Here is a 72,089-nt window from a genome sequence, read left to right as displayed (position 1 = left end):
ATTGAAAGATTATCATGATATTGAAAATAGGATATAGAGTGGCTCCGTTTACTACAATTGAAGTGGAAAAAGAAAAGAAAAATGAAAAAAATCTCGCAGCCTAGGAGCTAGTCTATCATTTGTCATTATTAGCGAGTGGTAGTTTATGAAGTCCGCATGCAATACAGAAAACTCAGAGAACAAGTATGTTGAAAGTATAGACTAAATAGAGTAATTTGAAGACTTTCATGGTAATTCTAACAACACTTGCGATTTACATCTGATATAGAATATTCCTTGTAATTCACCCGTTTTGTCCTCCGTGATAAGTTTCGCGTCTTATAACCGCACCAATAAAAGATAATCGATAAGACAAAACCATCAGGCTTTAACATCTGTTTCTTTCATTTGAACAATTATATTTTCTAGTATTTCTAGATAATGTTCAATAACCATCCCTTCCCTAATATAACCATCTGTTTATAAATGTACCGAACATCCTTAGTTTATCCCACTTGATCAATAATTGTTATACGAGAGTTTCTATGAATGTTTTGCAATATGTTGCAATGCTGCGAATATTTGTATTTTTAACCTACTCTGTTGGTATTGCGTGTAACTGTATATGTAATCTCTATCTTCTGCCATAGTGTTTTTTTTCTGAATTGTTTTAACAGTCAAGAAATGTAGGTTACTGCATGAAGCAATATTGCAAATAATTTCCATTGTATTTTGACCATAGATATACTGCATGTAAGAGTATATCCTTAAGTCCCAAACAGTTCAAGAAACCTAAAAGACGAATTACATATGAACATGTTTTCGAACACTGTTTTATTGAATACCGGTATGTGAGAAAAATGCAATTTATGACTTTAAGACTAGAGGTGAAAAAAGGAAGTAAAGCTGAAAACAAAATTATATTCATAAATATACACACTGGACAATTAATAGCATTATATAAAAAGAGAAGTCATAAAAGAGCCGTATAAACATTTGAAAGCACCGCATATACAATCTACACACCAAATATAAAGTTAAAAGAACCGTAAACACATAGCAACCACAAAAAAAGATAAAGTTAAAACTACCGCATGAAAATTTAAAAACAATAAATAACAGTTGCAAATTCCGCGTATACAGTAGAAGTCATATCATATAAAGTTAAAAGCACGACATATGTAGTTTAAAGCATCTACATAAAAAAGTTGAGAAAGAACAAAAGAATAAACCAAAAATGTGTTGGTGAACTTCACCAAAACCACTGAAAACAATGAAGAAAAAGTCAAATTTCTTCACTAGGTCTGTAAAAAGCAACGCGCTTTATCTAAACGAATTTGATGTGATATTTGATGTTATTGGTGTCTGAGTTAGTTTCATTATCTAATTTGGTTATCAGCAGTGTTGCACTGTGTGTTCAATATTAATTGAGAAAAACGAAAATTGCAGACTCTGTGATCTTTGAAATAATGATGTTTGTCTAGCCTCTTGCCGTTCAATCCACACGGTAGCGACCGATCAAAGGGTTCAGTCATTCAGTACGTGCATTGAGGAGTAAATAAATCCCCAGAATAAGACAAGTTTAATAGCATATAAGTGGTCCGAATCCAATCGTTATGGGTCATCAAAAAGCTTGGCTTACTGCAAAATGTCAAGTAAAAGTAATTATACTTTTTATACATTGTAAGCAATCAGCTTACTTGTTACCCGCTATCTTAATAAATAAAAAATCACTTAAGAATAGAAACATTATCTGCACTCTTATTGAAAACCTAACAAACAAAAATTCAAATAACTCAAACAGCATTAAACTACGATACACTTTACTAAATCAAAACAAAAATCTGAAAAATCTACGATTTGCATCTTAATCCATTTTATTCTTTCCTAAAAGCTGTTGTTATCAATGATATGTCATGTTTTACAAGACAGTAATAAAATAAATTTATCATTCAATTAAACAACGAAAACTTAAAAAAAACTAAGATCATGCCATGTTCTGCGGCTTATGTAGAAGTTTCATAAATTGCAGAATTACATGATCTAATTTAGCAAAGTTCAAAGTGATCGTCCATTTTTTATTTTGTTGGAGAAAGAACGTTTGACGCTGATTTTACAGTTTTTGATTAATTCACAATTATTTTTACACAATAGTTTTAAGTGTAGTGCATTCAAAGCACCATTAATATATTCATTAACATCTCAAACAGGTCTCTTAAATAAATTGCCATGCACTACGTTTGATGCATGACATGATGTTTAACAAAGTATGAAACTTGAAACCTGATCATTACAAGATGTGTGCTCTTCATATATAAAAAAAGTGAAGTAGGAAAATTATGAAAGAATTATTTTATGGATCTCTATTGTCAATATTTGATTAACATGTTCAATGATAGATTGGTGAGCACCACCTAAGTTATGTAAATTTGTATATATTGCAGATTTACTTTTGATTTAATAGATCGCCTGCAATTTAGATCAAATATTTAGAGGATTTTAGGACTAGAAACATTGTGTATGCTGTATTGCCGAACAAGTGTGTTCTTGTTGTTAGATTTGATAAAAAAGTATTCTTCAAGTTACATACGAATTATGCTAGATACGAAAATTATGATAATCCGATTAAAAACTTACATTTTATCAATGGTGAAGGTTTGCTCTTTACAAAAATATGCAATGGACAAATAGTGCCACTAGTATTTCCCTGCCTTATTTCAGTTTCAAAATAACTCTTAGTTTATATTCACAAGGAATGCATTCAATTCTGAATACAAATGATTAATGACTCATGCAACAAAATATAAAAAGACAATGAAATTATGCTATGCAATTTGTTAAAGAAACATAAAGGGTTATAAAATTTACAAACTACAGAAAATATTCATCATGCATTATTCAGTCTGTCCTGACATCGCAAAAAATTACAAAAAGCGCATGCACGACGCAAAAACGTAAGTTGTTAATATGTCTAATGCCGGTAAGGTGTTGCATTTTCACGAACACGCTCTTTCAAACCAAGTCAGCAATTATATGGCTTGGTTGTATAAAAAGCTTTCAAAGTCTCATTACCTTTTGCAACAGCACTCTGCTATGAGATCCATAACGGTCGTAAAATTTCGCCCTGCATTTTCACTGGGTGTATAATTTTAAATAACATTTTTGTATTCTGCAAATAGTACATGCAAAGAAATGAGCGGTAACTCGCAGATATCAGCTAAACAAAAGTAACTGTAAGGAATGCGGTAGAAGTATTTTCATACAGGTTTTTCGTTTAAGACGCAACTGGTGATATTTTTGAAACTATTTACTGTATTTCTGTTTGCAATATTTGTCGAAGTGCTATCATAGGTCTAAAAATCTATGGAAACATTACTAAATACTAAAAACTTATGGAAATATTAATTCAAATTGCACGATCCAGTGTGACCACGCGGGATAACTCCCTTGAAATAGTCATTATTACACTCCGATTATTTATCTGGAACAGAACCGGCAGTTTTTTTGTATACTTCACAATGGCACTTTTCATCAAAACGTATATAAAATTTAATTTTTATTTGTTTCACTATATGAAATGTTCGTGCATTTGCTCATTAGAATTATTACACATAGCATTTACATCAGCCGCACTTTGTATTTCAATGCATCTATCTTGAATGCACTTCTCGCATAGTAATGTCATTGATTCAAGATGGAAAAACAATTTATTCTATATGTAATAAAAACAAAACAAGTTATGTTATATAACTTAAAGATATATTTGCTTTTCCCTTAAGTTATTTTTGAAGTTTTATATATTGTAGAATCACAACATTTCCATTTCCAAATAAAGAAGGAAAACAGAAATGTTTGACACTTAATATTTGCACATGCTATCTTAACTTTAAAATGTATTCTCTTTCATATAATAGTTTCAAGGTCCCTTTCATTGAATAGTTTCAAGGTATATATTTAACAAATATAGTCATCATTACATCAGAAAGGCTTTTTTATAACATGCCATGGCTTAGTTTCGATGAGAGACATCAAATTCAACGAATGTGAGAATTTAAACATTGAATATGAAACCTTATATTTACAGCATGTCTTCTATTGAAACTGGAAAAAGAGATGTATGAAAATTGTGAACAAACTTGTACCGCCATTGTAAATATTTGATAAACAGTTTTTTGTTAAACAATTCATTGCTTGCTATTCTTCCGTTAACGCCGCCTAAGTTAAGTAAATATTAAAATTCGTATTTGATTTTATTGAAAAGTTGATTTCTGATCAATTTAATGTTTAGCGCTAACTCAAATATACATAAACAATTGCACATCAGTCATATTATCGAAGAACAACTTGAAAAGTAAATGCTAAAAAAATGTTATTTATTCAAATGTGCTGCAATATCAAAACATTTGTAACCTTTCAGTAATAATATACTGGTCATGTAAATGATGCCAGCCAGAGCATTTCGTCCATTGAAAGCCAGACGGGCTCATCAGCATATGGATGAAGAACGTTGATGCGCCCGTCTGGCTCTCAACGGACGAACATTTTTTGATCGAATAATCAGCTTTTGCCCTTGGTTTATGTAGGATAAACTCATTCGCAAATTTATAACAAAAGATATATGTCATTAGTCTATACGTCTAATCTATTTAAACACCAAAGGTGTTTGTTGTATTGCCAATCTTCGTACATGAAACAGTATTTCTACCATCATAATTATATTTGAAATCACAGTGTTCACTTTCATAAATTGATCTTGTTAGTTAAGAATCCGTTCTACATTTAAGATGTCTCATATTCCGGCTTCGCGGGGAATTTTAAGTACGAAATAGGAACATAAAGCAAAAAACCTGCCAGAGAATGCCTGTAGATGGATTCCCCTGTGCTGCTTAATTGGCTCAGTGGGACGTCACAATGCTATGGTCTCACACTTACAAATAGCCAATGTAACAATGTAATTATTGTAATTCATTTTTTTGTCAGAATGCTTTGCAGAACTGAACAAGACCGGATATGGTCACCAATATTTACATAAAACTCATAACAGATATATCCGTTCAGAATCTCCTTTTTCTAACTAAATAAAAACGACGGGTATGATCATATAATTTCAAGTTGAAAACGTTGTTATTCTTTTTGACAATAAATTAGTTTTATGGAAATATAACATAACATTTATATCTGAATCGCTTTCTGCATTTAATTTGTTTCTTTGCACATGTAACAAACATTCCTTGCTGAGTGATACGGCATTATACTTTTAAATCATGACAATTCTGCATTCAGTAAAATTAGGGTAAGCATAAATAGAAAATACCTCGCTGATCAGCGCTTATAGTTTGAGATTCCCAACAAGTGCTATTCATTTATAAGACATCCGATGAGATTTCCGAAACTGTAGGAAATGAATATTTCTGTTATTTCAAATGTTCCAGTTCTTGAATGAGATATTCGTTTTTCGTAATACTGATTTTTCTATATTTTAGGTACAATTTATTGCATATCCATAAGTCATGATCTGGCCGTCAGAAATGACATGACTATTTTAAGCAAAGCAAGAAAAGTGTGTTTATAAATCTTCAAATGAGTGAAATTAGATATATCAAATACGTTTCATAATTCATTACTTCTAATAACGGTTAGTATTTTCCACATCTTTCGAAACAAATACAAAATATACAACGGCTGTTTTGTTTTCATTTTTCTTTTAATTACATCGAGTTGGTTTGAAACAGTCATTATGTTCAGTTTCAACGTTAAGCATTTACTTTTCAAGTTGAAGGAAGCTTACAACAAATGATATTTGACAACTGTCCTTACGTGTGCTTATGGTTTTATTAAGTTTACATAAGGAATTCAAGTACCTTTAACATTAACAAATGAAGTCCTCCGTATAAGTCAAAATAACAGTTATATTGTATTCCTTTCCTTTAACAGGCCATTTAGAAAGTAAGTGGTTAAGTCTAATATAATTATAGATACTCGTTTAATGTTGGTGTGAAAAATCTTATAATGTATCACTTACTTATATACAGCTTGAAAACCCGCTCTTACACTAACTGAAACACTGTTGAAAAACGGCGTTAAACCCAAAACGAATAAAACAGCTTGAAAATATCTGATATAATTGCGAAACAGCAAAAGAGAGGTAAACAATAAAAACTGTAAGAAGAGCCTTTGGAAGCATAGAATACAAGCAAACAGAAAATAATAGCAGACTCGGTTTGATTGAGTCTGTTCATGAGAGGTAATGGAAAGTGCACTACCCCTAACGTCCCCCTAGCAGCGGTTTAAGCGGAACTCTATTACACTGGTATTGAATGGATTCCATGATCCCAAAAAAGCAGAAAATATAACCACATTGAATCCAAGTTTGGCTGAATTTCATATTTCAGCAAGTTACAAAGTAAAGGTACAAGTATTAACATATTCTGAGAGGATTTCCCGAGTTGTTTTATAATATCTATACGATTTCCACTTAAGCGTAATGATATATAACGTTATTTATGTGTTGAACCGTGTGGCTTGTAGTCAAGGATGTTATATGTATTTTGGCATTTTTATGATTGAAACGCCAGCTGTATTAATTTGTAACTCACCTTCTTTTATTCATTGAGACTGACATAATTAAAAACAATGTTTGCTTATATGCGTTTTGAAAGCCAATGCATATAAATCTAATGTTTTTCCAAACACTATTTCCGTTTTCATTAGTTTTTATTATTATCTAAATTGTGGTATTTTAAGAGACATATGAAAACTCCTTAAACATCCTCTATTCGAAAGTAGAACTGATGTTTTATCTTGGCTACATCATCGTTTGTATGAACTCGTTACTATGAGCATATGATGCAAAAACTATCTGTTTTGATCAATTGTGTATGCTGCAAACAAGTGTTGTCTTTCATAGGAAAGAGAAGTGTACTACATATAATTGTGAATGCATATAATAACAATGAGGTGTTACCATTAAATGTTGGCACATTTCCTGACAGATGTTCACCTTGTTAACTATCATCCTACTTTCATTGCGAGATGTTGGAGATGTTGTTGTCAAAGTTGCTCCTGTTGGCAATTCTAGTGAAGAGCTTATACTTTCATTGCTATATGTTGTAGTCAAAAATGCTTCAGCTAGGAATTTTAGTGGAGTGCTTTAATTCTTTGCCTGATATAATAATATGTATGATAGTGTTGTGTTCACCATTACATATCTGTTCGTTATCTTCACCTAGGCGAAACTGTTTTGTTTTTTTCGATCCCACCTACCTAGCCGAGGGCAACTAGTCTAGAATCAAAAGCTATATAGCTCCGATGAGGAAATGTAATTAATTTCAAGAGCGCTTCTAATTCTAAAGACTTCCGATGGCAATTGCTCCTTGTTGCCAAAAATATATACTGAATTTTATGAATATGATTTACTTGAATATATTGTTTTTGAATATCTCCTCTGTTCCGTTCATAAAATTTCACAAACCATTATATATATATATATATATGCAATATTTTGTATTTAACATAGTATTGAATGCACAGCCCTTCCATAATGAATTTCATGTCAGTAGGCCAGTACTTAAATCATTATACAGATGATACTTAAATAAACAGGTTAATATCAAAAGCATAACAAGAATGCTTCAAACAAATATGATATACACTTAAGTCTTATTGAATGACTTGTTAGTCAGTACTCAAAACTATTGCCCGAGGTCCGAACAAATTTAGATATAAAACACTAAAAGATTAGAATAATATTTTACAATATCTGACCTTGATTGAAGAAATTGTACCTTAACGAGTAGAAAACTGTAGAATACAGCAGCCAAACCTTGCACAACATATGACATAGTGTCCTATGTTCTTGGGTTTCTTCCGGCGTGTAGACTTGATATAGTCTTGGGATACATCGCAAGTGTGGGTGAGAAGTAGAAAACTGTACTGTGTATCTCATTTATAACCAGTGCAGAAGAAGTATATTGTATAACCATAGTGGGATGTCCATCCAAGTTTTTATATGATGTGAAGTGCAGTTTCTTGAAATTTTATAAGTTGTCTTACTTGGTGATAGAAATAACACTTAACATTGTACTATTTGTTGGCCTTAAATATATATTTTTTGCGATTTAACAAGGTCTTATACGAATATGGAAGACTTGAAAGCGGAGGTTGCAGCTTAGCAAAATAATGACAGGCTCTGTTCATAAGAGGTAATTGAAAAACAATAATGGGACGTCCATCCTACTTATAATATGAACAGCAGTTTCTTGAAATTGTATAGGTTGTCTTACTTGGTGATAGGAATAACAATTAACATTGAACTATTTGTTGGCCTTAAATATATCTTCTTGAGATTCATCAAAATCTATACTTAGAGCGATGGTTACAGATTAACAAAATAATGGCAGACTCTGTTCATGAGAGGTAATTGAAAGTGTAACACCCAACACACCTCCTTGCAATTTTATTTTAAAAGAGACACATTTAGCTAAAATATATCGTAAGATTGCATATTTTTACGAATAATTCTTATCTGGAAATTTCTGTGTCAAGTACGAGAAAAAGATATCAAAGAAGTTTTCAAATATTTTGGCATAGTCTGCAAACTTACCATAATTCTTATCACTAGCCTATAAAATCATTTATCCCTTGTACAAGCCAGATTGTCAGAAGTTGGCAAAAATATTAACAAAAGAACTTTCTAATTATTCCTTCGTCATAAAATGGATATATTCTAGTTAGATCGTTATCATTGTAGAAAAAACAAGCAAAAGAACTCCTGTTAGAAATGCTATTCACAAATTATGTACATTATTAAAGACATGTCTTTAACAACCTTTCAATTAAGATCATTACTAAATTTTTCACTTGAAGAATGTTATAACAATAACAGAAAAATTACATTTCATTAATGATAACATCATAGTTTACTGGAAGGTTGTACAGAATGGACTATAATTGTAAGAGCTTTCACCCGTGAACATTTGAAAATTGAATCTTCGATTTATGTTAATATGTTATTCTGAATGACAGTTATTTTTCGACACGAAAATTAACATTTGAGAAGAAGCATTCAGTTACAATTCAGAAAAGGTATTTCTCGATTTCTTCAAATAAATCTATTACTGCATCAGTTATGTATTGGTACAAACACACACCTATTGACCTATTTTATCGTTCTACAAAGGCATCAATAAATTCACACATCGTATTATCTTGTTATCAAAACATTATTACTAATTTGTGTTGATACACGAAAATTAGGGCTAATGTCTTTTAATTTACCTTCACAGGGAGAAAGCAAGAACTTTTGTAACTATTGCCTTTCACAACATTCTAACTGGTAAACATATTATTAATATTATATAAACAAAATATTACACTAATTAACAGGGTTCAAGTAGTAAGTGTATTCAGTGTGTTTTTTCAGTTCTTCTGAGTAATTTTGCTTTATTGTTATAACGGGATCGTATCATTTCACGTTTTGTATGCTTACATTATAAAAAGTAGTTCAGTAACAAGTACCTGTGCGGGTGCCAACGAACCTGAAAATAAAATACGATAAACATTATTAGGAAAGGCACAAAGAAGAAGAATCAAAATGACGGCATGTTTTGCTGCAGAATCGAGGAAAAATCATTCTATGATAGGACCCTAAACGAAAGGTTTATCTACTTCCATAATAATTCATTTTAACTAATGACCAAATATTTGAAAGGTTTAAACCCGATCGGTAGGATTGACCACATGTCTAGTATCGATTAAGTATGTACCTTCTATAGTCAGTATTATTCTTAACATTAGTATATACTGCCACTGTCTTTACAACATAGTTCATCATCGGCTTGGTGGGTAAAAGTCAAAACAAAATCTTTGAAATGACAAGTAATAAAGCATTTATTCAATGACTTGATGCCATTAGTCAACTGTTATTCTTCCGTCTTGACAAATGTATCATATAAATTCCGCCAAAGTTGAAACCATCGTTGTTTTTATTTCTATCTTTCTGATGCATGTTTTCGCAACATTGACCAATATCTTTGATTTTGCATTAAATAAAACTCTTTGATAATATCTATAACGCTTCTTTTTTAGCCTTTAATTATTTATTTAAAAAAAACTTTTTTCGCTGTTAATATAAAGAAACCATTAAACACCAAAGGCTTCAGGCGACATGCATCTTGTACACACGCTGTTTAAATAATATCAGGTACAAATATCTAATTAAGATACTATCTAGAATCAATTATCAAGATGCAATAATTAGATACAACGATAGCACTGATAATGTACAAACATTATCCTATTGAATATTACAGAATATAATTAACAAACTAAGAAGCTGTCTACGGTAAGCACATGAATAAGGACTTCATGCAGAGCGCAGAAAGTAATCACAGTATTCATGAATGTAGGAACTGCTTTCATAATTGAACCACTTTGCAGCTGCACTGAAAAAATAAATGAATACAATATAATAACAGTGATGCAATTCACATATGCTTTATAATTTTATCTTTATTATTGCGGTTAACATATTTAAATGCAACAGAAATGCGAACATATCAAAAGTTTGTGGTTAGTATTGATAATGTAAAGACATTCCGTGATTATTTTGATTAATGAAAGTTCGTGCATAACACATTTAAACATTATAAGTATTATTTATATTGTACAAAAATGTTGTTACGCACAGATATAGACACGTTGTTCAACTTTATTAAAATCTATTTTGTTTCAACTTTTTCAAATGAGAAAATAGAAATTTTCAATGAAGTTTATATTTCTCCCGTCTATCTATAGTCTGTCTGCCCGTGATATAATTAATTTTATTCAGAACTTGTATTTGGACTGTTTCATTTCTAAAATATTTGTTACATACAATGCATTTTTATATCTTTCATTAATGTTTCTGTTCTTTGGTGAGACTGCGAAATGATCACGTACAGGCCTACATGTATAAATTATATACCCTATAAGAGTGACTGCCTGTTACATTAACATTTTAAAATAATCATTATAACGGAGCAAAGACATTTAAAAGGACCATTTTGAAATGTAAAAGTAATCTCCCATTTATATAAAAATAGATTCGGAATTTCAGTTTATGTGCAGTAAAACATGCCTTCTGTAAAATGAATTTCTTCATAACTAATAGTTCATTTTGTTGAAAGTATTCTGTTAGCACTAAAATCAATACAGCTACTGAAATTTTCAATGGGTTAGTAATACTTGTGCACTTTGATGTCTTAATGTAACAGCTAAAGGCACTTTAAACATAAGTCCTTTTGGCACTTATCTGAACCTTTTTGGACGTAAAATTTGACAATGTTTGATTGGAAATATCTTTTTTTCCCAACCTTGCTTGGATACACAAGCATATTGCATATAATTGCCAGAAGGGTGGTAATTTTAACTTTCGGGGTTGAACTAAGTCCAACATGAACATTTTGTGCAGAATGATTAGCATGTAAGGAAATGAAGTACAAAAAAGTCCTCAAAAAGTATTATTGTACATGTTTGAGATATTGCATCTGGAATACCGAAGTAACGTCTAATACGCATTGTGGCCGTCACTGTTGAGCATATGCTTTATGGTTCTACTATGGTATAATAAAGAATAGATGTTTGCTTTAATATTTGAAAAAAGAAGATATTTCAAGATTTCTAGCAAATATTGGTCGGCTACCTTTAGTATTTTACCATCTTTGTCAAAAAGCGTCAGGGTGTCAAAATTCAGACCATAGAATTTCTAATACATACTTCTAAAACTATCTCGCCGGCATTGAAGTTAAGAAGCTGAACACCAAATACATAGTATGTATATTTCAAAGTTAGAATCAAGAAAAAAATCATAAAGGATTCACAATATTACTGCAGGTAGGAAATTAATATTTGCTCGGAGTTCATAAACAGTAGCCGCAATTATCTATAGAATGGTCCTTGAACTGCTTTGATAAGCAATGCACGTGAACAAATTTTTTTATCAAAATCTTAAGGAAGCTGCCCTTACATATCATCTTATTTTCAGAGTTTATCGTTCAAGCGACGACATAGTCCTCAGTCTCACATGAGGACAAAATATTTAAAGGGTCCACAATACGTATATTAGTCATAGATCACAGTTATAAGGTCTGCATCCAATCTGGAGGAAGTGTAAGAATAACTTCTGTGCTTCAGACCTAACTGAAGCAAGCAACACACTGTGATAGTCAAAATGTAAAGTCATAGCACTTTTCTATAAACCCATATGCGAAGCAATCGCACAAAGTACACAGTTTGATCCAAATTATATCGTATATGTCTTATGTCGCATTATAAGGTTATGTGCGTTTTTAAATCATTCCTTTTGATATTTGTATGTTCATCGCGATGATACGAAACCTCAACAATGCACATTGATTTTTTTTATGTCTAAGGATATACAAGATTGATTTTTATGTTTTGCGTCCTCAGGCTAGTAGGTTTTTCAGCTGTTGTCTGATCGAAAGAAAAATCATATTAAAAACGCTTGAGATGACGTTAATGGTCGTTTCTACAATTTTTTTCAACTTGATAGGTACTTAGTTGTTACAGTTGCTTAAAATAAATATATCACTTAAACGCAAAAACATTTTTCATTAGAGGTAACGTTACAAAAATGTAGTTATTATGAACCCTATTTTCTGTTTTTTAGGTAAATTTTGTAAAATGATGGGGACACTACAATTGATCCTTTTTAGAATAGCCTAAGTCCAAACCCTTTATTGGATGATTTCCTGTATGTTGAAAACAGTTTCAAAAAAACTTGCGGTCACTTTATGTAACAGAGTTGCAGTCAAAAACTTTGCCCACTCGAATTCAACTTGTTCGAGTTATCTGTTGTTGAAGGCATAGAATAGATATATTATATAGAGATTTTGCCGGGATCCGAGATTGTGCGAAGGGTAGTGTTCGAATAATTCGAGTCTGAGCGAACGAAGTTTGACTGTATTGTGTTGCTTTAGCATGAATAAAACATTTCGGTTCATGTGTATACGAGATACACAACTAACTTAAGAACTGGAACATCTTTATAAAGTCACTAAAATACAAACACAATAACAAGTTTGAATTTGAATTATCACTCTTTCAATGTCAGTTTTAATACGTTTCTTCAAGCTATCGTTTCCCCGAGTCACAAACAAAGATTTTCATTGTTATCTGTTATAGTGTAAAAATTTGATAAAAGTCAATAAAACATTTTCATACAGAAAGTTGTAGTCCTTTCCAAAGACCAAGTGTATGACAAATTAAAGTTAAGAACTTGCATGATACAGCTCTCAAATATAAATGTGAAAATAAGCGACAGAACGATTAAAAACAGAAACAATGGGGCTTCAGTCAGTAGCCGTCAAATTTCGGTCTATTTTTTCTTGCGCAGTACAAAATTTAATACGAAGAATTCTATTATTATACAACACTATTAGGACATCGTATAATAAAATCTTTAATATAAAAATAGGAAGGTGTATAATTTGTATATACAAGTTAATGATAATGATAGAAAAATATCGTGAATGCCCATGCTTCCAAACAAAACTATAGATATAACTTTCTTTGAGTAACTCTTTGATTAACAGGTTTTCAAACTCAAATTAGAAAGAAACAATCGTAGAATGGACAGATGACGCGTTGAAGACATTAAAACGAAATGATATTAACTTGACGGCGAAGCTTGCGCAACACGACAATCTTTCCAGACAAGATTTTTTTCTTGTTAGTTTTAAAAACTATTTATTTCCTTTACTCCTTAATGTAAACAAGGGTATGAGTTTATATCTTTTGTGTGTATTTTGAAAGTTTTGGGATGGTTCCCAGACCAATATTTACACTTTGACGGAGTGTATAAACGAAATAACCATTTCTCCAGGACCAGAAAACATTAAAAAGTAAGTAAAATATTTACGTAGCATACGATCTAGCATTGTGTCTGCTTAATCAATCAATTTGTAACATATTTGTTCAATGAAGAACTCGCTCTTGTAAATAAAAATACCAAAGTCCATAAGATGTTGCACATGTCACATCCTCATCTAGCTGAGAGAAAATTAAAACCTAAAATAAGATACGAAGTTTCCATGTACAAAAATAATAATCTAAAGTAACTACTCAGATTGATGCAAAATGAGTTACATAAGCCGAGGTAGTAAATATTTTTTGTAATATTCATGCAACATATCCGCTTTGTTGAAAACTTGTTCATTGTGGAGCATGTTAACGTTTATGTGAACAAGTGCATGCATATAAAACATCTGGAACTGAATGTTTCTGTACACTGTAAATGCATGTTCCTTGTTAATACCTAAACCAGCTTTGAGGCAAATAAATAAAACAACACTAGTAGAATTTTTTACTGTTACTGCATCTCAGACATTTAACGAGCTTACCTTCAGTGTAGGCGTCAAAGGTAGGGAGTAAGGACTGGCTGATTTTGCAACAATATAATTTTATGCACATATTTGCGTCGAAAACCAACATGAAGCGGGCTTATTCATTGATGTGTCAAGATCGTTCAGTACTTTACAAACTGTTAACGAAAATGTCGTTTTAAATTTAAGAAATACATACTGTAAAACACCTTTTATTCGCGAGAATTTAATTTTCGCTAATATTCGCGAGGTTTAGTACTCGCGAATTAAAAGTGACCTCGAAAAATAGCTTTACCTGTTCGTGTTTATCCGAAATTCGCTGATGTCCGAAATAGTGTCTGAACGATAAATGTTCGCACTTACGAAATTCAGTTATTGTGATTTTGCGTGATTCCACCATGGTTCAAAAAGTACGGTTAAATGACTATATTATATACAAAATATATATGTATACAGCAAAGCATAGTCTTTATTATTTAATAGTAAACATTTATTCAATTCATGACGTATCGATCAGCACAAAGGAAGAAACTAACGGTGTTACTGTACATGACCGCTCAAGTAATAAGACACATGCGCATTTGTTTTTCAGGTAAAGAGCTGTTATTTGGGACGATTTAATATATGACGGCTATATCCGTAACTTGTGGTCATAGGTTATAGGTTAATAGGTTAGGCTAGCTTCAGTAAACATGTTTGTAAATTATCTATATACAGTAAGAAACATATCAGAACAGGGACAACGACCCAGTAAGAACAGTCAGGTGTAAAAAATGCAGACTGTCACTCTGTAGAGTTGTATCAGTGTATGTATGGATGTAACAAAACTAACAAATTGGGAGAACAGATTAGGGCATCGCCTGGGAAAGGGGACTGACTGGCAAAACACCACTAAGGAGTTTTTGTCGGTAATTGTTGATCAATTGTACGAATATGTAAACCACAGAAATGCACCTGTCAAAACTTATAAAATGATAACCCTCAGAAATATTTACATCCCCGATAAAATAGGACAGAACACAATATCCAAACAGGTTTTGAGATCTGTCTATCAGGGAGTCAGTGGACACAGTTTAAAAGCTGAAACCAAACATTTGGTGCTTGTCAAGTTCGTTTAGTGTAACTCTTTTTATATGTCGTTATGTAAAAATAAGCACACAGTCGTTTATATGCAGATAGTTGGTAATAAGGATGGTTACGTTTATGGGTAAAATGATGTCCCCAAGAAGCCGGGTGTATTGGTAAGATCACAATCATTAGAATCAATAAAAACGAGAGCCTTTTTACATAGTAAGATTAAGTTTAATTTGCAAACTGTAATGTTCAATTTCTCAAGTTTGGTCAAAATTTTCTTATAATTAATTACTTGTATCTTAGCTTTGGTTTTAATATCGTATGATAATTGATGAAATCATCAGCTTCAAATTGTAAGATTATTTTGGAAGATGTTATTTAGGTTTTTAAACTGATAATTACGGTGATATAGTAAGCATATGTATTATAGTGTTGTCCATGGTGCACTTTCTATGAAAATTGCTATTTACAAGGCCAAATTCTTCTCTCTTTTCGTGAAGTTCATTTTGAAGTTTGTGTCATCTGTCGGTGTTGGGTTTTTCACTGACTTGATAAATTTCGATCTCCAACCGTTACACACAAATTACCTCCATGCTTTATAATCACGCAGCGAAAAGGAAATCAAGTAAAGTACTTATAAAGTAATAAATGCGATCATTTTCGAGCTACTTTGCAGCTGCATCAAGAAGAAATGCCTGATGTGACTGGCGAAGAATGTAATCTGTATGTTTTGTGTATTTCATATGTGCATATAACATATAGGAGATGGTAGTTTAACACCCACCACAGAATAACTGCATTCCATTGGGTTTCCATGGTGGTGACTATACGTTTTTAAAGTTAAAGTTTGACAGTGATATGATATTTTGGAGGCCAGGACTTTGATGTTTACATGTAAGCGTTTAATTGAATGAATGCACAGGCATTAGCGTATTAATTTAAGTGTATACTTCTTTTTTGGTACATTGTAAGTCATTCATTCAGTATTTTCTTAAACTTTAAGATATACTAAGAAAAGAATGACAGAATTATAGTAGCAAAAATCATTATCAGGTAGGATAACTCAGGAAAGGCATTAAAACTTTCACCAGTTTCTTTGTAGTACAGCTTTGTTATAACTTTACGTGTATTACCAGAATGATTTCACGAAGTTTATGTGTAGGAAAAGTATATTGTGGTTGGTCAATGGAAAAAGATCATCATTTTTTTAAGATAAAGAATATAATAATACGTTAAAGACAAAATTTGTTATTTTTAATTATTTGAATAAATTATAACCGGATGGTGAATCACATATTCGGGAACATAATTACACAATTTCTACTAATTCCATTGTACATAGCATGTATTTTGATAACAAGTAACCCATAACATGAAAAAAATGTTAAGAGCACTACGATGTTTAATGTTTCTCAGATTGAAATTTTATTTGCGTATGCAGTACGGAGCAGCAATGATACAACCTATTGTAAAACTCTCTGTAAAATATGTCAAATACAAGCATATACTAAAAAAAGGCTGCCGGTATCATATATGTTTGGTGCGATAAGTATAATTATGTATTTCGAGTTGCTCTGTGAGAGACGTTAAGCTTTGGTGTAACCAACAGATATGCTATATTTATTTGAAATCTGTATTGAAAATATGGTCAGGAGTATCACACTCGCGGCGTTGAATTCTTAATGTGAAGAAGCCATTCAGCTGGCCTGACGGTTGGTGGTTCAATCCAGGTGCCCGCCGTGATAAAATAATTATGATGGGGCACCTGGGGTCTTCCAACACCATCAAAGCTGGAAAGTCGCCAAATGAAAACCTTACCAAAAAAACAAAAACAAAAAAAAAACAGCAAAAATATCTTCTTTCTTGTTTAGACCCATTGCGGGTAATCCCATTTATTTCATATACATATTTGTCTTAATTTCAAAAAATTATTTGATATAAAGGAAGAAGTTAAACATGTCATATATAGATGTTATTGTAGTGAGCACCCGTTTTAAGTTAGCACCCTTCTAGAAAACGGGTGCTCAGATTTATAACTCGACTCATATGGAGAATTTCTTATGAATTAAATGCTAACTGTTTTGACTAGTCATGTAAAGTATTTTCTTATATTTTCACATAAAGATTATGAGTTGATTAGACAAAGGCAAGCTATTGCTGTCTCGTAAACGTTGTTGTTTGTAATTTATCTCTTCAATGTATAACAACAGAAAAGTTGTTTTACATTATGAGAATGTTTGGCTCTTGTTGTTGAGAAGAATGATTTAGAAGACAATGTTATCAACAGAAAAAATGCTGTGAATGTTTGATTTACGTGTTTCTATATTTTTTTGGATTGTTTATACGTACATACTTACATGTATGCTTGAAGAATTCAATAGAATATTGGTTGTTTGTATTTTTCTCGCTTTGCTTTTCTAAACGGTATGTGCATTATTTCAAAGTACAGATACGAACGATATCATGCATTTGAAAATGAACATCTTTGAAATTAAAAACATAGAACAAATCGCACAAAAAGCCAAATGCAGACAGTAAAATTGCAAAATTAAAATAATAAAAGCATGTCATACGGAGACATCGGAGAATAAAGTTAACTTCACCTCTCTCATTGATTTATACTACTTCTTTATAACTGTTGACATAAGAGCATATTCTTGTTTTGAAAAGAAAATCATATATCAGAACGAAAACTATCTAAAGACCAAAACATGTCACCATACTAGCAAAAGAGCAAAATATGTCACCATACTAGCAAAAAAAGCAAAACTTATCGCCATACCAACAAAAGAGCAAAACATGTCACCATTCTAGCAAAAGAGCAAAATATGTCACCATACTAGCAAAAGAGCAAAACATGTCACCAAACCTGCAACAGAGCAAAACGTTCGCCATACCAGCAACAGAGAATAACATGTCACCATACTAGCAAAAGAGCAAAACATGTCACCACACCAACAAAAGAGCAAAACATGTCACCTTATTAGCAAAAGAGCAAAACACGTCACCATACTAGCAAAAGAGCAAAACATGTCACCATACCAGCAAAAGAACAACTTATCACCATACTAGCAAAAGAGCAAGACATGTCACCATACTAGCCAAAGAGCAAAACATGTCACCATAGTAGCAAAGAGCAAAACATGTCACCATACTAGCAAAAGAGCAAAACATGTCACCACACCAACAAAAGAGCAAAACATGTCACCATATTAGCAAAAGAGCAAAAGATGTCACCATACTAGCAAAAGAGCAAAGCATGCCACCATACTAGCAAAAGAGCAACTTATCACCATACTAGCAAAAGAGCAAAACATGTCACCATACTAGCAAAAGAGCAAAACATGTCACCATAGTAGCAAAGAGCAAAACATGTCACCATACTAGCAAAAGAGCAAAACTTATCACCATACTAGCAAAAGAGCAAAGCTTTTCACTATATTAACAAAAGAGCCAAACCTATCGCCATACTAGCAAAAGAGCAAAACGTGCCGTCATACAGAAACTCAGATAGTTTACAAAATCGAGTAAAACATAAGTTTGATAGGATTTTACACGTATAGTTCTAACTTTAGTGTTTTAGAAGAAATATTTCTCAACATGATTTAGTTGAAATTTTATAACATGATAGATTACAAATATGAGCTTAGAATTAGCAAACAAATAGAAATCTTTAAATAGTCCATTACTATGCATCCTTTTAGGAAACTATGGTTTTACAAATTAATAACTAAATTGCGCTACTGTTCGGGACGGCTCATTATTGAGTCAAGCGTTATTATTTTACTGTTAGAAAGCATAGCCCAAATGTGGAAGTATGTGGTGAAATACCTTTGATTGTTGAATTTGAATGATGATGTTGATGAGACTGAAAAAATGTACATGTTGATGAGACTGAAAAAAAGTTATCTTACCTTATCTTTTTTTATACGAAGCCCAGCATTAAATCATATACGTTGCGAATAAGACAACATGACCTTCATCACGTTATATCAATTGCGGCTGCTATAGAATAAGGACATACCGTAGGCATACAAATGTACGTCAAATGTTGACAGAATATAATTCTGCTCAAAAGAGGACATCAGTTCCTAAAAAAATATATTTGCTTTTTTGTTTTACAGGTGAAATGACTCAACAGTTGAAGTACGAATGTTTGGTGCAAACTCTGTTTGATCCCTCCAAGTACAGCCCTCTTGTACGACCCGTGGCAAATATCAGTGAGCCGTTGAATGTGGACTTTAGTATACAGCTGAGTCAAATAATTACTTTGGTAGGTGAGATATATATTTCTAAAACCATTAGTTTGGTCGGATAAGCACTGCTTTGGTTCATATTTAAGTATTTATCGCATATGAGTCAACATGCGTAAGATTTGCATGCACTTTCGTAATTCGTCATGTGAAGCAAAATACAGCCCGCGCAAAATTTGTGTAGGTTGTGCAGTAGGACCTGACACAAATTTAACTGGTTTGTTTTATCACGTAAACCAAAAACAATCGAGGAAATCAGTTGGTGATTTAAACCAAGAAATTCACAAAGGAAAGGATGAGGATTAAACATTCTACAACCAAACGCGTTACCAAGTTTTTGCTTTATTTTTTCATTCAAAACAAACAAACAAAACAAGACAATTATATTTAAGTCAATAATTTTGAAGTCAAGCTTCTATTATGTTGACACTATTGATGTCAGTATAACGGTTACTTCATCAGCTAACTATTAGAGTATTATTATTTTCACCCTGACCCATTGAAGCATGTGAACCAATTCTCTGTTTACACTGGATGTCAAATGTCATTGTCATCATTTTGGCGAAAAAAGCTTTTCAAATTTTCTCTAACACAAAATATAACAGTCTTAAATTCTATAAAATCAATCAACTTTTACAACAAACTCATGTCTTTATGTTTATAATTATAACTGATTTTATATAATTTCATGGTGTCTATTTCGTTACAGATCCTGAAAACATTGATGACAAGTATCAGAACTTAATAAACCGCAGTTTTGCCCTGTTATTAATAAAATTGGAATGACATTTTATTGAATATAATTTAAAATACTGTCAAACATTAATAAAATTAATAAACTTAAAAGCTTGATGTTATAATACAACTCGAAAACATTAATTTTAGATGTCTTGTTGACTGTCAACAAGACAATAGTTTAGTCGGAATCAAAATAAGTGTAAATATCAAGTCCTTTCAGTCACACCAACTATGGCAAACACTTATTTGAAAATAATTTTGTGATTCAGACTTGTGGTTCGAAATTCCACAAATCAGTATATATATGTAATATACACGTGCTAAAAATAGTTAATTTCTTTCAGGATGAGAAGAATCAGGTCATGAAAACCAATGTGTGGCTACAGCTGGTTTGTATTTTCTAACTCAGTTGCCGTCAAAATTACTTATTTATTTCTTTTCTTATCAGCGATATTATTTACATGGCTTATTATTACTTGCATCGACTCAGTGTTGATATATATTTATGTATACTGATCTTTTCGGAACACGGTGTACATTCAGCTTTGCTATAATAGAATTCCACTAAAGCTGGCGCTAGGGATCGTGAAGAGTGTTGCAAATTCCAATACCTCAGTCAAACCTAGTCTATTATTATTTTGCTAGGTTGCGTTCCTACAGGATCTTCTTATAGATTTTATTACAAGCTTACAAATTATGAATATGGGCTTATTAAAACTTAAATTCATACAGGCACATTTATCACAACGATTAACAGAATTATTAGGGTGTTTTTCGCGTCACTTCTATCCCGCGGTTTGATAGACAATACTAGTAACTGTATTAAAACATCGCCGTATTGCAGTGAAAAAGTACTTTAATTACATTTCTGCTTGAATTATAAGGTGCACGATTTAAGACGTTATAATGAGAACTTGGAAACATTAAACACATCTAAAGCAAACTCTGCCACTACTTTTAAAAAAAGGTAAAGCCGGTGGAGTGTTTAAAATTTCGAAAGCTAGGTGTGTGTCCATATGACACTGGTGCCCCTACTTCCTGTCACTGTACATCGTTTCATGACTGTAGATGAAATATTGTTAAGATCTATGCAACATAAACTTTTAAGAACTGTATTTTTCAATAAGTCAAGGACCATAACTCTGGTCTGGTTTGGTTTAAATAAAAAAAACAGAAAACCAGGTGCACAGCTTCACAGTTACATAACAATCCTATATTGTTTTATGATTCTAGGTCAAGTACAGTTTGAGATACCTGGGACACAAACTTTTATGTCCTTAACACACGTTTTTTTGAGTAAGTCAAGGGCCATAACTCTAGTCTTGCAGAGTGAAATATAAAAATTATGTTGCAAAATTTCACATGTTGAATAAAATACTAAACGCTTTTATGACTCTAGGTGATATATCAAAAAAGTATATACTATACAAATTTTAAAGCACTTTCTTTGTATTTTCCACTAACTCAAGGACCAAAACTCTTGTCTGGTTGTGTGAAATCCCAAACAGAACTCCACTGCGCAACTTTGCATGCTATATAACGCTTATGTAATGTTTTATGACTCTAAGTCAAATACTTTTCGACCTACATACGACACAAGCCAAACTTAAATGACCTTTATGCACATTTATTTACTAAGTCAAGGGCCATAACTCTGGCCAGTCAGACAGAAGTCCAGAACAAAACTCCATTTACACAACTGCACCTGCTGTATAATATTCCTATGAAGTTTCATGACCCAAGGTCAAATACGTTTGAGGTTAATTGCGACACATTTTTATGCCTTTTGATGCATATTTTTGACTAAGACCTGGGTCGCAACTCTGTGGTCTGGCTAATTGAAATCAAGAAGCACAAGTTTGCATGCTGAATCATATTCCAGTAATGTTTTATAATCCAAGTTCAGATGCTTTTCAGATACGTGCGAAATAAACTTTTAAGCAATTTTAATACATCCCTTTGTCTAAGTAAAGGGCTAAAGCTCTAACTGTGTGCAATCCCGATAAAAACACAATGTGTAAAACTTCACATGAGGTTTGTTGACTCTATAATTAGGTCTACAATTTTTTGAGATATGCACGACACAAATTCGGACAGACAAACGGAGGGACAAGGGCAATTGTATGTGCCCTACTCCTCTCCACCCACTCCCACAAAAAAGGGAAGGATGGGGCATAAACATACATTATTTTAATTTTTATGGCATATGAACTGTGATTAAACGGACACGTTACGCAGCACACACTGAAAAAAAAAACAACAACATATAGTTCCATTAAGCAAGTATAAATATAGCTCATAGTACAAAATTCGATATAATATTATGTTCGTTCTGGTTTATTTATATTTATTTGTTTCTTCTCTCACAGTACTGGGTTGACTATCAGCTAAGGTGGAGTGATAGCCAGGTGTACCAGGAAATTGGGGTCGTGAGAATAAGACCAGAGCTCGTATGGAGACCAGATGTCGTGCTCTTTAATAAGTAAGCTTTTCTTTTAAAGTTGTCAATGTTTTTATTGTTTTAAGATATATGGAGTGCTCTTCATTAACAGTTGTCAATGTTTTGTTTGATTTAAACGCTCATCGAGTGCTCTTCAAAAAGTAAGTTATTCATCTAGAGAAGTTAATGTTCTGATTTATTGAAAGATACATCAACTGGAAAAAGTAAGTAATCCCCCAACAAAGTAGCCAACGTTCTGCTTTGAAGTCACACCAACAGCTCTCGCATAAGTAAGTAAGTATTCTACACAAGTAAATGCTTTGACTGAATTGAAGTCATAACGAGTGTTCTTCAAAGATTTGATTATTAATTTATAATAGTTAAGGGTTCGGTTATTTTTAGATTTTAAGTGCTCTTCAGTTAGTAAGTGCTATTCATTTATATTAGATATTATCGTTGTATTTGTTTAAGTAATCTGCAATAGCTACTCACTTTCAGTAGTCAATGTTCTTGTTGGTTTTATAGCATACTAGATGCTTTGCAATAAGTACGCTACTTATTTTAGGTACGCAGTGCTTTATTTGGTTTTTAGTGCACTTGAATAATTAAGCTTTTCATTTAAAGTATTCAGTGCTATATTTCGGTTTATATTATTCAATAACTAAGCTGTTCATTTACAGTATTTAGTGTGTTACTTGGTTTTACGTGTACTTCAGTAAGTAAGCTATTAAACTGTATTTTATTTGGCTTTTGGTGCTCTTCAATATAGTATGTTAGCTATTCATTTTCAGTACTCAGTATTTCGGTTGATTTTAAGACTGATCAAGTGCTCTGCAATAAGTAAGTTATTTATCTTTTATATTAATCACGGTTTTTGACTGATTTTGAGGCAAAGCTAGTGCTCTTCTTCAGTTACAGTAGTCAATATTCAGATTGTTATGAAGTAAGAAAGAGTACTGTTCAATAAGTAAGATATTTATTTACTACAGTTATGTTGAGTACTCGTCAATAAGTAAGATATTTATTTACTACAGTTATGTTGAGTACTCGTCAATAAGTAAGATATTTATTTACTACAGTTATGTTGAGTACTCGTCAATAGATAAGATATTTATTTACTACAGTTATGTTGAGTACTCGCTCGTCAATAAGTAAGATATTTATTTACTACAGTTATGTTGAGTACTCGTCAATAGATAAGATATTTATTTACTACAGTTATGTTGAGTACTCGTCAATAGTAAGATATTCGTTTACGGTATAAAGTGTTTTTATACTCACAGGGCATCAATACGTAAGTAAAGTTTCAAGGCACACCGAGTGCTCTTCCTTTAGTGATTCATTTGATGTTACTGGTGTCAATGTTTCGATTTGTTTAAGGGTTTAAAAGTAATAATGCCTTACTTTTCGAGACGTTAGCTATTTATCTAAAATGTCATTGTTTTCTTTGGTTTTAAGGTAGACTGAATTCTCTTCAAAAATAAGTTTATTTACAAAATTCAAATTTCAATTCCGTTTTAAAACACACCGTCTATCGGTCAGTAAGTATTACTACGTTATTCACCTACAGTAGTCGGTGTTTTTTTCAATCTTTTTAACAGCAAATGGATTTGCTTAATATGGGATGAATTCGCATCGTGTGTTTTTCAGTAGGTAAGTTATATTTAGGTACAGTAGTCCAAATTGTGTTTGCTTTTGAATCACACACAGCTTCTCAACAGGTAAGCTATTTATTTACAGTAGTCAATGTTTTGTTTGACATAAAGTCACACCGGCTGCTATTCAAACTTTGGGTTTTTTTTTTTTTTGCTTAAAGTAGTCGCCGGTATGATATTTGTACCCCCCGACAACAAAGTTGTAAGGGGGGGGGGGGTATACTGTTTTCAGGTTGTCTGTCTGTCTGTCTGTCAGTCCGTCTGTCTGTCTGGCCGTCTGTCCGTAGACGCAATCTTGTGCGCGCCATCTCTCCTTATCCCCTTGACAGAATTTAATGAAACTTCACACAAGTGATCAGTACCAACAGTAGTTGTGCATGGGGCATGTTAGGTTCTTTTAGAAAAAAAAATTGCAGAGTTATGGGACTTTGTTTTTTTTTGTTACTATACTATATACATAGACACAATCTTGTGCGCACCATCTCTCCTCATCCCCTTGGCACAATTTAATGAAACTTCACACAAGTGATCAGTTGCAACAGTAGTTGTGCTTGGGGCATGTTAGGTTCTTTCGGAAAAAAAATTTGCAGAGTTATGGGACTTTGTTTTTTTGTTACTATACTATATACATAGACACAATCTTGTGCGCACCATCTCTCCTCATCCCCTTGACACAATTTAATGAAACTTCACACAAGTGATCAGTAACAACAGTAGTTGTGCTTTGGGGCATGTTAGGTTCTTTCGGACAAAAATTGCAGAGTTATGGGACTTTGTTTTTTGTTAAACATACTAATAATACATTGAACAATCTTGTGCGCACCAATCTCCTAAACCCTTGGACACAATTTAATGAAACTTCACACAAGTGATCAGTAACAACAGTAGTTGTGCATGGGGCATGTTAGGTTCTTTCAGCGACAAAAATTGCAGAGTTATGGGACTTTGTTTCTTGTTAACATACTAAGTACATACAGTCTGCATATGCAATCTTGTGCGTGCCAAATCTACCAAACCCTTGGACACAATTTAATGAAACTTCTCACAAGTGATCAGTACCAACTCTAGTTGTGCATGGTGCATGTTACATTCTTTTAGATAAATATTCTGCATAGTTATGGGACTTTGTTTTTTGTAACTATACTGAATACATACAGTCTATATACATACAGTCCACATAATTATGCAATCTTGTGTGCGTCAAATTGCAATGTACTGTGTCAGTGCATGCGGGGGGTACATTCATCACCTTTAGTGATAGCTCTAGTTAATGACTGTTGTCAACGTTTGGTTTGATTTAAAGAGACTCTGAATGCTCATCAATAGTTTAATTATTTAGGTACATCAAACAAAATGCTCCCTAATACTGAAGTTGGTTTTTAAAGAAAGAATTGTTTTATTGTTTTGTTGCCAGATTGAGTGTTCTTTAATATGTTTGTTTTGTGAAAGAGGAAATTTGTATTTCGTTTAAAAATACAGCTTATACTTTCAAATAAGTAAGATGTTCAATTCTTGTATTGTTAGAAATCTGTAAAAAAGTGCGTCTCCGGGCATTTATTTAAGCACGTTGAACCACCGACATTACTTGCATATACCATCAAATGGAAGAATTCGACCTCTTGTAATAAGGTTCAAGTTATAAGAATTCAAAAGTTTTGGATAAGCGTACCCTCTTAACCCTTACCCTGCTATATTTCTATAATGGACTGGTCCATCTTTCAATTTGGACAGTGCCACTTATTATTCAAAGGGGTTTTCAATGAAAATTTACTGACCGAATAGCGAACAGTGCAGACCATGATCAGACTGCACGGATGTGCAGGCTGATCTTGGTCTGCACTGGTCGCAAAGGCAGAATCATCTGCCGCCAGCAGGCTAAGGGTTAATAAAATAACCCTCCTGTTGTTATAACAGTAGATACATATATTTCAGTGCTGACGGTAACTACGAAGTTTCCTATATGTCAAATTGTCTCGTATACCAAGACGGTTATATAAATTGGATTCCACCAGCTATTTACAAGAGCTCTTGCAAGATCGACGTGCAGTACTTCCCCTTTGATGAACAATTATGTGATATGAAATTCGGATCTTGGACATTTCTTGTGAGTTTGTAAACGTAATTATTTATGTGAAATTTGTTGATGACAAGCAATTGCTAGTCATAGTCATAATCTCTACCTTTTTCTGTATCAGACATAATGTTTTGTAATTACTTATAACGATGGTCAAAAATACAGGTCGCGAAACATAATTTTGAGAGATCTGCAAACCAAAATAAAACGTCCAAACGACCAAGCAGTAGATATGTCTTTGATAAAAAAAAATAACAACAAGATAAGTTTGTGTGCCCGGATATGGATAGTCGGAGCCTGAAATTGAATCTGGGTCTGTAACAAACAGGATAGGTGAAATCAAATGTACTAACTTTCTTTCAGGCGATATCCATTTATTCTATATTCATATATCAATGTTATTGAAGGAAATATATCGACTTATTAACCATCAAGAGGAAATGCATGTACAAAATGACATACTATGGATTGTTTTACCAGTTGTTTTATTTTTAATTTTTCATCAGTTACACAGTCTCGGTTATATGACTAAATAACTATTAACAAATTGCTGTTTTAAATAAAAATGCAATTTTATATAATAAGCTAGACTAAAGAATAAATCCAAAAATTCTTGAAGTTTCTGCACAGACGAAGGCCACATATTGTTTGTGACAGTTTCCGTCTAAAAGACATATTTTCCTGAAACTTTTAAGTTTGTGCACTTGCGGACGAATGACTTAAAAATTACAAGTAATAAGTACAGGTCATGCTGTTCGTTTTCAATGTATTGTGTCCTCTTTTTTTTAAATTTTAAAACGCAAAACTATTCAAAAATACTTTGAAGTTTTTAATCATATTTTTTTATAAATTGCTTGCGGAATGTACCTAAATACTGAAGCAATTTTGACAAGCATAAGAAACATTGACAGGTCAAATCAATAGGCTGTAATGAATTATTTCCATAGTTTTAGTAAAAATGCATTCTTTTACATTTTTAAAAAAAGAAATATGTGATTAGGATTTGTTCAAAATGAATTTCTGCATCCAAATAATACAGTTCTTTGAACTGAATAAAAATAATGATATATCACAGTGGTCATTTGGAAGAAAAAATAAATTTTGTTAACACTGTTAAAAAATACAAAAAACTGTTAGTTTCTTGACATTCAAACTTTGACAAAAACTAATTTTGACAATGTCTTCTTGATATAAATCTTAATGATTGATCTCTCATAAAGCATTCCATTTAAAAAATGTCATTTTCCGACTGAAAATAAAAACAACCATATGCTTAATTTGTATAAATAATTCTGCTTGCATGAAAGAATGAGTAAACATTTTGGTTTCAGCACAGTATAATTATGTGGTTTTTAGCAAATTACCACCTTTACTTGCAGGATGACCAGCTGAATTTTTCCTTTTACAAAGGCGTTTCCCATTTTGACGTAAGTGATTACCTGGAGAATGGAGCTTGGGATATTGTTGAAGGTGATGCCGAAATTACAAAGACATCTACTGGAAGGACTAACGAATACAAAGCTATGGTGATATTCAGACTGAGATTAAGGCGGAAAACACTGTTTTATACAGTGAATCTTATTATTCCATGTGTGTTAATTTCGTTTGTGACATTATCTGTTTTTATTTTACCGGCTGATGCAGGAGAGAAGATAACTCTGTGTATATCCATTCTCCTAGCTTTAGTCGTGTTCTTGCTGCTTATTTCAAAAATTCTTCCACCATCATTAACAATTCCATTGATATCACAATATCTCCTATTCACGTTTATAATGAATATATTAGCGATCGTTAGCACAGTGATTGTTATAAACAGGAATTACAGGACGCCAAGAACTCACCAAATGCCTTATTGGATTAGGTTAGTGTTTTTGAATTTTCTTCCAAGAGTTATGTTTATGAAAAGACCAGATCATGACCAAAGGTGGAATGATACATCCGATGACAAGGAAGACACCCAGCCAAAAAGACATGTTAATCGGGACCCAGATTTAACTCGAATTACGACACAAAATTGTGTGTCACAAGGACAAAACATAGAACTTTCTCAAGGCTTGGGTGCGGGACAAATTGAGAACTTGATAGAAACTCACCATGCAAATTGTCGACTCAATGCTACTTCTCAGGGTGATGATGATCCGACACCTACCACCGAGACATCATTTATGAACAGGTCCTTGATACCAGTATCACGAGAAATCTACAATGCAGCAGAATCGGTTAAGTTCATCCACAGGCATCTGAAGAAAGACGACGAATACCATACTGTAGGTATTCTGGTTATAATATCGCTTATTATTAATGTTGTAGACCTACCTCATTCCTTCGCACATATACAATGAATGATTAAAAATTTAAACTTAAGTGGATAATTAGAACTCACCGTTTGGCTTGCCGTCAAGAGTAATTTGATTTTATATTTGTCATTACTACTTTACATAATTTATTCATAATTGTCTCTTACAACTCACTACTTACACTAGAAAATGGCTTTTAAATGAAAAGAATATGAGAGAAAACATAGGCAGAATCTACCTTAGCACACAATTCTATCTTACATTCAAACACGTATGTTGTATTTCTAGGTGATAGATGACTGGCGGTATGTAGCGAGGGTCATTGATCGTTTATTACTAACCATCTTCTTCGTTGTCACTGTTTTTGGAAGCCTTGGCATATTCATGAAAGCTCCTCACATCTTGCAGACTGTTAACCAGAATGAAATCCTTTCTGAAATGAACGCTGCATGGGATGCAGTGAAGTCATCATAAACAGTGTTCATTTGCGCATCAGATCTTATACAGTATTTTGTATAAAACGACATGGTTTAAACAGATCACAACGACAAGACAGGCTGTTATTACAGTTGTACAGATAAAAGTTTAAGATAGTTTTGAAACTCACGTGTTTTCTTCGTTGTACTGAAGTAAAAAGTATTGGATTTATAAAAAGTTTTATTAGACATGTATGTCGATGAGATATGATATCTTACGACTGGACATAATATTGAAGCTATGCATTCGAGACAGTTTGTGTTTTTAGATTACCAGTTTTGGAAACAAATATGTTTGAAGCACACTTATAATGTTATACTTTTTAAAGTATTATTTTTGCACTATATTATGATTACATTTTTTTTATTGGATTGATATGTTTACGCAAGAATATCTAGATACAGTAGAAGAATAGTACTATATTGATAGTAGTATCTAAATGTTGTGCCAAAATAATTATAAGAAAATGTGTTTGGTGCCTTTAAAGTAATAACGAAATAACAACACAAAGTAAGTACTATTTACTTGGCAAATTAACTTTTAAGAATACCAGAATGAAATGTAAGATCTAAAATTAATTGTAGAAGTTCATACAACGTTGTATAAATATTTATATATTCTAAAATTCATAATAACATAAAAATTAGTTATTATGATGGTATTATAGAGGCAGTTTCTTCAGAATTTCAAAATTTGGATCATTAATAAATAGATAAGATTTACTGTATCATATGTCACTACCTAACTTAAAAACATTTTAGTTTTACATTGTCGAAAATACGATACATGATAATGCATAAAATAGCTGAACATTTTAAATTAACACGGAAAATTTTACATGCCTGTACAAGTAGACAATAGATCAAGGTATTTATTTCTGTAGTCAATGTGTTGTCACGGCCCAAGATGTTGCCCAGCTTTTATACAGAAACTATGGCTTGGAGACTGTCTGGTCATAATAAAACGGTCATAAAAATAATAATTTAAAATGTCAATCTGTTGAATGAGACTAGCATTCGTTAGCACCCTAATTTGTTTTATCTGTCTGGACACTGACTTGAACCTTAAGCTCAGACAGTTTTTATGATTTGTCCAATGTTTTTTTTTTACATTGTGACAAGGGTTTTCTGATGACTTTTATTTGACCAGAAGGCTTCATTTATTTGCTTTGAGTATACATGTGAAATTCTCAAGGTGAGGATTGCACAATATGGGATACATTAAATCTAATTTATTTACTAATGATCCAAAGTTTGAAATTCTGAAGAACCTGCCTCTTTTTATGTTATTATGAATTTTATTAATACTTATATAATGTTGCATAACCTTATGCAAATAACTTTAGGCATTTACAAATGAATCAGCTGAAGGTATGCAGTTATACGTTATAAACTTGACGAGTATGGAAGTAATAGGTCATAAACTTGACGGGTATAGAGTTATACGTCATAGAATATACATATATGGAGTTATACGTCATAAACTTGACGTGTTTTAAGTTTTACGTCATAAACTTGACGAGTATGGAGGTATACGTCATAAACTTGACGGGTATGGAGTCATACGTCATAGAATATACGAATCTGGAGTTATACTTGAAGAGTATGAAGTTATTCTTCATAAACTTTATAGCAAAAATACTTCTTCTCAGTATTGATAGCTGAGGATTTCCACGAACCAATCGAATTTAAGGTGTGTTAATTTTACACATATTAGAGTACAATCTTCATGGAATGTAACGATATCATATGTCTACACAATATTGATATTCATGATATTTACTGTTTTCAAATTTTAGATATCATTTTACAATTCATTCCCTAATTCTATGATACCTCATTTATATGTACTTTATCCATGTTATGCTTGTTGCTTACCTGGGATACATGAAGCGATTTTTCAGCCGCTTTGTTTATCCTGTTTCAATATTTTTACGGGAATAAACACAGCTGACTATAACTAAGTTACAGGTATATTATTAAACAAATTGATAATATGTTAGTTTTATTAATAGAAAATGGCAAAAAATGTAAAAGACTATAATAACAAAGATAAAGTCATGCGTTGACCAACCTGTCCTTTAGAAGTACATGTATATACACTACTTGTAGCTGTAACAACGCAAATGGTCAAGTCAAAATAAGAACTCGTATAAACGTAGATGTGCCTAAATTCATTCTGAAAGACCGATATTGCTGGTCCCGATTTCACGAAAATACTTAAAAAAGAACGTTAATTTGCATAAGTGTTTACTCTTTTTAAGCAAATTAGCGTACTTAAATCAATTAACAAACTTGAGTATTTTCTTGAAATCGGGGCCATGTCTCAGTCTTAGAGTTAAATGTAAGTTGTTTTAATGTAACAAAATAAGTACACATATTGCAAAGCATAGTACCTTTTCTTACACACAGGACTGACGTTTTCCAGGGGTTTCACCTATGCCAATAAAACCCATTTTGCATCAACATGCCAACGCTTATGCTGTTAATGGTTTAACATTTCATGTACTGATGATACATTGTTTGTAAAATTCGAGAAAAATACATAGCTTCTTATATTTTTTCATGTTGTACTGTGTAGTGGTCCTCTACCAAGATTGTTTATGTCATGACACAGGAGTCAAAATTGACCCCGACTTGGGGTTCACTTGTTTAACATACACTTATACAGGATAAAGATCTTTGAAATGTTCTCTAAAACTGTAAAGCTTTGAGCTTTGATAATTGGTATGTAACTTTATGTAGTGGTCCTATATCAGATCTGTTCAATTCATGCCCCCGGGAATAAAAATTGGCTACGCCTATATGGGTTACGTGTTTTATTTAGACTTATGTCAGAAAATAACTTAAAATTTTGTTTTGTCTAAAACCTCAATGCTTAGAGCTTTGATATTTGGCATTTTATACCAAGTTTGTTGCAATCATACCACTAGAGTTGAAATTGCCCCTACCTCAGGGTTGATCTAAGTGATCCAGTATGAGAAATAAGTGAAATTCTATTTTTTACCAGGATGTGTTTTAGGTTTAAGTCAGTTAATTGCAGTTTGTCTGTCATACAAGTTACCGATAGATAAGAAAGTTAACCGGGGTGGCAGTTATTGCAATCTTATAGCATATACTTACACGTATTACACAAAATAAAGTTTGGCGGTTATTTTTTTTTTCTGTAACCTCAAACAGCCATATTGCCATACTCGCTGATCCAAGTGGCAAAATATTTCTGCATACTAGAAAGTGATCCTGTTGAAATAGCCTTTTTAAAGTTCTAAGTTAACAACGATGTAAGTTTTTGACAATTCTTTAATACTGACAACTTCAAAACGTGGCCGAAATGCTTGATATGTCATTTTATCAAATTTGATTTAAAGGGGGCTTCATAAATCTGTTTTGAATACATTTTGCTGTTTTCTTAGTTGTTATGATTAATCAGAATGTTTTTTTTTCTCATTTCATTATCTCAGAATTTTTGACAGCATCGTTTCTACATCAATTTGTACATGTTTTTCATTGGTTCCATTGATTGATATCATTAAATGAATACGTTAATATATGTTTTTTCATGTTTGTGAAGAGAATAAAAAATAATAAATTATAATATATTTCTGACATATAGTCTTATATTTATATATTTATTTGTAATATATGATAATAAAATACCTTCTGTAAATAACAGAAGTATTAGCAATTATTTTATGACTTGTTCAGTTAGCCGGTAACTGTCTACATTGATGTCCATAGAAAAGGATATTCATCGTAAAAACTCTTCACTAAATATAGATTTATTTCACATGGGAACCACATTTACAAATCATGGCATGTAAAGAAAATAAGAACATCGCTTAGCGTTTTTTACAACGTATTTTTGTTGCATTTTCAGTACATTACATGCATTTTGACATAAACGGGTTGACTGTTAACATCTTTTAGTATATATAATCTAACATTAGTTTTACCATTAGATACTAACTGAACTGTTCTTTTTCAGAAAAAAATAAAATACTTACAGTTTGACAAAAAATATCGGTGAATATCCAAATCTATGGATATACCTAAAGTCCTTAAACTTGGTTATTGTATAATGATAAGGTGGAAAGTATGCTCCATTACGAAGGCGATAATTACTGAGGCCGGTAGGTCGTATTATGAAGAAATTGTGTATATAGGGTTTTAATTCAGAAAAAGACATCAGCTGAACAGTTATTATAATATCGCGTTCCTCGTCTGTCGTTAGTTCTGCAGAATACAGATCATTTCTCAGAAAGTGTTCAGTGCTGGGAAAAAGAATAGAAAGGTATCCTCTGACACTTCCGTTAGATTTCAAACCGGTTACACGTCTCCGATACACCATTGTGATATTTTGCCCAATTCAACTGCCACTTATTACAGTTGTGTAAATTGCCTGGCAATCCAACACATTCATTTTAAACAAAAGTCAGTTTTAATCTTTTTGAAAATTGTAAGAAGTTTGAAGGACGGAACCAGATAACATAAATAAGAAAGATTACAGTAGCATTATCACTGTAAAATCTTGTATAATACCGACATAATATGAATTCTGTTTTCTATACAGCTTCATTATGTCGCTGAAATCTGGGCAGATTGCCTGTTGTTCCTTGTTAATCATGCCACCAACGTGACCACAATAATAATTCTGATACAGAAAGTCAAATGGAATTACATAAAAGAACTCTTTCAACGCGAACATTATCAAAAGTGAATAGGCTAAAATTGATTCCATATGACCACAAAAAATAACTAAAGTTTTATGAAAGAGCAAACATTTGTTGATTTGGTTCAAGGAAATAAAACTCCAATATTTGATAATTGTCGCAAACCTGTAAAAACCTAAGATACTATTCACATTTCATTTGTAATATAAAGTACGACTTGTACCATTTTTTGACTTGTTGTTTAGTGTTGAAAGATTTCAAGTCGCACGACACAGCTCAAGTTTATTGGGGGATTCCAGCTTCAGTGATAGAGAAAGAACCATGGGCGGTCTATTACGCATTACTTCAGGTACGGATGGGTAACTTGGGAAAAACCTCCCACCTTTTTTCATGCCAGCTTGGTGGTAGGTTTTTGGGAAACGGAAGGCCATTATTTCCCTAATAAGAAGGTATCAGCATGAGATCCATAATACAATGTATATATACGTAACTATACTTGAATCCAGGCAATTGAAAGAAATATCAATTCATTTTACCGAAAACAATATACAAACATCGTATTCATGGGCCCAAGTTTGAATTTACAAATATAACGCATAGATGGTCTTAAACGTAAAAGTAATGAATTTGTCTGTTTCGTGCCTTTCAGTTAAAATTGAAAAATATCATTTCAGAAGTAATCAACAGAGTTTCAAGGTTTCATTCAATGTCCAATACGAGTCTTCCAATAAATTAATTAGTACGTCTCTATTCTACATTAATTTTGATAAGAAGTTACTTTAATGAATTAGCTACATTCCTGGTCCATATCATTATTGACGTTGGAGTGAGAACTTCAGCACTTCTCATGACATAAGTTAAAGGCAGTCTATGTTTGGAAAAGATACATGGGAAACTATTTAAATTTTATTCGATCCCCTTATGAGTATCAAAAAGACAAAGGAAAATAAATATTAATACCTTTAAATAGACATTTCACGGTGACACAATACGTACTTTGTACCTTGTTTCCATACAGTATTTCGGAGCTTTCTATAGACTAGATGTCGCTTCTGGAGCCTACTCCATTTTTGTTGAAAAAAAAAAGTTTTATGTGAGGAAGTTACCCAACTATCTTTTGGAAAATTGGCGATTCTCTTCAATAATGGTCCTTGTTTGCCACATAAAACATTTAGTATGCTAGTACAATTTTTTCAGCTCTGCAATGAAAAAGTAGTAATTCACGACATTGAAGGAACAAATATGTAAAAATATTGATATAATATTCGGTTAATTGAATAAATACTCAGTACATTATCAAAGGGTTATCACGCAGTCCAACGTTTAAGGTCAGCATCAGAATTCGATAAATCAATAAAAAATACAACCTGTTACCCAAAATGCCTCTCTTAGGTTAGCATGAACATCTAATATTTTTAGGGCTAGGCTTTATACAATAACCCGTAATAATCAATTTATATCGTCATAACAGTTTATATGGATATGTCCGAAACGGACCAATATGTTTTGACTTTAAGGAGCAGTTATCAAAAAAAAAAGTACAATGTATAAAACAAAGCCAGTTCAGACATACTTTTATAGAGCTCACATCCTTCTTAACCCTTACTCTGCTAAATTTCTAGAACGAACTCGTCAATCTTTCAATTTGGACAGTACCATTAACTATTTAAAGGGGTGCTTACGAAAAAGATACTGACTGAATGGCGAACAGTGCAGGTCTTGATCAGACGGCACGTATGTGAAGGCTAATCGAGATGTACAACGGTCACAAAGGCAGAATCAGTCGTGTCCAACATAATATGGGTTAGACGGCTATTTTTGCTTTCGGAAATACAGTGCAGACGTTAAATATTATTTCTGTCCTGATTCACCGGGGCTTTTATGGTTTCTCCTGGTGCTCTGGCTTATGCAAAGTCATGGAGAAATGGAGAACATAGGTTTACGGTTTCATGAGTTTTGATCTATATTTTAATATGATGCAAGGAGTTTTGTTGCGTGCACGGTTTTCGGGTGGGTTAAAGGGTGTAGTTTGGCCTAAGTAATCTCGTTGAAACTCTCTGGTGGTGCTTTTGCCACTGTCCTTTCCTATAAGGTGCCCTGTTGTATTTCTTTTTCATGTATGGTTATGTTTGTTTGTTACATTCATGTTTCAATTTCATGTTTTATTTTTATTTGTGGACGTACTCAGTCGTTGTGTCTGCGTGTGTATACATTTACACGTACCACTAATTCCACGTGCGATGCTGTACGGACGCTTGTGTCCATTGAATGTGCTTTTTTTACTGTTGAATGTTTGTGTTTAGATAACACTTAAAGTTTGTATTATGATGTTTAGATAAATGGATCTTTATAATGTACCTGACAGATTCGTAGTATGCCGTACCCTCATACGAACAGTCAGTGTTTTTATTTTATAGCGCCGTATGAAAAACAAGCCTAGTAAATTCGTCCGGTATTACAGTTTTTTTTCTCGTACTATCCTGGGCAATACAGACCTGTTTTAGTAATGCCGGAATATTATTGATTAGACAGGAAAGCCTCTTACAGGACTATGAAATAGACTGTGTGAGGGAACGACTGGGTAGTTAACTGTGAAACGCCCTCAAAAGAATAAGTACCAGAGGATGAACACATACAGTTGTTTGAAATGTTAATGTTATACCAACCTCATTATCTACCCTAAATTCAACCAGATTGCCGAGACATTGTAAGTACCTATTTCACGCCGGGAAGAAGTCCGTTTCTTGTGAGCAAATATCTGTCTTGGAAATCTAGACAACGCTGAAAATTTGGATATATTGTCGACTAATAAAACACATAACACTTTCTATCCAGCAGAAAGCTCACGCCGAAGTTTGAAATGGTAAAAGCTTTATAATTAAATAACAAATTGGGAAATGTGTTTTTGAAGAATGTAATGAGGTTTAATCAACACAAGCAGCAAAAGTGACATTCTCTGTTCATTAAAGGAGAGCTTAAATATATCCAGTTCAAATTTAATCAACACTTATGGGACATAAAGCTTCTACTTATGGCGCCGTGTCTTGACTTTTACAATCAAATCTAATCACTAGAATGAAAATTAAAGCACGAAACGCATTATTTTAACTTCTCTCATCCTGAAAACACCTTAAAACAGATACAGTTTAAATCACTCGAGAGAATATAATACGGGTACACTTGACTTTGTTTTATCCTAAAGAACAATTTCTATGTTAATGGGCAAGGTTGATGGATGCATTTCTTTAAAAAAAATCGCATATCCGGCCGATATAATAAATCAGATGCACAAAGGAACACGTTAAGTTATACTTAAAGCTAAGTACTGTACAAGTTTTGCTGGAAAGAGACAAAAAAAAGAGAGTAAATTTGTACATGGTAGGATTTCTTACCTTGCTTTCTGTACAATAATCAGTTTGAACTCGTCTACCGCAATTAGCCTAAATAAAAGTTGTTGGCTGTCGGTGCATGGTATATCGCGGTCTTTGTACTGTACCATGTGCATGGGTTACAATGTTTCTAGCGGTGAAAAATTGTGGAATATAGGAAATCCACCTGTTAAAGAACATGTCATCAGTCAAAACAAATAGTAAATAACTGTTGCTTTTTTCTTTTTGATGATTTGGCTCGGGAGTTTAGTTACTTTATAACTTAATAACTTTGTAGTTAACAGTAGTTTAAATGTTATGCCATTTTTCTTATGTGGATACTGTTCACAATCACACAGTCATATCCAAAGGTCTTTCAGTCCCGGTTATGATGAATAACGGGCCACTGAAAAGCTTTTACACAAAGCTTACCTTGATATTTTTTATACAAATTATCACACCCTTGGGAATGAAAACGAGGTAAATTGCACAAACCGCCCAAGTAAAGTCAACTGGTTAAGGCTTTTATATGAGATTAATCTAATTCGGAGTAACTTATTTCTCCCCGGACCTGTTACATCATCTTTGCGAGGAAATGATATTTGATGATTATAACTATGGTCCTTTTTTTGTATATAGATAGACCAGAAGACGTAGTTTAACTTACAGACAAGGTACCAAATCTGAGAATAACCTTGTAATGTGCCACGCGGGTCTTTAATTTCTGTTTCTATACTGTACTGATTCTAGATGATAAAGCATAACAAGGCGATAGACTACTAAATGCTAAAAAAAGATCTAAGTAAAGATGAACAGACAATTGCGAATGTGAGAAGTTTTTATTCAGGCATCTATTTTTCTTAGAATCATTTTAACAAGTGAAAATGGGTTTTGGTAAAATTAGTCCTTCAGGTATGTTTTTGCGATGAGACGAAGTGACAAAATATTCTTACGAAATTTCCATGTTGCTTTATCAGTTTGAATAAATTATCAATGTAAATAATGTGATGCGGTGATAAAGGAAGTTAGAAGTGACTCATAAAAATTAAATTTGCTTTCCAGTAGTTTATTGAACAAACAAACAAACACACATCTGCGTATCTGATTCGAGTTCGAAACAGTCGCACCAGTACTTACAAAGAGAATAGTCACAACAAATGATGAAGTAAAATAGGACTTCAGTGTTGTCATATTTTCTGGTCATTTGGGATCATGGAGGCCATTCAACATGCGTAATAGAGTTCCGCTTAAGCCGGTCCTAGGGTGCGTGAGAGGTGTTGCACATTTCTTTACATCTCATGAACAGACTCAGTTAAACCGAGTCTGCTGTTATTATTCTTGGATGCATTCTTTGCTTCCAAAGGATATTTTATATATTTTATTATTATAGTTTTATGTGCTGTATATCATTATGCTTGAAAACAAATATGTTTTTGTTGTTTGTAACAAAATTTATCGTCTCTGTGACATTTGGTAAAACTATAAAAGTTTAACTGCTTTTTGTTAGTTTTAATCTGCACGCTTATTATTTTCCAGGTATGATGTGATCATAATATAGGTACTACGCAAATGTGTTTAATAGTAGCAATGCTGTTTACAGAGAAGAAAAGAAATTAACTAACTGTGTTGTAATTGAACGGCAAAACGTTTTATCACACAAAATAAATAATATGTTTATCATAATGGATTGAAAGAAGAATGAAACATCTAATCATAAATTAGCACGATAAATGAGTTTAAGAAAGCAATCAATATACCCTTGAGTCAATCTTATCTTCTATACGTATACTATCATATCATATTTACAAAACGTGAGCAATATATGCCAACATGTTGTGAAATATAAGAGGCTGATCTGTTTTGATACAAATAACTGTTTGATAGTACAGCCGGAAAAGTAATAGCCGTGATTTTGTGTGTAGTAATATCTGTTATATAGAGAAAGTTGGCTCTGTATCATAGCGAAACGTTCTTCCAATAAAGCAAGGCGAGAGATGGGACTATACAATATCAAAGAACATTTGTGAGATTCAATATTCGCTCGTTAATCAATGGATATTCTTTATGAAAAGCTATCAAAACTACTATGCAAACAAATTCTTTTCAATACAGTATATGTGGACGCGGAAATTTGATTAACTTGATCGTAGCTGGTTTATTCAGCTTATAACTTTGTGTAGGAAACGGAGAAAACACGCACGAATAATGGCGCTCACGGAATTGGCATACCTGTGTATTTTTGGCGCCGTGTTACTGACAATGAAGTGCAGTGCAAATGACGATGCAAAACGCTTGTATCATGATCTACTTATACAGAATAAATACAACAAGCTGATACGACCTGTCGGCAACAACACCGACCGACCGCTGACGGTGAAGATGGGAATCCGACTCTCCCAGATTATTGACGTGGTAAGTGTATCCTACAGTTTATTGTCATTGATTTGTTTCTATTTATTCGTGTTTCACCTAACTTTACAACATACAACAAGCTGTTACTGGTTTCATGAAACTAGATCGGTATTTGTACAATGGATATACGGTTGACAGATGGGGTTTAATTCTTTCAAGATCCGAAATATGATAGGTATATTACCCCAGCGGAATGATATACAAAACAGATTAAACAAAACGTGATATATCATAAATCACACTGACATCGTTATTTTCAAAGTAATAATTGTTTCAATAAGTGATCAATATTAGCTCTTGTTAAGATCGTATTCCTTAAAAATATAATGAGTTGTTTTATAAAAAAATACAATGACGATATTTATGTATTTTGTCATTCTATTGAAAACCTTTTAACAGTTTCAAACTATTCAAGACTATAAACTAGCTACGGTGGTACTATATATTTTAAAAGACTTCAATACTGGAAAATATCTATCACCTTTTAAATAGTTTTATGGATGTGTATTTTGTTTCTTATTGTTCATTTCCCATCCTGGGGTATGAAGGTTATTAACAAACGTATGCAAAATGTCCCGAATATAAATGTAATATTGCAACACTGTTGCTCAGGACATATAAGCGGAATGGAAATGGGAAGACTTTTTCCCAACAGTATGTGTAAAAGGAACAACGAGTATAAACAGTCCAAAAGATCAATTTGAAGAGACTGTTTCTTATAAAATATCTCCTTTTATAAATTATGAACAAAAGTAGTACGGCCATCCAATTCAATTCAAAGTGAATATTTTGTTTTCAACTTTTATTGTACATTTTTATAATCTATCTTACCCAGGAAAAACAGTTTTTGTTTCAAACGTTTTTGTTCTGACTACTTTCTGTTTGTATGTTTGTAAAATAATTTTATATTAAAATACAATTGTGTACCTTTCATACAAAGATAAGTAGACTGTTGGATCAATGTTTATGATCAAATTAGGCTTTGATGGTATTTTTCCGAAGATGCAGGAGTTCAGACAGGTTTAAGCTTTTATGGCTTAGACTTGGTCAACCGACCAAACCGGCTTTTACCTATACTTGCATAACTAGCTATTATTCTATTATTAGATACATCAGAACCCACGTGTTTGAGATTGAGAGACGGCAAAAGTACATAATGATTATAGCAGTTTACCTATTAATGAAAGCACATAATAAATTATGTACATAATCATACTGTGCCACGTTCACCATACACAGTTATTACAGGTCAATGTTCGCAGTGAAACAAGTAAAATATTTTATTTTCATCTGTCTATTGGTGAAACATATACATTACACGAAAAACGTCAAAGTGAACATAACAGTTAATGATGTCGTTTTTTCCCTCTTCAATTTCTTCTACAATTTTAACCTTTAGCCTGCTAGTGGCAAGTGATTTTGTCTTTGCGCAGGCTGATCTTGGTCTGAACTGTTCACTATTCAGTCAGTTAATGTTCAGTGAACCCCCTTTCGAAAAATAATTGAATGATGGGCCAGGCCATTTCAGAAATATAGCAGGGTAGAGGTTAAGACTCTTAAAAACGGAAAGCACTATAAAGCACTCCAAATTACTCATCTACACTCAAAAACATATTATGGTAAAAATTGTTTGCTTGGACATGTGAAGTAACATTGGTCAATGCTTGTATTGTTATTAAAAGTCGCTCTGTGATGTGTCGTTTTATCTTCGTGCAAATGACAATCGTTCTTGTTTCCAGACTTGTGAACGCGCATGCGTATTTGTTTCAGTTGGTCTGTTTTCGAAAATGAGGCTTCACTATACAGGGAGTAAGGTGACATGTTTACAAGTTCTTTTTCACAGCGCGTGTTTTTTTGTGCCCCGCACGAGTGGTGGGGCATATAGATTTGCTCTTGTCCGTCCGTCTTCCGTACGCCCGTCCGTCCTTCCGAGAATGTTGTGTCGCGCCTAGCTCCAAAAGTATTTGACGTAGGGTCACAAAACTTTACAGAAATGTTGGTCAGCATGTGTAGTTGTGCACCTGGGGTTTCGCGTCCGGATTCATTCAGTCGTGTAGGAGTTATGGCCCTGACTTTGTAAAAATTGGTCATTTTAGTGTTGTTGCGCCTAGCTCCAAAAGTATCTGACGTAGAGTCACAAAACTTTACAAGAATGTTGGTCAGCATATATAATTGTGCACCTGACGTTTCGCGTCCGGATTTATTTAGTATTGTAGGAGTTATGGCCCCTGACTTAGTTAAAAATTGGTCATTTTAATGTGGTGTCGCGCATAGCTCCAAAAGTATTTGACTTAGAGTAACCAAAGTTTGCAGGAATGCTGGTCAGCATGTGCAGTTGTGCACCTAGGGTTTCGCGTCCGGATTCATACAGTATTGTAGGAGTTATGGCCACTGACCTAGGAAAAATTGTCATTTTAATGTTTTGTCGCGCGTTGCTCCGAAAATATTTTACCTACAGTCATTATTTCACTTCACAAGACCAGACTTCTTGTCCAGACTTACTCAAAAAAAAAAAGTTTGTTAAACATGTATGTTAAAATGTACTTGACCTAGAATCATAAAACATTAGAGGATTGTTCCATATCCTTTGAAGTGTTATCTTTAGGATTTTACTCAGCTAGGCCAGAGTTATGGCCAACTAAGTGAAAAATACACAAAAGGTTCTTAAAAGTTTGTGTTGCAAACATCTTAAAAATTGTTTAACCCGAGTCATTAAACCATGTTACAGTGGCAGGGGTGGGGGGAGGGGGGGGGGGGGGGAGGGGGGGGCACCGGTGTCCTATTGACACACATCTAGTTTTTTAATAATTTTGTTTAAGGAAAGTCGCCAAAGAGTTTACTCTTTCTACTTGCCTCGTATATCATTGCATGTACTTGCTGATAACGGTCTCGTAGCTGTAGTAGAAAGACTACTAAAATTTTTAAAAGAAAGCAAAAAGAAAAACGAAACAAGATGTTTTCTTGTTTCAGACCATATACCATTGAAAATCAAAAGTAAATCCAGACACGTTGTACTCAAATGGAGGATCAGTTGGATTTTCTGTCCATAATAGCATTGCAGCGTAAGGAAGATTGCTTTCTAGATCATGGCTTAAGTGATATCCCACGCAATAGCAAGACTAAGGGAATCCAGACATGCATAAAGTTTCCATTTATCATAATAACATTCAGATAGAATCGGCATTATTACGAGCATTGCATGTATCGTAAATAATCACAGGGATATAAATGACGTTTAAGACATTTTTATTCAATAATAGTCTTATCCTGAAAAAATCGTTCTCGTAAATTATTGCGCAAAAAACGTTCAATCTCCAAAAGGAGGTTTATTGTAGACTGCACGAAAGAAGCTCCTAAGAATATTGTTACGTGTACATGTAAATGTTTTATGCAGAGAAATAGTTTGGAGCAGCCTGTTCCAACGGAAAGTAAAACAACATGCGTAAAACAACAACCACCCAAAAAAAAAAACAACAATTTTTTAATGTTTGCAGTCAAAGGCCTTTTAAACTGACGACCAAGGTAACACTTTTTTCTTAAATGGCGAATACTTTTGGTCGCCCTTGCCTAATTAAGGTGTGTGATGTATGAACTTTATTATGGTATGGTAGCTTAATTATAAAATGTATACGTTACCCTTATACGTAATCCGTAAAGTAGAAGTGGGGATTAGAAAGATTTGCATTTCTGCGAAGCATTGTCGTGCAAATTGTAAAAATGATCTTAATGGGTACAAGAGCCCGCATAATAGCAAGACTGAGGCACTCCATATGTGCTTGAAAGTTCCATTCATCATAATAATATTCCAATAGATTCGTGGTTATTGTAATAACCATGTACCATAAATAATAACAAAAACCTAATTATGAAATTCTGGCTCAACCATTTGAATAATGTTCCTGTAAATTATTGCACGAAAGACACACGATGCTCGTAAAATGTTGCAGGAAAGTCACCCCTAAGATATATATCTCAAGTATGTCCAAGTTTCTAAAATTGAAACCCATGTGTAACGTCAGTGTAAAAGGTAATATTACATATGTAGATGTCAGACATGTTATTTCTTTTCCGATTGTAATTAGTATAGAATTCACCGTCTCTCTTTCTGTATGTCTGTCGTTGTCCTCCTTGTAACTGTCTGTCAACTTTAGATTTGTCCCTACTTTGCAGGATTCCAATAAAACTTCAAATGAGTGGATTGTATCAAAAGTGTATACCTAGTTGTGCATATCGTTGGCATGAACGAACTACCTATCGTTTGAAGTTATAACCCTTTAAGTGTTATTTTAAAAAAACATTTGCCAGTGCTATTAGTACTTCTCATAGACTATTGATGAGACTTGCATGAAAGTCGTGATCAGTAAAAAAACCAAAGACAAATATCAAACAGGGAATGCCACGTACCAAAATCGCAGCCTCCCCAAAACGAAACCTACAGCACGCAGACGTGCACACCACAAACACACACACACATACACGTGCACACACACAAAGCCAACACACGAGGACAATACGAACAAACAAAGGAACACACACACATACACGCGCACACACACAAAGCCTACACAAGAGGACAAAACGAACAAACAAAGGAACACAGTGGGGCACCGCCTTGGAACGGTCAGTGGCAAAAACACCACTGGGGAGCTTAAACCGGTTTATGGTGCGCACTCAACCTCACTCTTACCCCCACCTTGTCCCAAAGACACGGGACAGTGTAAACAAAAGTAATCCCCTCCAGGTGAATCTCTAACACAGGTAATGGAAACAAAAAGGCATGGCATGTAAAACACAAAAATGCTCGTGTATAAAGATATAAAAAGCAAACCTTTAGATCCAAAAACGTATGTACTCAATGCCTTTTCAGAAGACAGAGCAACAAGAGAAATACCCTTAATGGCCCGACGAAACAGGCCAGAAGACAGATATCAAAACAGTTCAGTCCTGCTAGGATTAAAAAAACTGCTTATCATAGAGTCCTCCCCCTCTTCCGTCAGACACAATCAAAGAGGGAAGCGTAGTGTCCAACTGTAAACGGGTTGAACACTAAACATACGGTATGTCTCAAAACAGTTGGGTCGTAACCTCTTTTAATGAAACGTTTTATAATTTTACCAAATACATTTGGAAAATTACCATGACCCAAGATCTTACGAAGTTTGTAAACCACATCCCCATAAAAACGGGTTTAGAAATACCTTCTCGCAGAAGTAAGACTTGTTTATTGTTGTACTGTTGAAGGATACTCGACATATAACTGTCATCTTTGCTCGAGAGACCACGTTATAAGAAACCACTTGCATTAAGAGTCTACTTTTTGAGTTCCTTTGTGTTTTTAAAGAACGGAATATGTTGTATTGAGAGACCTTTTATGTTAAAAGACCAATTTTTGCCCTTCCCTCAAATGGTCTCCTATTACAAGTTGTATAACATATGGCTCATTAAATATTCAATTATCATAAATTTCATCTCTTAATTGCCTAGAACACTTATCTGGAACTATGGGCAAGGACTCAAATAAACTTTGGATTTTTAAAGTCCCCAGTTTTTCACACTATCAGCATTGTCTGATGAAAATTTGTTTAAGGAGTTATAACCTCTGAAAGGTCATGTCTGGAGAAAATGTACCCATTCTGCTGGCTGGACTGGGATGGATAGAAATCAAACATGATTCAAATAACAGTTGAACTGGATTAAGTAGAAGTATTACCTTATGATATATTTTTTCTGCTTTGACGGAATAAAACATACCCGTTTACCCTTCTGTTTAATTGAAGCGGTACTGGAATCTTACGTTGACAATTATTTCCTACAAAAAAGCTGTTTTGCCAACATTTGGACAGACATTAAGATTCAGTAAAAAAAAAATCATCTCTTTCACTTTTTTCTACTTTCTGCATTTCTATTTCCTATTGTTTTTTTTTATTTCCTTTACAGAAGAATGTCAGTTAGGCCACAGTTTTTACATTAAGACTGAAAAAAATGAAAGCCCTGTATGTGTTTGAAAAAAATTACACAATATACTTAGAACTATTTCTACAGTAGCATACACTTTGTATGTCCATCTTATATTTCATTTGGAAAGTTTCTGTTTTGATTTTGATTTTAGTTAAATATAAAGATTCACTTGTTTTTGTAGTTCTACACATTTTTAAGTAAAACAGAATATAATGTATACATGTTGTCTGATAATGTTGTTTTCTAATTAAGGGGATAAGGTCCCATTCCGTGAAACGATGTGTGATGCGCACGGTGTAAGGTGTCTTTGGCTCCTCTTTTCTTAATTACTGGATAAAGGCTTTCGAATACAGTGCCCATTTAAGATAATATTCCTGGCCAACCTCGCGGGAAAAGGCAACGGTTGCGGGGTACGATATCTCCTTATCGTTTTCCTAAAGAAAAGACTGTTATGTGCGCATACCGACATCATAATTTAACGTCACATTACCGTCACAGTGTATGAGCGATTTTTAACTTACAGTATCTTTGAAAATGTTCCAAATACATGGTATCTTACATGTCTGCCTGAATAAGGCAGGTGTTTCCTTAATCCTAGAAACAGCGTAGATAAAAAACGTTGTTAGCGCTTAAATTTCCATTCCACGTTGTCCTTTGGAGTTGAGAGGAGACTGTATTAAAAAGTCATTACACTTGTCCCCTCTAGTTGAATACTGAAACATGGCTTTCATTTATGGCACGGTGGCTTCTTTTTTTTTTAAATATTGTTTAAATTTAAATATAATGTTAAAATTCCAGGAGTTTATTAAGTATATTTTACGTTTCATTCACGTTATTTGTACCCGTACTTTCCTAACCTTTATTTTCTGTTCGAACAGATACACAAAACGTTTAAAAAGTTGATTTTGAAAATAATTCCAGCTAATTCTTCAACGTTAGTACCTATTGGCCTAAACTGATAACATGATGCCATTTCTTTTTTTTTTCAATTTTTTATTTTTGGATAAATATCTTTTTTTTTGTATACAGTCATAATTAATGTCAAATGACCGTATTCAAATAATAAAAAATAAGGTTTTCTTGTCTGTGTCATTAATTATTGCTGCTAACAAGGCATCTATTTACGTCTGAATAAAATGACAGCCAAACGTCGCTTCATTAAGTGTTGTTATGTTACTTGGTTCTTTGGGATCATGTAGTCCATTCAATGTCTCTTGATAAAAGAAGTCTACTTACACCGATGCTCTATTGCTGCCATTTCGGTGAGAATTCAGCAAAAGTTCTTCAACAATGATCCGCATATTACAATAAATAACTGCTCCTAACGTGTCTGAAAGATACATTTTTAACCACAAATAAACGCCACCGGAAAATAAAAAAAATGGAGCCAGACTATAAAATGTTCCATTTCTAGATGTTGTTGGTCACTGTCTGTAAGGCCGGTTGATTGATTTCTTCGATGCATGACACTGCATTTATAAATAGATATATGAAGTGATGTGCACATTATTTTCTGTGATCTTAGAAATGTAAATGCAAAGCTCTAGTTTGTCTGTCAGAATGTTGGTCTAAACAAATTGAACCATTTTCACTCTTGCTTTTCAGATATTGCAAGTAATATAAATAGACAATTCCGTTCGCATGTTATCTACCTATCTAATTCTATTTGCTGATGGCATTGTGTTATTCACTACTGATCCTCTTAACCTACAATCAGTGTTCGGTAACTTATATTACTGCTCTGTTGGGTCTGAAATTAGATATGATGTATATTTCAAAAACGAAGACAATTACAATATAGCATTACAGAGATGTACGAAAGAAATAAGAAAATTGAATAAGTCCTTTACATGCAATGGAAACACAATAGTGACATTACTTTGCTACCTAACCAAACACTGAAAATATATCGAAACATGCCAATAGTATTGAGTTGCGTTATTCATACCAAAACTGTATATTTTACACCCCCCCCCCCCCCCCCCCCACCCCCGAAAAACGTAATCATGCATTAAATTGTTGTTTGATTATTATGTTTATATTCACCAAAAGCTACAATTTTTTCAAGTTTATTTCCACATAAGTATGTAATATGCATATAATAACTGGTATTGTACAATTTATTTGACCTGTCAAAACTTGTTCCCGGCCTCCATTATATTCTGTTCACGCTTATATAAGATTAACATGAAAGCCAGAAACATGTTTTGACAGGTCAATTAAATAGTAAAATATACACAATGAAGCAGTGTTAAGATAATACTCAGTGTACTAAACAACAATACAACATACAAGACAGGTGAAATAGTGTACATTTTTCTTGTTATACTATTGGCCTTTTTCAACAGGTAAAGAACAATTCATAGTTCTAAGTTTAGGTTAATAATGAGATGAAATATTCAAATGCTCTTCAAAACACTAAACATGTACTGAGGTGTAACTGAAATTACTATGCTCAATAAAAATATTAGTAATTAGAACCAACTTGAAAGTCTTCTCAATTTAGACTTAAGTCAATATCACAGCTCTTTGCTGTTTCAAAGTTTAAAGTTAAAATTGTAACTAAACTATCAAAGATTCATGCTGTAACGGATTTATCTAAATCATGTCCATCCACTTTCATCCTCCTCCCATTCTGTATAGTTACCAAGGACTAGATCTTTCAACATACCATTAGTGATCTTAGCCCCTAGTTACTCTAAAATTATTATTCAGCGATCTTAGTGTATAAAGTCGCTTTAAACATACAGTAGACGTTTCTTTTTCTCCACCAGCCCTCTGGAATGTCGGTAACAACTGATTTGTTCTCCGTTTCTATGGCTTGACATAATCTGTCATGTAGGTTGGTATTCAGGTACTCGGAATTTCTTTCTTCCCTATATAGATCACACCAACTGAATGCCTACAGACGAATCGAATTATAGCATAACGTTTCTTCCCTAGTTTGGGCTAGTATTATGACAATCGCTGAAACACTTTCATGAGAACGGAGGATCTACAGGTGTTTCTACCTTTTTACCATGCGATTCTAGTAGAGAAGCATTTGAAACTGCTGCTCTACAAACTCTTTGAAAATCGAATCAGTATGACCACAGTTATTGCCCTTTAATTAGTACAGAACTGCAGTTTTAGTCCTTTGCAACCATATCCTCTAAAGTGTTCTTTCGCATTGAGCTGGTATATGGTGGGAATGTTTGTGTACACTCATAGCTGCTTCTCTGCAATTTATATTGAAATCAACCTTAGCTAGTATTCATTAGAGTTATTGCTCCTAATATTGTTAAAATGATCATTTCTGATAGTATTTGTTAATGTGTGTAAAAACTGAAAGATGGTTTTCAGCAAGTCAAGTTAAACTTTTCACATTTACACCAGAATTATTTCCCGACAAAATATACTGTCCATGCATTGCCAAATCTAGTGGAGTAATTTGAATGGTTTTGTATACTCGCAAATACCTTCTTACTTGTACTATTTATATGCCAGTTATAGCCGTTCAAATGGATATAAAAGAAATACACAGCTTTTTACCTTCAAGTCTGTATGCGTTTGATATTCATATTTCTTAGACCAAATTGAAAACGCAATTATTGTTTTAACTGATTGGGACATCGTTCATTTCGAGGTGATAATGCTTGTCTAAAATCGAATCTATCAGGAGGACATGCCTTAACCAAAGAGGCGGCTAATGTCTTGAGTACTGACATTTACCGTGATCAGTGTTTGCCGTCTAAAATATCTTGAAGTCATTGGCTTAGATTTCTTGTTGATTCTATGAAAATGCTGATTATATTACAAGGAGCAGAAGTGTTTACAAAAGTTTATATATCTATGGTTTTGTAAACATACATGAGCAAACTCCTAACCAACCAACTTGGAAGATTTCCTTGATCTTACTTGTGTAAAGAAGGACCTGTTAAAATGTTGGACCGATGTATAATCTGTACATTTATATGAAACAATGCACAGAAAGAGCTATGCATACATGTATTGTGTAAATTCATTAAAGATACTTACAGAATTTACTTTAAAATTAATAACATAAATTATACAGGATGGTCCACGTCTATCAATAATATGTACAAAGTTAAATTTTAGTCATTTTGTTATGTACTTAGCCTTACAATTTGAGAAAAGAAATTCAGACAACACCAAATCATAGAAAGAACTTTTTTTTCACATGAAAATTGAAGGGGCCACACTTTCAGACAGAAACTCACCATTTTCAAAGAACTGTTACATATCTTCGTTTTGATGCATTTGTAATAATGTCCGAGTGCTGAAATTTCACATAATTAAGTTGAACGTAGTTTTCTGCAATTGTTTATTTTTGTTTCTTTACAAATGTACTCATTTTTACAGGGGGACAACTTTTTGAGAATATTTTAAGTATCCACCGTACGGGACAGTACGGGAGAACATGTAATGGTCAAAAGATGTTGTTCATTTAGCAAACATTTCTGTGTTTTGAAGATATACTCCCAAATTTTAACAGCGTATTGTCCGTATAAGATCAACTACAAACTAATCAGCTACTCCAGTCAAGTCATATTTGTGATGACTTTGTATTATATTTGCATTATAAAAATGAACTTGTGGTCAAGCATTATCTTGTGAATGGCATGTTAATTATGTTTTAAGGAGACAATGACGCAAAAGGTCCAGCCTTGTTAGCGATCCAAATCTCATATTCACACTCGTATGTAAATTTTAGTCGCAGCAACTTTGTTTTATAACAATCATTTTTATAATAATGGAGCTATACTGACGCCATATTTTATGAAATAACTGTAGACCTTTTCTGACAATTCGGGTATATTTTTGAAGTTATAGGAGCTATGTGAATGATAGGTTTCGTGGATAACTGTAGACGTGTTTTTAGAATAGCCAGTTGAGAATTTAGCAAACAGTCTGTTTTTTTACCTAAGATCTTTGATGAATACAGACCCGTTCAATAAAATAACAAATATGTCTTTGTAAGATATCTAATATTTCAAAATGTTTAAATGACAGAAAATAATTTGAATAAAACGATTGTATTATAACAAATAAATGCCGTTTTATCAATTAACGGCTGGATTGAAATAAAATTGCTTTTTATTTATATTTCAGGACGAGTTAAATCAAGTCATGACAACAAATGTTTGGATCAGACAGGTAAAATATTTGTACTCTCTTTTAACCTGTTTGTGTACTGTTGATTCCTGCTTTTGAGAATTAATGCTTTATACTACAAATTCGTCTTTAAGACCAAATCAATAAAAGGAATAAATGAAATGTTTTTTTTTTAAATATGAAATATCTCAATTGAGTTGGTTATGTCTGACCTGTTATACAAGGGGATACAATAATGAAGAGAAATGAATACTGTTTTAGAAAATTTGACAAATAAAAAAATATGGCAGTTTTGAATTTCAAATGGGTAAAAACGGCGGAAGCTATTAAGATATTTATGACATCACTTACAAACTATTGAGGTATCGATTTAGAAAATGCTTGTTAAATAGATAAAGTGTCATAGTTTAAAGGTCCAATACTAAGGAAAGTAAACATTTTAATTTCTTTTAAAAAGCACAGAAACTATCTCATTTTATTGGAAAATGAAAGTTGGTATGTAGAAATTCGAAATAAATCGCAGTATATGTACAATTATTTTTCTATGAAGTATGAACAAAGTTAAAAAGACCTGGGGCGTCATTCTGTCGATTTATTGAAATTTCAACATAATACACATACATTTCTTTGAGTTCCAAAGACCTTCTGTAAATTTTGACCTGCCAATCTTCATTATTTAGTGTCTTGCAGAAGTCTATACACTGGCTATGAAAAAAATTGCTAACTCACTTTCCCTTAGTAATGGACCTTTAAGATGTAATTTATATAATTTCTAAACACGTTTGTAATGTTAATCTATCCTAAGGTTTTGAATAAAAGAACCCAATATTAAATTCAATATATGAGCCGTGCCATGAGAAAACCAACATAGTGGGTTTGCGACCAGCATGGATCCAGACCAGCCTGCGCATCCGCGCAGTCTGGTCAGGATCCACGCTGTTCGCTAACATTTTCTCGAATTGCTATAGGCTCTGAAAGCGAACAGCATGGATCCTGACCAGACTGCGCGGATGCGCAGGCTGGTCTGGATCCATGCTGGTCGCAAAGCCACTATGTTGGTTTTCTTATGGCACGGCTCATTTCATTTATGTACAGATTTCCTTCTCTCCAGCATTTATTTTTCAAACTATCAGGTAGTTATACGCACAATGTCGTTGATTAAACTAATTAATGAATTTGCTGCCAAAACATCTATGTTACATCTAAACGGTTATTACGATTAATGAAAAAGTTATACTGATTACTTTAATGATTCCAGCCAACTTCTATACAAATATACCATCATCAAGATTTTGAAATATATGTTGGAGATGAAACTATTTCTCGGCGTAATCAACAATGAAAAATATGACATACAATGAATCAAATCATTTCTCTTAATATAGACATGTAATTCCAAGGCTCCATCAAATGATTAATCTCTAATGCGTTATGCATATAAAGCAGTCCACATCCGTGCTGTTCGATTTCTCTGAATGCAAATGCTCTTTGATATAATACAATTTGGTTAGGAAATTAACCACGCGGCCTGCTTCTCTTGGTTAATAGACTTTTCCTTTTTCGTCTTTCAAATATGCATAAAGTAACTTATCAAACTCGTATATCTAATGTCAAAAATGAATAGACAAGTGCAGACAAAGACAATTTTGATCAAAACGAATATTTGCGTATAAACAAGACGATTTCATTGACTTGACGATAGTTTTTGTTGATAAATAACACGATACTGCCACACAGAAAACTAAAATGTGGCGGGATAATAAATACATGTTAGTGTTGTTTTAATCACGTAATATTTTATTTACTTCTGCAAAAGACACAACTAGTCTAAATTAAGCTTGTCAACGAGTTTCCTACTCATTGACAAAACTACTGTTTTACTGGAAATTTGAATCAGTCATTTGAAAGAATACCTTAGAGTGACATTGAAAACCATTGTGATACGAAATGGGCGCAGTATGTTGAATGAGGTTAGATGTTTCGAATACTTGCCTTCCTTAAATAGACATAAGAAACCATTTAATCAAGCAAATCCATTTTCCTCGCTTATCAGCATCGCTAAAGCTGGGAAATATGTAAGACCACAATTCAAATCAGGTCTTCACCTTTCTAATATATATATAATATTGTATGGTATGTACATAACGCAGTTAGGGTCTGTGTACTTAAGATGTTTAACAATATGTTGGGACAGCAGATCGAACAGCCATTTTTTTCTTTTTTGTAAATGATCTCATTTGCAATTAGCATACTGTTACCATGGCGAAACATACAAAGTCAGCTCGTGTACAGCTTCGAATGCACACTTTTTGCAAACATGATAAGAGTTTTGACCCCAATATTTTGTTAGTACTCGACTAGTATGGTTTGATCAGAATTATTTTATTTCAATTAAACGTTTTGGACCTCAATTGTTTATATTACATAAAAGTGGCGCAGGATTATTGAGACTTCAGTTAGTCTTTCACGTCCTCCTAGATACAATAAAGTAATCTGACTACATTTAAGCATATGGTGTGTTAGCACACAAGAAACGATTCAATTATTTACTCTCTTTATTTTTGACCATAATGTATGACAGTGTTAACCAGATTCTCTGTCTATTTCCTTATCAGCATCTTAAGCTATGTTAACCCTTTGCCTGCTGGCGGCAGTAATTCTGCCTTTGTGACCAGTGCAGACCAAGATCAGCCTGCACATCCGTGCAGTCTGATCATGGTCTGCACTGTTCGCTATTCAGTCAGTAAATTTTCAGTAAACACCCCTTCGAATAATAAATGGTATTGCCCAAATTGAATGATGGACCAGTCCATTATAGAAATTTAGCAGGCTAAGGGTTAAGACAAATAGAATTGACTTATTAAGATGGATGTGAAATGACCTGGTTGACTTGATACATCAAGATGGGAACTTGTTTGTACAAGCCCGTGTTTGATAAACAAGTCATGACACTCATAGCACAGATATCACTTAAAGCACTGAGCGTTATTAAAACTGAACAAATAACCCTTGGTCACGTGCATTTGTCAGATCAATAAAAACATTTCATACCGCTTTCCTATAACGTCGGACTTTCTGATTGGTGGCATAGGCTAATTTTCAGAAAGCTTGAGAACATTTTAAGGCCTGAATGTTTATTGCATTCTCACCTCACAATACAATGATTGTCTTGTCATGAAAGAAAATACAGACAATACATTATCAAAATTTGTAATAGACATTTGTATAATTATTCCCTTACTTAAAAGTCATTTGCAAAATATATCGTTCTGCTGAACTTTGTCAGATATTGCTTTTTCAAGCGAAGTCATTTCATCATGAGAGTTAATACAGACAATTTATGAATGCATTCCTCTTCATGTAAAGCTTAGCTCATTTTAATGCTTGCTCTTTTTAGTTAGACACTTTATGCATATAAAACAGTTTGCTTCCGTGCACTTCGATTTCCTAAATGTAAATTGCATTGGGCCTGTGTTATTTGGATTAGGAAATCAAGCGCAAAGTCTGCTCGTGTTGTTAATGATCTCTGCTGGGTTGGGCTTTCCCTTCAAACATGAACACAGAATGCAACTTAACGTATAATTGGACACAAGAATAGCGAAAAGATAATGTTTACAATTTAATTATTGAAAACAAACTTGATTATTAAGTCACGTCTTTGGGCATTTTGTCGGCTCTTTACATTTTTTGCGCTGCATGAATAACGATATAATGTGATGCCGTTATATCAAATATAATGAAAACTTGCAATTGCATTATTCAATAAGGTGATCCTATTGTCTGATACAGTCTAGAACTCAGTCAGCATTAGGAGATTCAATTAAACCATTTGCACTATTTCTATTTACATTATGTTTGGCTTTTACATTACTCCATCAGTTATGTATACTACAAGTAACAGTTATTTGCAAAGAGTACTGAATGTGGAAAGGAATTGCATACTAATAATGTAGGATTTCGGCTGTATAAATGTAGACTCCTGTGATTCAACTGACACTGGCAAACGTTGAATGATGTACACTAATGCACTTTATAGAAATGTTTGTTCAAATAATCCTTTAAGTGTCACTTAAATTCCTTCTTTCTTCTGTAAAGTGGTTTAACGTAATTTGATGCAAAATGAATAATAGAATAATACGTTTCTGCATAAGTACAAGTGGACAGATCAGAGCGAAAATGATGTATGTGCCTTAGATAAATATTTAGATCAGTTTAGCTCTTCCAGTCGTAAAGCAAATACGGTTTAGCATGTGATAGCGTCTTGCGCTCATTGGAGTTACATATCGGTATTGCTATTGGAGAAGTTATTATTAATGAATATGATTGATGAAGTTGCCTTAGCCTTGCTTTACATGATTGATACCTTATTAAACGTTTCGTTCATTAAGCTTGTATTACTTTATTAGCAAAATCAATGAAGTGATTGGTCTTGTTGAGTTATCCTTGATCCACTTTGATCAAATATCTTAGTCAGAATGCATCAATGTCTTGTTAATAATGCAAACTTCTGTTAAAATTAGAACACGCAACGGTCAGGTAACGGACATAGGTAAATTTCGAGCTGATGTGAATGACACAATATTCACAAAAGATACTACAATTATATCATGTATTTTATTGCTGTAATATATTTAACATAATATTATTGTTTGTTATGCAATAATTGTCTACGTTGTATGTTGATGTTTTTGTATTCTTTTCTTGCTTACGAAGGAATGGTACGACTATAATTTAAGATGGGACCCGCACGATTACGGTGGCGTGGACATGCTGTATATTCCTTCCAAACTCATTTGGTTGCCCGATATTGTTTTGTACAATAAGTATGTAACAGAACTAGTGCATGCATGCGTTTGCCGTAGTAAGGTGTTACGAATGCTTAGTGTACAATCCATAGCATTTCTTAAATGATGCAGTTGAGTTTTCTGAAAGTTGTTTTCATTATCTACAGTTTTGTTCTAGCTCAGGAAAAGGTTGTCCAATGCACTTGTATTGTTATGTTGTGGTTACGAACTAAAACGTCTAGAAAATGCATGTTTTTTTTTCTTAAATTCTATTCTTTTTTTCTTTTTCTTTTTTTGCAAAAATGTAACAGTCAGTTCAATGTGTCTGGAGCCAACTAAGTTTTGCATGTCTTCTACTTGTTATTGTCTATTCCGAATGTATGAAAGCACGAATCACACTGCTAAAAAGCATGAGTTGCAAGAATGATTCCGTTAGCATTTTTATAACTTGCTTGTTGTCACCATTAGGTATCTTGGGTTTTATAGAACTGTTTGTATCTACTAGGAATGGATTGACGTGAGTTTACAGTGGGATCCAAAGGAATATGGAGAAATTAAAACGCTTGAATTACCTTCAGAGAACATATGGCTCCCAGACATAGTTCTCTTCAATAAGTAAGTAGAAATTACATTTTCATGTATAAAATAATGAATGTAAGATAAAATATACAAATCATTTGTGTTGTGATTAAACGCTTTAAATTACATGGAATGCTTGGTAATTAAATATAGCAGATATTTATAGTCAATGAAAATTGATAATATTTTACATTTAAGTAAATGACATAAATTGTAAAGAGTATGCACTTGTATTCACAGCTTAAATAAATACAGAAAAGAATATTCTGCAATTTATAGTATGACAATTAATTATTCAAAATGTGAAATCATATGAAGAGTTAGTGTAGTGATTGAATAACCTTTTTAAGCTTTAACCAATATTTTCTTTTTCAGGTAAAACGTTTTTATTATTTTCAGAACTCGTTAAGAAATTGAATAATTTTATCATAATTCTATTGCAAGCGAATCTTCCATTACCTACAGGTATTTGCAATCTCCCGGCAACCCCGGGTGGCTACTATCCCCTAGGAGCACGTGGCACGTGACTCCTCGTGCATTGGGATAGGGTGAGAGCACTCTAGAGAACACACTGCAGTCACAACAGCTTCAAACTTTTCCCTTTTTCGCATTTTGGGTGTGATTATGAAAAGCTTTTAGATATTTTTGTTTTAAATGTTCATTTCAATAATGTCTAAACCTGGATTTAAAAGTGGGCGACATCATGAAAGTTTTCAAGGATGAATTGTTTGTAATAAAAAAAAGCATGGTGTTTTAGTTGAAATGGCTATTATTTATTTCGGTTGCGGTATAATAATTGCATTGGTTGAAGTTCATAGAAAGCTCTCTTTCAGTGCTGATGGTCAGTACGAAGTAACTTTGATGACAAAAGCGACTTTAAACTATACTGGTGGTGTAGTGTGGGAACCTCCTGCCATCTACAAAAGTTCCTGTACGATCGAGGTTGAATTTTTCCCATTTGACATACAGCTATGCTCAATGAAATTTGCTTCATGGACTTATGATGGTACGCAAGTGGACTTGATACACGAGTGTTCAAAACACAAAAACAAGAAGGAAGTCATTCAGAATGGCATAGACTTACGAGGTTTCTACGAATCCGGGGAATGGGACGTCCTTGAAGTGACTGCTGAGAAAAGCCTCAACTATACGGACGCTCCAGACATCACTTTCAACGTAACAATTCGGAGGAAGACATTATTTCACACCGTAAATTTAATTATACCTTCTGTTGCAATATCCTGCTTAACCATCCTGGTATTTTATCTCCCCTCTGACAGCTGTGAGAAGATTACCTTGTGTATCTCTATTTTGCTCTCACTTAACTTCTTTTTCCTGCTCCTCGCCGAGATTATCCCGCCAACGTCTATAGTGGTACCGCTAATAGGCAAGTACCTGCTGTTTACTATGATATTGATTACCCTGTCAATCATAGTGACGGTGATAACATTAAATGTGCACTTCCGGTCTCCGTCTACGCATACCATGGCGCCATGGGTACGGCGGGTGTTTCTTAACATCTTGCCTAAAATGCTTTTAATGAGGAGACCAAACCTTGAGCACGAAAAAATTGCCAGAACCATCGTGAGGACCTGTAATGGTATAGAAATGAGAGACCAGTATGTAAACAGACAAGATTTAGAGTTTGATACCAGCAGGATACTGAGGCAGCGTAATACTGGAGATGGTTCTGTGGTAGAAAGGCAGCTTCCACCAGACGTACAAGAGGCTATAGATAGCATCGTATTCATCGCTGAACATCTCAAGAAGGGTGATTACTCAGCATCGGTAGGTTGTATTGTTGCGTGTCTGGACGCATTTTAGAATTCAGTTTGCAGTATTTATTACTAAAATGATTTCAAATTACGAAGGCTTTCCGATCGAATTGATATTCTCAATAAGATTGTATTTTATCGTTCCCAAGACTTGTTTCGTTATCTAGAACATGGATGGCAATTTAATAAGCATATATTAATCATATACTGAATTCTGTATATACTAGTTTTCAGTCACTTTAAGATCCTACATACTTTTCTACAATGCAGTATTGTTAGAGGCCATAAAATCAATCAAATAAAACACCGCGGTTAAAAAAAGCAATATATTGTACAATCGGCAAGGTCATCAGTTCTGTTTTAATTGCAAAGCTTTATATGAAACGACTAACTTTAAGGCTTTTAGTTACAGGTGTAATTCTTTGATACCAGCAACCTATTTTTGCATTAAGTTTGTAATGCACTTTAGGAAACGTTTTGACTTATCAATTATGTAAACTTTTCCTTTCAGATAAGTGAAGATTGGAAGTATGTTGCTATGGTATTAGATCGCCTGTTTCTATGGATATTTACTGTTGCTTGTGTTGTTGGGACATTCGGTATCATTCTTCAGGCGCCCACTCTGTATGACAACAGAAATGTTATCACTCCTGTGACAAACTACCCGGTATACAAGGATCACAATAACACTACACTGCTTTCTCTCAATAAAACGCTACTAACAACTTTAATTTTACTAAATTTAATAATATTAGTTTACTAAATTTCATAATATTAATTAAATTAAATAATATTAATTTACTAAATTTAATAATATTAATTTACTAAATTTAATAATATTGATTATAAGGATCTAAAGATGGTATTTTGATTAAGCTTCGAATATGCGTTATCGTATTCATGTGACAACCCAAAGTCGAATAAAGAGTTAAATCACGCTAAAATATAACTTGCTTCTCACAGCTACGGGTCCAAAACCTTGCTTCGGATGTATAAGTCTATCATGTGTTTGTTTGTTTGTTTGTTTTGGGTTTAACGCCGTTTTTCAACAGTATTTCAGTCATGTAACGCCGGGCAGTTAACCTAACCAGTGTTCTTGGATTCTGTACCAGTACAAACCTGTTCTCCGCAAGTAACTGCCAACTTCCCCACATGAGTTGGAGATGGAGGACTAATGATTTCAGACACAATGTCGTTTATCAAATAGTCACGGAGAACATACGCCCCGCCCGAGGAACGAACTCACGACCCCGCGATCCGTAGACCAACGCTCTACCTACTGAGCTAAGCGGGCGGGTCAAGTCTATCATGTGAGGAAACCATTTAGCTGGCTGAAGGAAGGTCGGTTGTTCTACCTGTTCCTGAAATAATGCGAGAAAACAAGAAAATCACCTGAAAATAAATAAAAACAAAGAAAATTCTACAAAATAATGATAAACAGAACTGCTTCTTTTATGCTTTTTACCCCGTTATCTTAATAACATACATAAATGTATAGTCTCTGTCTTCTTCTTCTTGCAAATTCTCAAAATATCTTTAATGTCTTTAATACATATACAAGCTGTTGTCTTACAATTTCTAATTGTGTTGCACGCGGTAACCAACATTATATTTAATGTTACTAGTTTATTTCATCGTTTTGTATTAGCCAGATGTTGAAAGCGTTTTTGTTTACTAATTTAAGCAGCGGTTACATTATGGTAAATGAATAAGAAGATATGCGAATGTTCTAATGGAAATATTAGAGATATAACTGTTGAATAATGAAAGCCCTTAAGCGAAATGTATTCGTTTCAAGATATGTTACGCTGTCTTTATAGCGCAAATAATCAATATACAACCTTTGTGCTGAAATAGTTAGGCAGACTCGGATGTAATGAATAAAAAACCTTTGGAAAGCAAATGCTCTCAAAGCCAGAATAATGCACAGTATACGATATCTTTTCAGCATTACAACTATCTATTTCTTCCTTATCCGAGTAATCTAGCTAAAAGGCAAAATCATTCTCACTAACATATCAGAGCAAAGAAAACATACAAAGGAATGGCTCTTATTAGCGTCTTAAAACATTTCTAGATATTATTAATGTAATTGATTATTTGATTTTCGCCTTTATTGTACGTCATCTATAGAAGTAGAGGGTCATAAAATTTAACATTTCGGAAAATGATAGCAGTTTAGGCATTGCCAAGGCAATAAATAGAAGCTAAAGTATTACTGTTACAGATGCGTGAAAATACGAAAGACGGATTCTATTTTAATTCTTAATCAAAAATTGCTTTGATCCGTTATTCATGTCAGTCAAATTGCTGATTCGTAACAACCAATTAGATAGAATCTTTTATTTTTTTGTTTTGTTTTCCTTTTCATTTAAAAGTAATATATGTAATATCGATAACAGTTAGAAACTTTATGAGATATTCTTGAGTCTCATTATTTATGTCCTGATTGATAGAGACGACCAAGACTGTCAATTCATTTAACAAATTCGCTTTCCTTAATTTTATGTCGGCCGTTAGCAATTCATTACTTTTGGAAATGTTATTAACGTTTCCTTGAGATCGATTGTTGTTTCTCCAACATTCAAAGATTTATCACTTGTTTTTTTGTTCCTTTAATTTTAGTTAGCAATAACATATATCAGTAGTACATGTATGTGATTGTTAAGAACACTGAGCATGGTTGGATACAAAATATGTTAAAAAGAATGGGGCATGATTGATAACACACCTTTTTTTATAGGTTACTTGATTTTTATAAATATCTGTAATGGAGATTTGGGTGCGCAAGCTCTCCTTGAATGATAGAGTGCATATTTCTGGAGAAAAAACGCTAGCTAAATGCATTTGCATATAAATGACGTCAAGTCATTGTTGTACGCAAAAACGCATTCGATTGATATTTTACGTCAATACTGAAAAAATATGAAATGTTAGTTTGCAAATGCGTACAGGGAACAATATTTTAGTAGTTTGGTCTATGTACATGTGTGACACAGCGATGCTGATACATACCACGTACAAACATATCACGTAGACTTACAAAATTTATCATTTATTGTACTTACGTCCTCGAATTGAACAAAGCATTTTTCATTTCAAGTTTCTTTTAGAACGCTGCCGGATGAAACCTGTGCCATTAAAATATCAGATCGAATATATTAACTTAGTAATCCTGCGGAATTCTGATGATCGTCATTGAGATAAATGCACACAATAATTGCATTTGAAGAGCAGTGTTCACAGATATCCTGATAATACATCCTCCTACTAAACTCAGTTGCGAGAAGGATGACCAGTTTTTTTCTGTAAAAACTAATGCCATTTGACAGAGTCTTTAAGAATAAAGGAGAATCAAATCAAATAGAATGCATATCATAAATGTTCTCACAATTGCAGAAACGGTTTAATTACGCGCTCCCAAATGTTTTAAACAAGATATTCCAAGTAACTGAACAGAATACAGGCAAGAAAAACAGCATGCTCCTAACCTGACTGATCTTCACTATGCTTTGCCTAATTTACAACAATGATGTCAGTCGTTTTTTGTTTTCTATTTTTTTATAGCTTTTTGATATTTAATGGAATTGTGTATTTAAAAGATGATGACAATGAAAATATTAAAATCTAATATTGTTATCATTGGTCAATAAAATATTTAAATACAGTCGATGTTTTTTATAAAATCTTGCTGTCTCTGTATAAAAAGTGAAATTTAATATACATGTATTAAGATTTATATGCGTACAACCCTCTTATTTTATATAAAAACAATAATGAGAGATAACAACATCTTGTCATGAACACTCTTATAATGATAAATAACGACAGACGTCAGACTATCACTATAATTTAGTAATATTTGTTTTTGTATTGATGTTGAATTTGTTATATGAAGACAAGACTTCGTAACGTTACAACTAGTTATGGATTATCTGTTTTCTTCAAAGCATGGAGTAAGCATTTTTGTTTCTTCAGGTCATGTCTGACAGTCTGACAAATATTGACATACAGACATTCATCAGTAATTAAACCGGGCGGAAAATGTGACTGTATATTGTATTAGTTTATTGGTATTTGATAAATACTTACGGCTCTAACTTTATTTTTGTAACCTATTTTGGCAGCTGTAAAATTACCAAGCATTGTTATAAATTTACCCTGACTTGTAGACTTTATGAATGAATAAACGCGTTAGAATCAAATATCTATCAAAACACTGATAGTTCTAGGTCAGTTTTCGAGTCCTATTTTCCTCATGTTTTGGTATTGTAATTTCTTGTTTATTAGTTTTGTTTTCAGATAGGTAACCGTCGCATATAGTGTGCATGTTTTCCATCTTTGCATGAATTACTCATTGTTACTTCTTTTTCCAATTGCTGATATTTGATAACGTATAAAAGAAATACAATTGTAAGTCAGATATCTCTTGAATGCTATGTTTTGTAAATACTTTCACTGAATGAATCAACTTTATTTAATAATCTGAATATTCTTCTTGAAACTCCTGTTAATTGTCCCTAACCAGAGCTTATGCGTTACTGTAATAGTATATTTTCTTCATTTACACAGTGCTGACGGACATTTTGAAGTACAACTTTTCACGAAAGCAACATTGCTGCACACTGGCTTAGTTATCTGGGAACCTCCAGCTATCTATAAAAGCGCCTGTATAATGAATGTAGAATTTTTTCCATTCGATGTTCAAAAGTGTGGTCTTAAATTTGGCTCTTGGACATATGATGGTTTTGAGGTAGATTTAGTACACGTTTGTGCAAAGGATCAAGACTCTACTGAAGTAATTCAAAATGGAATGGATTTCAGCGAGTTTTACCAAAATGTTGAATGGGATATTGTAGCGGTGACAGCAAAGAAAAGTATCAAGATTTATATATGCTGCATTGAACCTTATCCTGATGTAACATTTTTTATCACTATGCGGAGGAAGACATTGTTTCATACAGTAAATCTCATTCTTCCGTGCGCTGTGATTTCATTCTTGACAGTGCTTGTATTTTACTTGCCGTCCGACAGCGAAGAGAAAATAACTCTTTGTATTTCAGTTCTACTTTCACTGACAGTGTTTTTCTTATTACTGACAGAAATTATTCCGCCAACATCCATTGTCATTCCATTAATAGGAAAATATTTATTGTTTACGATGATTCTTGTGACATTGTCTATTATTGTGACAGTTTTTATTCTTACCATCCATTTCCGGTCACCATCAACTCATAAAATGTCAGACTGGACACGTACGGCCCTGCTTCGCATTCTACCCAAAATGTTGCTTATGCGTCGACCAATCATGAAAAAGCATAAACAGTTCAAATGCAACGGCGTAAATTCAAGAGTTTCACCTATCAGAAGAAATGATCCAAGTTCCATGCGAAGTGAAGAAAATCACATCTACGAACGAGCTTCACAAAGTTCAGACGAAGAGCAAGGAACTCATCGGAGGGAATCAATGCTTCCGCAATCGTTAGAAAGTGTATTAACGGATGTGAAGTTTATTTCTGATCATCTTAAGGAAGGGGACGATTATTCTTCGGTATATACATTTGTACATGGTCTTTAAAACAAAACTTTCAATTCAATTTTATTTTAACTTTATTAAATCATTATTGTGTCTTTTAAAACTTTGAGGTAGCACATTCTTGATAAATATGGCTTGCCAACAAATTATTTATTGTGGACGAATTTATCATGAAATGTTCTAAAATTTGTTTAACATTACATTTCAAACAAACAATCTTGTTTCACAGAATCTTCATTATGTGGCCATTGACACGTATTCAGTTAATAAGAAGAAGCTGTTCTCTTGAGAGAGGCATATTATTTCGTTTCGTTTAGATATAGGGAGATTGGTTGGTAGAAGGGAATTTATAAAAAAATGTTACTTGAGATCAAAAAGCTTCCATTCTTCCTTACAGATTTTCTTGCAAGTTAGAAACGGATGTAAAAATAAGATTAATACAGTGTATGTTAAGTTTAAATAGTTAATGAGAAGCCCAGAAGTATAGTGCAAAATAGTATAGTGTTTTATTTGGTTAAATAAACGTTCTATCGAATAAAAACAAACAAGAAAAATATCCAGTAGGAAGGGCTTGTGTATTCGACATCCCATGTTCCAGATATCTGACCAATAGAAACATTCCAACAATAAGGTTATAAGTTGTTCTGTCATGTAATATCCTAAGTAACTTTACCAAATTCAATAAATTTAATGTATAAACACACAATATACCAGCAAAATAACATACGAGTCGTATGTATGCTAATTTGAATCAAGTCTTCGTTTATTCAGACTTTTTTCTGCCATTTTCCATCTATATCACCTTTTAATAGATTCTTAAAGACCTCACAGAGAGAAAAATGTGACTGAGTAAACAATAACTAAGAAGATGAAAATGTAATCAATTAAATACAATAATCACTTTACTCAGCATGCGTATTTCCTTGTTTTAGCGTTTTAAGTATTGTACCTTGATGTTTCTACTCAAGGCTATGGCAGCGTCCTGGTGCCAGCAGAGAGATTTAAATTTGTCTTAGTAGGACTTAGTATCTTCTACGTAGGACATAGTATGTCATACGTAAGAGTTAGTATCTCCCACGTAGGACTTGGTATCTACTACGTAGGAGTTGGTATCTCCTACGTAGGATATATTAAATACTACATAGGAGTAAGAATCTCCTACGTAGGACATACTATCTCTTACGTATGACTTAGTATCTCCTAAGTAGGATTTAGTATCTTCTACGTAGGACATACTATCTCCTACGTAGGACTCATTAACTGCAACGTAGGACTTAGTATCGCCTACGTAGGAGTTGGTAGGTATCTCCTACGTAGGACTATCCAATTATCCAATTACAACATTGTCGAAATCTCGAGACAAAGTAAGTAGATGTTGTAAGCGCAACGGTAGTCGTCCGGAAAGGAATTCAGACATGGGGTTTCTGCCTTAATGAAGTTTCGATATAGACATTGTATATAAACGATTTAACTGTGGTTAAGCTGGTATTCAAAGCACCAAGAATGTACATTAGTCAAAGTACAAAAATGGTCAGAAAGGTCAGAAATAGTAATTTAATTACTTACTCACACATATGTTGGAAAGTAATCAGAAGCAGGGTTTGTCATTTAAGTTACTCAAACAAGCATAAACTTGATGGCAATGTTACACATAAAGTATTTTTGAAACAATTGTCTCTTCTGAAAATCTTTACACATACCGGATCAACAGCTAAGGAAAACAGTATAATTAATTCAGTAGACATATCCAGATATTGTAATGCTGTTAGATGGAGAGGGCACTATCTCATTAGAGGATTAAAAGTTAACATCTCCAGCCAGTTTGGTATTGATATCCGTAATGTAATTAAGGGCTAGTGCATTGCATATCACATTTATCGGAAATTGACGCTTGGTTTTAATAACATGTTAAAGGCATTGGTTGTAATCTTCGTCTGTACGGTTACATCCATACTGATAACATCTCCAGCCAGTTTGGTATTGATATCCATAATATAATAAAGGGCTAGTGTATTGCAGATAACATTTGTCGGAAAAATGACGCTTGGATTTAACAATATATTAAAGGCATTGGTTGTAGTCTCCGTCTGTACGGCTACATCCATACCAATAAGCTCAATACTTGATCACAAGGATTAAAACCTTACAGTTAATTGTTTTTGAGATATAAGTATATTTCAGGCAATGCATCTTCTTAAGACTCAAAAACAACGAAAGAACAGAAATAAAAATTCTTCGCTGAAAAATAGTGTTTTTTTATTGTGTAACGTATTTTTTGTATACTCATAGTGAAAAATAAAGATATTTCGTTTTGTAAGAGTAAGCATATAAAGACATTTTGTTACAAATAGTTCTATTGATTTAATTTATAGTTGATTTATTAACATATGAAATAGATTATTTTCAGGTTGTGGAGGACTGGAAATTTGCTGCAATGGTTCTGGATAGGATGTTCTTTTGGGTATTTACCACAGCATCGCTCATCGGGACGTTTGGAATCCTGCTGCAAGCGCCTACAATCTATGACGATAGAGTAGCGTTAACAGCAGACACAGCGGAGGGCGGTCTGTGCTAAAGGGACGTTTTAAAAGACTTATTTTAAGCTGCTCATATAGTTTTTCTGAGTGAAATATATTATCAAATGCTTATTATGTTTTTTGTATATGTATCATTTAATCGCTCTTGTAACATAGTCACATGGATGAAATGTCACAAGTGGGATAAACTGATACATGAATATCATGTGTTAAAAGAAATGAAATATAATGAAAAACAAAACTTTAAAAGAACAAACATGTGTTTTAAGCTAACTTGATACCGATCTGAAGTTTGTCATTGAAACTAGTGCCGAAATAGTTGATGAAGATATGTTTCGGAATCATTTTTACCAAATGACTAAATGAACACAATGGAATTTACTTTTTTAAACCAAAGTCACATGTATGTTTATGTTATCTGTATAATTTATATAAAGAAATTGTATATATAGAGCACATTGTAGACGCTACAGATTGTAGATGTTACGATATCGTTTAATATTCATAAAATTCGTATAACGTTATACATATCTATCGTGCTTTGTTACGACTTTTGACTAGTTTACGATAAATAATGCGCTTATACTTCCATGTTCATAAACATTAGAGATTAGCTGTCTAAAATCAAGTTGTATTTACAATGCACAGCATATGTAGTTTTGCTCCAAACATCATACTAGCTGTCAAACGAAGTATGTAACATGTCTTAAAATGCACGCAAGTAAGTTAATTGATATCAGCTATACAGCAATAGCCTGTTGAGAATGGTAGATTTGTCGTAAAGGGAATCCTACAAAAACAATTGAAACAAAATGAATTGGATTTTACCCTGGCGATGATAACCTTTTTTCACACGCCTGTCCCGGGGTAAGAGTGAGGTATGTGCACAATAAACCGGAATAAAGCAGTGCCCCACTGTGTTCCCTTATTTGTTCGTTTTGTCCTCGTGTTCTTGCTTTGTGTGTGTGTCTGATGGAGGTGGGGGAGTGCTTTTTGGGGAGGCTGCGTTTTTAAAATGTGGATTTCCCTGTTGGATATGTATCATTGTATTTTTAAAAGTACCTATATTATAAATATTTGTTACTTATCTTTTCTTTTTTGGCAACACTTATTCAATAATTTCTTGATAGATTTTTTCACATCTTTAACGTGTTTTATAATTGCAAAACATTTTTTATACATCCAACATGAATATCCAGGCGTTTTGACACATACAAATAAAGCATAATACACTGTGACTAATTTATCTGTCTGGCATCTGATTGTATTGACAAGGCAAAGGCATTTATTCTTGTTAAACGTTCATTCTTTCCCATAAAGAAGCTAATATTTTGACAAATGGGCAATATCATCAAGTAATAATAAAATTAGTTATGATTAAGTCTGTAATCTAAAATCGTCGAAACTTTAAACTTATGCAGTATTAACATTGGAGTATGTTATTTTTCGATCTTTACGTTGAAATGGTAGGTTATCCTTGATAAAAGGTACAGGTTCTAATCAATTACATTGAGCATTTGATATAAAGGAAAACAACAATGATAAATACTCTATGGTAAAAGCCTTGTTCCAAGACCGCAGACCTTCAATTGCAACCCTATAACAATGTACATTTGTATTTATCGCTGTGTTATTCATCCTTATAATCATTGCATGTGCAAAATATTAACACATCTACGTAAAATACAGACACCGAGAACGAAAAGGAAAAAAAAAACAGTCGGGACCAACTTGGAACTGCCAATGGCAATACCACCACTGAGGAGTTGAATGTTAATTGTGCACAATCTAGCATATCACTTCAAATCTCTGCTCTGTTCCAAAGTTATAGAAAAACATTTGCAAATTCGGCTAAATGCATTTCTTTTATACATTTTTCATCAATACTTTGATCGTAGAAGGTACGAAGACTCATGTTTTCTGTGTATGATTATGATAAAGGCAAACATTCTGTTTAAATATCTATCAATGTTTCACTCGGTTAACACATAAATTCGTTATAATAGGTTTCATTTATTCTTATATATAACTTGTATTGAAAGGTTTATTGTTTATAATAACTGAAAAGTCTGCTTCACTTGATTTCTTAAAATGTTTCTGTTTCTAGGAACAAAACACACTGAACGCACATGGAAATTCGAAATGTTTTATTCAGCCTAAAATATCTTAAAAATATAACACATGTCCAAGTTTGATTATGTATTTCTTAAAGGATGGCCAACCCACGTGACATTTTGATGTCTTATACATGGGGACTTCACACGCTCGATTCATGAAACATTTTTGTTTGTAATTTCCTTGTTACTTGATGGAAGTTTAAGAAAGTAAACAGTGTCGAAATAGTGTTGAATACAGAAAAACGAGTGCTTTCCTCGACACAAAACGTCTGCCCCTCTTAATCAATACTGACTTCAAAACACTTCGCCCAAATTCAAGTATATACCGTATCTATGTGTACGGTGCCGTAAAGTAACTTAGCAAGCTAATTGTTCTTATTGTTGAGACAATATAACATCGAATAAGAGCTACGTTTACAAAAACATAGGTTCATGTTAAGGAAACGACGACTGTTAAGTATGTTGATCAAACTGTAATATATATTGAATAATGGGTTGAGAATACCAAAGCTAACCAAACGTTATCATTTGAAGTTTAGCAACTCGACATTTAATAAAAATAAAAAGATAATAAGACCCTTGGTAGTTTCTGCAGGACTAACACGAAAAGACAACAGAGCATTTAGTCGCTCTCATTACAGGACACTCAGGTCTGTATTATATGGGATCATGAAGTTCATTCAATATTACTGCATAATTGTGTGCCGCTAAAACCGGTACTCGTGGACGTCCGGAATATTCAATTTGATTACCTCTTACCTCTCACGAACACACGCTTTGATGCGTTTCAGGATAAACTTTGTAATTGATTCAGCTTAAATAGTCGGTATTTCACAGCCCTATTTTAAGTACTTTCATTTAAAAAAATAGCATACAACAAAACCATGTTTTACCATATTGAAGCAATACGGAAAGCGTATACACGTGTGGAATATTTACACGAAGGCGTTAACCGAGTGACTTGTTACACGTGGCACATAACTGATTCAGAATGTTTTGTGAAATCAAATGTATAAAGTTCTATATGCGTGCGTCAAATGATCCATGTGTGTGTGTGTGTGTGTGTGTGTGTGTGTGTGTGTGGATGCGTGCGTGCGTGCGTGCGTGCGTGTGTGCGTGCGTGTGCGTTTGTAACACCGTTTTTGTCACACCATTTCAGTTCTGAAAAATCTTTGCTCAGAACATACATGTCGACGTAACGTCAATATTGCCGTGTTTTCATGAAAATGTTTAGAATACAATAAAGTAAAAATTGCAACAATTTAATCACACATTTATGTAACATGTGAATTTATGTAAGTATAACAAAGAAAGAAAACTACGTAACAAATCTATAAGAACTTTTGTGAGGAAACTCAGCTTTTATGATACTTTCTGAACAAAACACATTGCTTTATCTTCAAACAGATGTGACAGATGTTTGAAAGCCGTTGATGCTTTCCTTCGACATGTTTATGTTGATACTCCAAAACGAAGTTAAAGTTAATTTTATGCTGTCTGTTTTTGTTGTTGTTCTTTATTGATGCTTGTGTTTCAAAAAAATGTCTGGATACTATTAGAGACAGCAGATTTTCAAATAGTAATGTAATAGATTACAGTAAACAATAAGGAGTGACATCACACGGAAAGAAAAGGATTTGTTTATGAACTATTATAATGAAATACCAAATTATTTTTTATGTTTATGAATGTATTGCAGATCTATGGTAAAATCACTTGTACCATTTTAATTGATATTTTTTCGGATGCTCGTTCAGGCCTATGAAAGCGCGTTACATTTTATAATTACAAAACACCGATACTAGTAGTATCCATTTGAAAATAGCAAAGCAATTCAATATACGTTAAATTGCAATTAAACTAAGGTGTTCCGAATTTTGACTCTGCTTGAGTAAGCTAGTGGAAAATGAATATTTTTTTCCTGCTTACGAAAACCGATACTAGGTAGATTATCAGAGATTTGCGTAAAATGTTTTGTTTTATGGTTAAATCCGTGTTAGCTTATGCAACAGCTGGACGAAAAGACGAAACAATCGGAAAGATAAGACACTGGCAGCTTCTTTCCTTTCATCATAATATTAGGCTTATCGGTGGAAACATATGTTTGTCTATATACATTACTCAGCTGGAGAATATTTCACAGAACACGTCCACCTTAGCCGATTACTAGGGTTGTTCAATTTATATCATAATTTAAAATGAAGACATACTTAATTATATCATTTCAAAGAATAATATATCAGCTTATTACTGTACCTAATTCGATTCTGTGATTTCGCATTTTATTTAAGAAATAAATTATAGCAAAAGAGTGCTTTAAAACTATTTACGCGCGATGGGCGGTTATACGTCGGGCGTAATAATTTCACGAGGGCCCAGCCCGAGTAAAATTATTTGTACGACGTATTACCGCCCGAGTTTATAAATAGTGTTAAAACACGGTTTTACTATAAATTATTTCAATTCTTATATGCCGTTTATCTAAAACAGTAGATAAAAAATAGTAGCGCTCTTTCTTAGTCGCAACAAAAACTTTAACGACACCGCACGTTAAGGTAGTTCTGCACGTTTGGATGGAAATTTTTTCTACAATGTAGTATTTGATTAAACTCTGATTTTTGAAAACTTCAGAATATACCTAGAAAATTCAGCAAATAAAAAAGATAGGGTCGTGTGCTCGATTTTTTGCTAGACTGATTTGAAAACAATTGGACCTCACGCAATTTTTCATAATGGAAGTCTATGGGAAAATCATAACTTTCATAACATTTTCGCGGATAGAAATTTTTCTACAATGTAGAATTCAATGGAACTTCCCACAGTTGTAAATAAACATATGGCCTGTAATGTGGTGAAATAAAATGTATAGGTCCGTGTGCTTAATTTTGAGATATTTGACCATGATTAAAGTGAACCGCACTTTCCTTGCTAATTTTAAGACATTATTTTGAATTTTTAACGTGTCAGATGTTTTAATATCATATTTTAACTTTAGAAAGACAGTAACAGTGTCATTGTAATAAATTTACTCATAGGTTGCTATTAATTCATAAAATGATTTTCATTTCCGTACGCCGAATCCAGGCTTTATTCCACGTTTTCCGGAAAAATGACGTTACGCCATCACTTCCGGTTTATCAAACATGCAGAACTACCTTAACGTGACGTCATTCTAGCGTAAGCGTGTTTTAACAGAGACAAGCATATTAGAATATATAATTATTTATGAGGTAAGCATCTTGGTCGAGGTCAGCAACGTATTCATGACAATTAAAATGTTTACGATGCGATTATGTATTCAACTACAACAATATACATAAGTATCAACGATGCGATAACGTTTATTAACTACGATACGGTTATGTTTTAACTACAACAATATACAGTGAAACATTTTTAGAAAATCAAAATATTTTTTGAAGAATCAACAATTTTCATTGAGGTATCCGTATATGTGTACATAAAAGATGTTCTTTAAGTAAGGTATCAAAATGTACTTATTTCTGACATATTATTAAGTTTCTTTTAAAAACTATAAAAGTTAAGATGTTGTTGGTGTACTCGTATTATGTTTTATCCAGTTATCAAAAGATGATAGTTATAAAATGTGTTGTTTTTTTTTTGTAAAATTGGTATTACCTGATATGTCTTGCATTTTTAAAGTTTGCTTACATTTTAGACGTTCATGTGAAGATATTTTAACAATCAGAGCAAAAAGAACGTTGAACAAAGTTAAGAGCTGATCTTCGTATTTTTTGAGCACCCCTTGTATAATTTAGGTGTTGGGTTCCATCCATTAATATCAAATATATCTAGGCTAACTGATCTATTTCAATCGCTTATCTATTTAAGCAATACGGATCCCTCTTAT

The 72,089-nt window shown here is 33.2% G+C and overlaps 2 protein-coding genes across 3 annotated transcripts in view; both read left to right on the top strand.

The window, feature by feature from the left end:
- The window catches only part of LOC123566496 (acetylcholine receptor subunit beta-like 1), a 35,301-nt gene extending 2,328 nt beyond the window's left edge, over positions 1–32,973 (top strand). Inside the window, exons 2-7 of the mRNA XM_045360657.2 lie at positions 19,559–19,707; positions 20,770–20,814; positions 22,795–22,907; positions 26,453–26,624; positions 27,974–28,861; positions 29,180–32,973. Of these exons, the coding sequence (XP_045216592.2) occupies positions 19,559–19,707; positions 20,770–20,814; positions 22,795–22,907; positions 26,453–26,624; positions 27,974–28,861; positions 29,180–29,365 (1,553 nt within the window). The 3' untranslated portion in view covers positions 29,366–32,973. The remainder of the gene's footprint in view (positions 1–19,558; positions 19,708–20,769; positions 20,815–22,794; positions 22,908–26,452; positions 26,625–27,973; positions 28,862–29,179) is intronic.
- A 6,140-nt stretch (positions 32,974–39,113) lies between these two features.
- On the top strand, positions 39,114–62,741 carry LOC123566498 (acetylcholine receptor subunit alpha-like). Of its 2 annotated transcripts, XM_045360658.2 has the most exons (6): positions 39,114–39,817; positions 50,888–50,932; positions 56,180–56,289; positions 57,087–58,041; positions 58,540–58,695; positions 62,601–62,741. In XM_045360658.2, exons 1-6 carry the CDS (start codon positions 39,611–39,613, stop codon positions 62,604–62,606), a joined length of 1,479 nt encoding a protein of 492 aa, XP_045216593.2. In that variant the 5' UTR covers positions 39,114–39,610; the 3' UTR covers positions 62,607–62,741. The 2 variants fall into 2 exon arrangements, with proteins under 2 accessions (XP_045216593.2, XP_053405762.1); XM_053549787.1 differs by lacking the exons at positions 39,114–39,817; positions 50,888–50,932 and adding an exon at positions 55,614–55,713 and having other exon boundaries at positions 56,180–58,041.
- Positions 62,742–72,089: the final 9,348 nt, after the last annotated feature.

Source organism: Mercenaria mercenaria, chromosome 8 (genome assembly GCF_021730395.1).
Source record: "Mercenaria mercenaria strain notata chromosome 8, MADL_Memer_1, whole genome shotgun sequence".
Classification (NCBI taxonomy): domain Eukaryota; kingdom Metazoa; phylum Mollusca; class Bivalvia; order Venerida; family Veneridae; genus Mercenaria; species Mercenaria mercenaria.
The sequence above is the reverse complement of the archived record's forward strand: the minus strand, read 5'-3'. Positions and strand labels throughout refer to the sequence as shown.

Bases quoted from the DNA above. Each gene is read 5' to 3' on its own strand.
- LOC123566498 (XM_045360658.2), top strand. From the start codon at position 39,611: ATGGCGCTCACGGAATTGGCATACCTGTGTATTTTTGGCGCCGTGTTA. The intron at 39,818-50,887 runs GTAAGTGTATCC...TTTATATTTCAG, and splicing joins TCTCCCAGATTATTGACGTG to GACGAGTTAAATCAAGTCAT. The intron at 58,042-58,539 runs GTAGGTTGTATT...TTTTCCTTTCAG, and splicing joins AGGGTGATTACTCAGCATCG to ATAAGTGAAGATTGGAAGTA.